Source organism: Balaenoptera ricei, chromosome 19, assembly GCF_028023285.1.
Source record: "Balaenoptera ricei isolate mBalRic1 chromosome 19, mBalRic1.hap2, whole genome shotgun sequence".
Taxonomy (NCBI): Eukaryota; Metazoa; Chordata; class Mammalia; order Artiodactyla; family Balaenopteridae; genus Balaenoptera; species Balaenoptera ricei.
In genome coordinates this window covers 63,035,997-63,096,637 of record NC_082657.1, presented here as the reverse complement: position 1 = coordinate 63,096,637, position 60,641 = coordinate 63,035,997, and the positions used below count along the sequence as shown (strand labels likewise).

At 54.0% G+C, this 60,641-nt stretch overlaps 1 protein-coding gene across 4 annotated transcripts; it reads right to left on the bottom strand.

Annotated features, from left to right (window-relative positions):
• Window positions 1–2,336: 2,336 nt before the first annotated feature.
• Window positions 2,337–53,388, bottom strand: ZC3H18 (zinc finger CCCH-type containing 18). 4 transcript variants are annotated; one of them, XM_059905614.1, is made up of 19 exons: window positions 53,209–53,388; window positions 46,377–46,966; window positions 37,881–37,965; window positions 28,634–28,782; window positions 28,244–28,336; window positions 27,287–27,444; window positions 24,738–24,855; window positions 23,128–23,390; window positions 11,496–11,687; window positions 10,644–10,769; window positions 8,797–8,898; window positions 7,484–7,627; window positions 7,077–7,136; window positions 6,091–6,251; window positions 5,755–5,954; window positions 5,261–5,357; window positions 4,077–4,173; window positions 2,998–3,260; window positions 2,337–2,416 (listed from the first exon to the last, which is right to left on the bottom strand). In XM_059905614.1, exons 2-18 carry the CDS (start codon window positions 46,950–46,952, stop codon window positions 3,047–3,049), a joined length of 2,835 nt encoding a protein of 944 aa, XP_059761597.1. In that variant the 5' UTR covers window positions 46,953–46,966; window positions 53,209–53,388; the 3' UTR covers window positions 2,337–2,416; window positions 2,998–3,046. The 4 variants fall into 4 exon arrangements, with proteins under 4 accessions (XP_059761597.1, XP_059761600.1, XP_059761599.1 ...); XM_059905617.1 differs by lacking the exon at window positions 2,337–2,416 and adding an exon at window positions 37,117–37,188 and having other exon boundaries at window positions 2,418–3,260; XM_059905616.1 differs by lacking the exon at window positions 2,337–2,416 and adding an exon at window positions 2,418–2,910.
• Window positions 53,389–60,641: the final 7,253 nt, after the last annotated feature.

The window sequence follows — 60,641 nt, the reverse complement described above, 5'->3', positions numbered from 1 at the left end:
TCAACCTAGGACACAGCCCAGTTTTCTCGTGCTCCCAAAACTTGGCACCGTCAGGAACGACCTCTTTGCCTCATGCTCGTCCACGGCCCCTCAAGGGCTGGCTGCCCAGGGCAGGGGTCCCTGCCCACTCACCCAGGGCCTGGGCCTCCTCCCGCCGACGGAGGCTGACTGCTGTCCTCAGGGGCTGACAGACCCGCAGGGGCTGAGGCGCTGCTGAACCGTCACGGGGGGAGCTGGACGGTTGGCAGACAGCAAGAGGAGGGTGGAGGCCCAGGCCTTGAGGGAACGGGGGGCACAGGGCTGGCGCTGCGGGGAGGAACTGGCACCGGCTGTGCATCACCAGCAGGCGTAAGAAACCCACAGGGACTTATCCGCACTGAACTGAGCTGCCCCGCTAGCTCCATGTATTCACTCATGACGTTGGAGGTGACACTTCACACTTGAGTTCGGAAAGTTATACACTGAAAAAATGAAATCTTTTTTTTTTTAACCCGTTCAAGAGCGAGAGGAGGAGAGACGGGCACGCTCGAAGCTGGCGAGTGCCTTGGCCTGGGGAGGGCGGCCCGAGGGGTGCGGCTCCCCTTCGGTGGAGCTAAGCCCCGGCCCCTTCCCTCAAGACGAGGAGGGTTAGTATGAGAAAACTCAGAAGGGCCGAAGCTGGGCTTTCTGCCTCTGCTTTACACTCGGGGAAAGCACACCAAAGTTCACCCCTGAGGAGGCCAGCTCCAGGACAGCACTGGCGCAGCAGACAGGGGAAGGCCTGAGGGGACGGGGCAGGCCTGGCCTGAGCTGGGAGAGGAAGGGTGAGGCGCAGCTGGGTCACAGTTCCAGGAACAGGAAGCAGTGCGTGCAAAGGCCCGGGCTGGGAAGGAGGAATGCACACAGGCAGGGGAGGGGATCGGTCGGGGTCTGCAGCTGCGGAGGAGGAGGGCTGGAGGGAGGGGCAGGGGTCAGTAGGCAGAAAAGAAACTTGAGGAACTGGGAATCACTCCCAGTGATTTTGCATGTTAACCGCCTGGCAGGGCCTCAGCCCTCACGTCCCCTGCGGGGCAAAGACGCTGAGAACCCATTATACCACAGAGCCTCCCTTTTCCCACATGCCTGGCCTGGAATGTTCTTTCCACTAGACCTGGGGGAGAGTTGGCTCAGGGTGTGACTCTCACCCCTCCCAGGACACATCCCTGCCCCCAGATAGCAAATGGCAAGCTGCTAGTTTAAACCCAGCTCCGGTCCAGGGGTCCCAGGGCCATAGGTCCAACCCAGGCGCTGGAAGCCAGGTCAGCCCAGCTCTTTGGCACAGGAGCTGGCTGGTCAGCAGGGCCAGGGGGGGCGGCGTGCAGACACCTGCGTAGGGGACTCGCTCACCTGCGGGCTCCTGGCTTCAGAGGCCATCACTGCTCGGCTGGCTCCTGGGGCCCAGCGGCTGGGGTGCAGAACGCAGGGACAGGCTGTCACCCAAGGTGTCCTGGATTCTGGCTCTGTGTCCTTGAAGGCCGCCCTTCGGAGAATGGGAGTTCCCTCTGAACCTGGCTTTGACCCGAGGGCAAATCAGATAAGTCTTGAGAAATTGCCCAGACACACTATTGAGGCCGGTGACGCAAGAAGCATTGCGTGTGCTGTGCTGTGGGGCAGGCGTGGACTGCACTGCAAACAGTCCACGCAGGAGGCCCCACGGCGTGGCACTGGCTCCCGGCCGGCTCTCCTGTCCCACATGTCAGTGGCTACGCAGCCTTGGGACAGAGCACCCGGTAACTGAGGTAACTGAACGTAGCCTCAGGGTCACAACCCCAGACCAGAGCCCCAGGCCGTGGCCTCCTGACGGCCCAGAGCAGGGCTCTGGGAGGCATGTCTGCAAGGACTCACGGAATTTGGTTTAAAGTCATCCAAGAGCAGAGGTGCCGATTGGGGACCGGGCGGGGGCACTCCCAGGCCCCGGCACCACTCTGCAAGTTCAACCCACAAGGAAGGGTCTCCCCCTCCAGTGGTCTTGGTCCCGCTGGGAGGAGAGCAGGGGCTGAGGAGGGCACTGCGGGCAGCGGCTCTCAGACTCGACGACAGCCTTTCCCAGCCTGCAGTGAGTGAGACAGCACCGTGGTCCTGGCCGGGGCGTCTCACACTCAGACACCCGCATGTCCGAGTGGGGTCCAACTGTGCGTTGAGGCACTGAGCGGAGAACTGGCTTTCGGGCTGGGGTCACCTCTCTGGCTCAGGGCCCGCTGCTGGGGAAGGTGGGCTCTCGCTCAGGCGGAGATCTTGGTGTTCAGGAAGCCCTGCCAGGCCAGCTCCCGCGAGGAAACCAAGGTGAGCGCTCCACAGGGTCCGGCCTCCTTCAGTCAGCAGCCCAGCAGGCATTGCCAAGCGGAGCGCCGAGGCGGGGGCCCAGGCACAGGCAAACATCACCACCAGGGCAAGACAGCTGTTTATCAAAATATTTTATTTTAGGAGACCCCTCAAAAAAAGACCCTCCACATCTGACAGATGCCCAACAATACCCTCGGCCTTTTTTTTTTTTTGGTCTTTTCTGTATTTTTTTTTTCCTTTTTAAATCAACTAAAACAATTTGATGCTTAAAATAAAAGACAGGAGTATTTCCCAATCAGACTTTAGTCAAGAATATATATACTTTTTGATCCTGGGGGCGGCAGGGGCGGGGAGGACGCTCGGCAGCCTTGGTGTTCCTGGCGACGACGGGAGGAGGGCGGGTGCCGAGGGCGCGGCCGACCGGGTGGTGAGGACGCCTGACTGGCGAGCAGAGGGAGGACTCCTCGTTTACATAAAATCGAGCCGGTCCTCACCGCGCGGCCGCCCGCCCAGCCGGCTCGCCGCACTTCTGCTCTGCGAAGGGGCTGCTTCAGTCTGGGATTCAGCGTCATCTTCATTACGTGTGTGGCTTCTTTTCCAGCTGAGAAACTTTTTTTTTTTTTTTTTTTTAGTTTTTAAAAAGAATCACAGCCAAAATAAGACATTAACTGCAAAATCCAAAATGGCTGCGCTTACCCTATTTATAAAAACAAGTGAGTCCCTGCCTCGGGGCACAGAGGCCGGGCTACACCTTCCCGGGGATCTTGGCCCGCTTGCGGGCAATGGCGTCCTCCACGGCCTTCAGCTGCTTCAGCAGCTCCTCCCGCCGGGACAGCGTGCTGGCCTTCCCTGACTTGGTGCCTGTGGACGCGCCGGCGGCAGCACTGCTGTCCGAGGCCTTGCCGGGCACACTGGTCACCTTGCTGGAGCTCTTGGACTGGGGGGACAACGGGCGCTTCCTGTGGGGGTGGGGAGGCAGTCAGAGGGGCGGAGGGCCTCTCTCTGCGAGCCTCCTGCCGGGGGCCTGGACCCCAGGAGCGGCACCTGCCAGGTGGAAGGCGCCCCTCCCCAATGGGCGAGGCCCCCCACGATGGCTAAGCGTGCGGGGCCCGGCCCGGCCTCCTGCCTGCAGCCCGGGTTCTGGCCACAGTCGAGGTGGCCTCCCCACGCCGCTCCCACGCCCCCGACCGCGGAGCAGAGACTGCGCGGCTGAAGGGGCACAGCGTCGGGGCTTGCCGGGAGCCACGCTATCCCGCCCTCCTACTCTGGTCCTCGTACGCGCCCCGCTCTGTGCTGACGTGAAACCCCACGCTGCTGGACCCCGGCTTCAAGCAGTGCTGTGGGCCGAGGGCTGGGGGCTGTGCCCACCCTCCCCGCGGCCCCTCCCACCTGGCCCTTGACCCAAAGCCAGGGGTGCAGGTGTGCAGAGACTCAGCCCGCTTCCTGGGAAAGGGGGATCCATGCCCCTACTTCCTGTGCCTGACGTGGGAGGGAGGGGAAGGGGTGCCACCATCTGGTCCTGGTCCCCTGGCCGGGAGCTGCGCGCTCTGGGCCGTTCCTCATTCTAGGACCCACTGGGGCAGAGTTAAGACACGGGCCGGACGGCCCTCTTGCCTCTGGATCTGAGCCAAGTGCCACACCCCTGCTGCCTCTGAGCCTGCCCTTGGCTAGTCCTGCTGGCCTCCACCTGGGGAGGGAAGCTGCGCCAGCCCTCTCTGTGGCAAAGGAGCCAGCGTGCTGTGCCCAGGGCATGGGGGCGGGGGGGAGACACTCACCTGTCTGTTGGGGCCGCGGGTGCCTTGGAATTCTGGCCCCTCTGCCGCTCTGGCTTCGGGGAGCTGAGTCTCCCACCTGACTTTCGGTCCCGAGAACCTGGGCGACAGAGGACAAGGTAAGACAAGGGTCCCAGTTCCAAACGGGGCCAGCTGCGCAGGGGCTGGTGTGCTCAGACAGGGATGGGGTGGCCCCTCTGGCCACTGGTGACCCCATGCCACAGAGAGGTGGCAGCTCAGTTCGGCTTCCTCATTTTCACAGAAAGACGTAAGGAGCAGAGCCAGTGAGAAAAAGGAAAAGGGGAGGATTGATTACACTGGAAAATGAAGCCCCAGAAAAACACGGAAGCCGAGGTCTAATTTCGGTTCTGGTTTCTTGAGCCAGCATCAAAACAGGCCACCGAGCTCTGAGCGTCCAACGCCAAGCAGACAAAACCCTCCTTCCGTGCCTTGCAGAAACTCACGGTGAGGGTCTTCAAATGGGGAACAAAAAGGCACGGCGGCTTAAAAACTAGAAGCAAAACCAAGAACGGCAAGGAGTGCTTGCTGTCGTGCAAGCGCGGGGGGCCCTGAGCGAGGGCAGATGGAGGGGGTCCCGCCCCGCAGAGGCATGCAGGCGGCCCCGGGGGCGGGGGGGGGGTGCTTCGGGGCGGGCGGTGTCCACCTCCTGCTCCTGGTGGGGTTCGCGGGACCTCTCCATTTTAAGGGGGAAAGACAGCTTGGAAACACTCAGGCTTTTGCTTTACTAGTTAGAGCCAGTCAGGAAGGGGCCCTGCCTGGGCCAGTGGTTCTCTAGGTGCGGCCGAGCACCGCCGGGGCAGCAGTCAGGTGCGTCCCGCGACACCGAGATGCTGCGCGCCCTCTGCACCCTCACGGCCTCACAAGCCCGGGTGGGGTTTTCCAGAGGCCGAGTGATTCGTGTGACCAGAAGAGATGGGATCCCAGCCGTAAGAGGGTTGTTAAAAAACAAAAGACCAATGCCATTCCTACTAACGTCTGTTTTGGAAGATACAGTTATTTTCTATAAAAATCTTACCTGTGTTATTTAAAAGTAAGTATTATATATAGTTATAACTTCTAAAATCGTAAACGTGGATAGACACGACCCACCCAATCAGAAGTCCCTTAAGGCCCTCAAGACTTTTTAAGGGTGAACAGGGCGCCGGCTCCAGACGCGGGTGGCTCACCTCGGTCCGGGGAGAGGTTGGCCCGCTTGGCTGGAGGTGGGCTCTGCCTGTCCTTGTCCGAGGGCTCGTAGCGCTTCCTGCTCCCTTTATCAGCAGCCTGGAACGACGCGGTGTGTGTGAGGAGGACCAGGCCCTGGGGCAGGCGGCCACCTGCTCTCCGCCGCTGCAGGCACTCCTCTGGGGCTCCTGTGCCACGTGGCCCCGAGGGGGGCAGGGCTCACGGTCTCGAGGCCTCCACGCCAGGGGTGGGACTCCGGCCTTCCAGTCTCTCAGGGCATCGTGGATGTCAACTCAGAGGCCAGATCGGCTTTGCTCCCTGCCCCAGGTCCCAGGGCTGCCGTGTGGGAACCGGCCCATCTCCCATCTACCCTGTGCGCACGTGGCACTGCCCACGGGGCTGGCCACGAGGGCAGGACGAGCCGGGTGACGTGGAGAGCCGCCTGCCGGCCCAGCCCTGGGCCCCGGAGCCCCAGCAGCACCGCCCACGGCCTCACCTTGTTCAGCAGAGTCAACTTGATCTCCTTGTGGGCGATGAACGCGGCCGGTGGGGGCTGGCCGGGCGGCACCTGCTGGGGGGTCGTGGGCTGCTGGGAGGACCTGCCGCCCGCGGGGGTTCTCGAGGGTTTGGGCGGCTGCGTGGACGGATCCCGCTTCCGCTTATCTGCTTTCACACCGTCTTCCTTCTTAGACTTTCCTGCCCGTGAGAAACGCCCATCAGAGCCTCCGTTGCGGTGAGGCGGCCGCCCGCGGGCCGGCGGGGGGAGGCGTGCCTCACTGGCACTAACACACCCTCACTGGCACAGTGCCGCTCCCCTGCACACAGGCTCTACCTTTCTCCTTCTTGGCCTGGGCTGGGGTGGGGGAGCGCGAGCTAGCCGAGGACACGGGGCTCGCCAGGTCTGCATACATGTCGTCCGAGTCCACGCTGTGCGCTGAGCTGCTGCTCGATGTGGCGCTGGACACGGAGGAGACGCTGCTCACGCTCAGGGACCTGCACGCACAAGCACGTCTGCACCGCGGCCCCAGCCTGAGACCCGATTCCTGTTCCCAGGGAAGGGGAACCCACCCAGCCCGAGATTGTGGGGGCTCTGGGCACTCTATAGGTGCCGCCCACGTGGCTGTGGCCAGGCCCTCGTGCTCACAGGTTACCGTGCTGTTAGCTGGACAGGGACACACGGCTGAGCGTGACCAAGAGCGGGACACCCACCCTGGCGACGGTGCATAACAGAGGGCAGACATGGGCCGCAGCGCGAGCAGACGCTGTGCCAGACACCCCAGCGGGCCCACTCGGGAGGCTCTGCACATGGCCGATCTCCTAGGCTCTGGTCCCCTCACAGCCCAGGCTCCACAGGGACTCCCGCCCTCTGAGAAAACCGGCAGCACGGCGTCCTAAGGTGTGTGGATGCTGCAACTGGGAAGGGAAGAGCCCAGCCTTTTTGAAAGGTTAGGTCTTTAACACACCCCAGACCTACTCAGACAGCTTTGGGCAAATGCATACACCACCTGCTGCCTCCAAATGAAAGAGAAAACCGGAATCAAGGAATCTAAGGACTGATCCGATCCTGTCTGCTTTCTCAACAACTGAACAGCAGGACTCTCTCCTGCTTATTCCTTCCTCAGATCTTTTCCATCGGCCGTCCCCCAGCTGCCTCAGCCCGTGCCCGCTCCTCGCCGGAGCGGCTCAGGAACAGCCCCTCGGACCCGAGGGAGGGGGATGCTCACACCTGAGGCAGCCTCTCCCGGGGCGCCCTGGACCCTGCCTGGGGGACAGAGGCAGATGCTGATGGGACTGGGGCCAGGGAGACGTGATAATGACCTGGATCTGGAACTAGAGCCGCTGTAGCTGCTGCCGCTGCCGCTGCCGCTGACGGTCCGCCTGCAACGCAACCAACAGTCCGGCTGCTCACGTGTCTGTGGCCTTGACACGCGGGTGCTCCTCCAAGCCAGGGCTCGCTGGCCGGAGACCAACGTGCCCCCAATGACCCGCCACCGACCGGGCAGCAGGCGGGGCTCTGATGCCCTCAAAGTGAACCAACCACAACCCTGGCCAGCTCCCCCTACACTGTGCCTCCAGCAGGGGGGAACTTGGCATCGAGAGAGCAGCCGGGCCCCTCGCAGCCATCGAGGTCCTGGGGACACCGAGGCTTGGTGACGTGCCGCGGCCCCTGGCCTCCGCTGCCTGGGCGCACCCCTCCGCCAGCCCTGGAAGGCCGGTGCACTCACCTCCTGGGCGGGCTCCTGGCCTGCCGCTCCCTCCTCCTGGCTTCCCGAAGGTCTCCGGGCTTGGTGGGCTCGGGGGCAGGAGCGGTGGTTTTGGGGGCCTGCGGTGGGGCTGGAGGTGGGGCTGGCTTCTTCAGCAGCTTCTCTCTGTGACGTGGGACAGAGGGAGGGTCAGGCCTGGCTGGGCAGGCGGAGGCGGCCCTGCCGGCCGACCTCGGGGCGCGTGCAATGCACGCACACACCACCCCCCCCCCCCCCGTGAGGGGCTGTTTCCTGCGGACCCCACCCCACACTGAGCATCCTGCGGCCTCCCCCTCCAAGAAAGGAGCGGGAGGAAGACGGGGCCGTCTGAAGAGCCCCGGAACAGTGCCGAGAGCTGGGCTGTGCTCCCTCAGTGATTGGGGACCCCACCGCAGTCGGGAAAACGGCCCCCAAGCTGTTCTCCACTGTTGTGTGGGGAAGGTACCCTGCCTGTTTGTTAATAAGCACCCTGAACACGCACGGCGCAGATGGACCACAGAGCAGACGCTGCCAGCCACGCCGACGCCAGCAGGAAGCAGAGTCTGGGTAAAGGAAGCTGCTCAGCACGGCAGCAGGGCCGAGCCCAGGCCCGTGCCGACCAGGAGGCCGACCTGCGCTCACCCCTGCGCGGCGCTGTCTGCGTGAAGCCTGGCGGCCCAGAGCGCCTGCACTGTGGTCGGGGTCCCCACCCAACAGTACAGTGCAGGTGGACGCGGTGCCTGGGGCCTAAGTCATATGCCAACACCGTTCCCTTTCTAACAGTGAGCCGCCCAGGACTCCCTAAGCCTGAGGCCCGGGAGCCGACCCCGTTCAGGAGGAAAACCTGCCACGGGGGCTGGGCCAGGCGCACGTGGGGACGGCCAGCGTCAGGACGGGCCTCGCGCTTGGCAGAGCTGCAGGAGCGGAGCCCACTCTCACCCGGCGGACCGTGCACCCCAACCCTGCACGCCAGGTATTGTGAGGTTTGTGTGCTACGTTCTAGATGCTTCTAACCCCTCCCGTCGTCACATCTGTTGAGAAGGATCGATGTGACCAGCTCCAGGAGCAGCAGAGAAGGTGAAGGACGGCAGGGCTGAGGCTGCCACGGACAGAGCCAGGGCGGAGCACGGCAGGTCCCCAGGGCAAGGGGCCCTCACGTGCCGCGTTGGCTCCTGACAGGTGAGGCTCCAGCCCCAGAGTGAGCACGCTGGAGCACGGACGTGGCCCGTGGCCCCGAGGCCCACCCCCGGGAAGCGCAAGGCCAGGTCTGCGCCCCGCGCCCCTGCCCACTTCCCGGGGCCCGTCGCAGCACTCACCCTGCTTTTGCAGGAGGCGGAGCCGGCTCCCCCTTGGTTCTGACAGGTCTGTGCGGCGAAGGCGTCGGGGATGGGGACGGGGACGAGGAGAAGGACCGGGACCTAGGGAGTGAACCAAGGTGAGAGGAGGCGCTCCACCCAGCCCGCACCCCCGGAGGGGCTACCGATCGGCCTCGGACGGGTCTCGGTCATCTCCTGAAATGCACGTCAGAGGGGAAAAGAGGTGCCAAGGGGCAGGCAGCACCCCATGAGCCGTCACCCGGGAGCCGGCAGGAGGCCCTGGAACAGTCAGTGGGGCTCGCAAACACAACCCGAGGGGAAGGTTAAGTAGCGAAGAAAGCATCCCCGACTTTGTGAGAAGAGCTCAGCCGTATACAGACCACACACAGGGCCTTCTTCCGTCTGTCCCCGTGTCACCCAGTGCTCACAGAGGGGAGACTGCAGGTAAGCCCCCCACACCCTGGGGTTTCCAGAACCCCCAAGTTTATCAGCTTGGTTCCAGGCTTCTTCCCCACAGCTCACCAGCCTTATTTCCCACGTGGAACCACAGAAGGCGTCTCCTGCCACTGATGATCGATACCTTTGCTGTCTCCCTCCCAGCCTCCTACAAGCAGCCTTCCCCTGGACACCCAGGCACTGCTTACACTTCTGGCAGGGAGGCCGTGAGGCCCCAGTGCCCACAGCTGGCCCTCTGGATACCCTTAGCCAAAGGCTGGCTTTCCTTTCTCACAGCTGTCACTCAGCACAAGATGACACTCAGGAGAAGCAGGCCCAGCGGTCATCTAACCCCACAAACCCAGGAACGCGGCCTTCAGACGCAACAGCTTCAACGACCTCCTCGTGCTGCTCCCACCCGCCCTACACTGTCCTAGGGTGAGACAGCCTGCCAGGAAGGGGCGCCACTGGGGGCCACAGACCCCGCAGGAGGACCCATCGGTTTACCCCAAGAACACTTTGTGACGTGCTCCCCAGGGAAGCGGTGGGCACGTGTGTCTGTGTGGGTCTGTGTGTGGTGTGCGTGTGAGCGCGGAGGGGTGGGTCCATGCCCCGCTGCGGCCCTCTGGGAGAGCTGCGCCTGTCTGCGACTGCGGGGACAGAACCACACAGGCGGCCCCCGCCACTCGCAGCCTCCCTCTGGTCCCAGACCTGTCCTGGGTGGGGCCCCACCTGCGCGTCTCAGGCTGGCAGGAGGCAGAGAGGGCGGGGGAGTGACTCTGGGTCCGTGTGCAGGTGGCACCGGGGGTGGAGGCGCACGCAGCAGCCTGCCCTGGTTGAAAAGGCTGAAGAGGCAAAAACGGTGTCAGCCGTTTCCTATTCCTCATGCGAACCAGTGACTCCTCCCACCCAGACGATGACCAGAAATTCTCTAACATCCCAAGCAGTCTGCCTATTTTCAGTGGGGAAATACTCCCCATCTTTCTGGAACAGGGCAGTAGCACCTTCTGCGAAGATGGAAACAGTCTGTATCTGAGCTCCCAAACAGGGGTTGCGCACACTCCAAAATTCCAGTGTGCTGGAATGTGACCCACCACGTGTGGTCAGTGCAGGTCCACAGGAGGTCACCCGAGCTGGCGCTGACCCTGTGGCCGCCTTGTTCATGATATGAGCACAGCCCCCAATCAGGCCAACAGCGGTGTGGCTTGCGAGCCCCGATGTGCACCGTGCACTGTGTCGGTTCCTCAGCCCCTCGCTGTGTATTCTTCAGAATTCACCAGACACCTAACCTAGTGAGACTATTCCTCAACAAATGAGGAGCTGGAAGGCCCCCGTCAAAACAGAAAGCTGCCGTCACGCAGGAACCTGGACGAGCCGGCGCTCTCCACACCTGCTGGGCCTCAGGGACGCACCTGGACCGGCTGCCTGAGAACGAGCTGCGTCTGGAAGACCGGCTGGAGTAGGAGCTGTAGGAAGAGGACCGGGACCGGGACCGGGAGGAGCCAGAGCCGGAGTAGGAGGACGACCGCGACGAGGACCTGGAGCGCCGGGAGAGAAGAGAAAGGCTGCGTCCCCTCCGCCCGCCCCCGCTCACACAGACACGCCGCCCTCCGGGTGCCTCGTGGACGGGCTGCATTCCAGCCCCCTTCTCGTGGCAATGGTGCTTAGAAACCAAGACCTGCGTGCCGGGCGCGCTCGCTGTTGCTGGTGACCCAGCTCCCAGGCCCTCGGGGGACAGAGCCAGGATACGTGTGCCCGTGTGTGTAGGTGAGCGTGTCTGACGCGGGCAGACACACGCGTGGGCATCTATGTGTCCACCAGTGCGGGCAGTGGAAACCCTGAGTCCACAGACACGTCCAGCCCCCGTCCACCTCCGCAGGCCCCTCCGGGCCCTCTTCAGGGAGAGGCCCCGCTCTCTCCGTCTACAGCAGCCTCACTGGTCTGTGCAGACCTAGCGCACACACAGACTGCACAGCTGCTGACCCAAACTCGCAGGTGACGGGGACCGACTGGGCACGGGGGCCAGGCCGCTCTTCTGGTCTTCCGCCACGCGGTGTCTCTCCCCACACTGACCCCTGCCCAGGGCTGTGCTCCACTCTGGGTGGCCTGCACCCCGGCTGACCTTGTTCTGGGGGGTATGTGAAGCCTCACCAAGGTGTGAAGTGTCAGTCCTGTTAGCCAGCGATGCTCTAGAACCCAGCTACGCCACACCCCCGCTGAGCAGACAGACGCTGCTCAGTCCGCTGACCTCCCTGCCTCCTTACCTGGAGGAATTAGAGGCAGAGGCCGACGAGGCTGATGTTTTCCGACGCCGTCGTGCCCGGCTAGGGGAGACCGATATCCCAAGTTTCTTCTTGGGAGACTTGGACCGGCGCCAGGGGTCCTTCCACTCGTCGGCTCTCTTCACCTGGGGCCCGGCAGAGGCCGTCTCCTTCTTTGGTGGCTCAGCTTGACGGCTGAAATCACAGAGGGGTTAGCAGGTCTAGGGCCACCTCCCAGCAGACAGCAATGCCGTTTGGTGAAAGAAACTGAGTCAGAGGAGAGACCGCGACCTAACGGCTCGCTCCAGGAACGCCGGACACACAGGGCAGCAGGTGCTCTGTCTACGGGAGACCTCACCTGGAACCAGACACGCGGGGCTCTCTCCACGAGCGGTGCCTTCCAGGGCAGCAGGGTAGCTGGCCATCTGGCGCCATCCTCCCCCAGAACCCCTGCCTTCCCCGCTGCGTGGGCTCCGGGAGCACAGGGAGGAAGGGGCATGTTCTCTCTAGAGCTGGCGCACAGTGGCCACACACCGGCACTTAGGAAGCTCAAGGGATCGAGGAACCCCTTGTCTGCAAATGAGTTAAACCCAAGCCTTACACATGTCCTTTGTTCTCTTAGGTTTAATTCACTGAAAGAACTTCATCTCCCAGCGAGAGGGACGACAGCAGGACAAGTCAATGCTGTGACGAAGAGCATCAAACCCGAGGGCCAGCGGGTTAGTGAGAGCAGCCCGCCGCCACAGCAGGCTACCCATGTGGTCACCACCAACTGGGAACGCAACAAGGCCGAACCACGCAGGGGAGTGGGAGCAACGGGGTCCTGAGGGTGTGAGCAGGGGGCCGGGGGCCGGCAGCAGCTCAGCAGCGCCGCACAGGGGACAAGGCTCAGCTCCAAGCCAGGGTGCCCCACACCCCACACCAAAGCACCCCTGCTTTACAGTGAGCCAGAGCACAGGGTCCCAGAACAACTGGCAGCAGTTCAATATGAAGGTATCTGCTGTCCTTGTGATACTTATTAATTAAAAAATCACACAGAAAGTAAAAACAGAGAAATAAAAACCCCAGTATCCCGCTCTCTGGGGTCAGCCACCGCTTAGCGTCTCTGAATCTCCTCTCTGCCTTTACTTCACACTCCCCACGATGAACCCTGGAAGCACAGCTGAGCCCGCCTGGGGGCTGCTCCGCCTGGAGCTGGCCTCCCTGAAGGTGCAGCAGTTCACTGTCAGGTGTTGCGTAATTTAGACATTTCTCTACGGTGAGCTGTTTCGGTGTTTAAAAAACACAAAGAACAGTAAAATCACCCTTTATGTAAGTCTTATGGGCATCATGTTTTTCCAAGGGCAAATTCCTAAGATGGGGAATCAGTGGGCCAAAGGAGGTGAGCGTGTAACAGGTTCTTGGTAAACAGTCACACGTTCCCTGCAAGTTGAGCAGCTTGCACTCAGGACAGCGGGGGCGCCTGTCTTCCCTCCCTCTCATCAACTCTGGGCTCCTGTGTAACCGGTGGGGGGCGCCACGGCGCAGCCCACGCAGAAGTAAACCTGAGCCCTGGCAGCTCCGCGCACAGAAATGGGCTCCCACCTGTGCAGCGGCACCTGGCGGCAGGGAGGCCACCTGAGCTCTGGTGGTGCCTTGTTCTTGGCCAGTTTTCTGGGAACGCTTCTGCGTCCTGTATTTCTCCCAGGCCACTGGCTTTCACTTGCGCTGGCGGTGCTAACGCTTGTTACAAGTGTAACAGCTTCTTCCCGGCTCACAGAGCCTCCTCCGTTCTAAGCCACACTCGCTTCTAGCTGCTCTAGACCTGCTGTCTTTCTATTTTAACCCCCTCCCCCTCTCTGGTGCACGTTCCTGCCCACTATCCCGCAGGCCAGTGGACCCGCTTCCATTCCAGAATGGCTTGTGGGCGATGCCGTCTCTGGGGCATATAAATTCTTACTCCGAGGGGCTGTGCTCTCCCATTAATCTGACTTCTCCTATTCTAGAATCTTATCTGCACACAGGACCACAGTGTTGTCACAATTCCGGATACTCTCAATTTTCAGAGGGTTCTGGGCGTGTCCTGTCCGTTGACCTAGAGAACAATGGTAGCGGTGCCGTCAGCCCTGCCCCCAACCTGCTGGGCTTTGGGTTAGAGCGCTGTCAGACTTAGGAACTGTGTCTTGCCTTTGATTCCCACCTTCTATGGGTGTCAGCAAAACATCACAGTTTTATTCAAAAATGGTCCTGCCTTTTGGGACTAGAATTTTAGAATTACATAAGTTTTCTATCACCAGCATCTACTTACATTACATCATAACATACAACAACCAACACCTGATGATATTTTCAGAACTTTTCAATCAATCCACCAACGAGCAAGTTCCATGCCTACTATTTGCTAAGAGTCCCACACCAGGAACAACACCCAATGTTAAAATCGTCCCAAGAACACACTAAACTGAGGCATAAAATCCCTGTAATCTCAGCCGCAAATGCTGAGAGCCACTGCCCCATCAGCTCCTCAGCGTGTCCTCCTGGAAGTGTCCAGGAAGGGAGCGAAACCCGCCTGATGACTCTGCCCTGGCCCGGGCCATCCCAAGCTGCTTTCACCTTCACACTTCGTGTGTCGTTCTCTCTAAAAATGCAACAGGAAACGGAGCACCTTGGTCACTAGGTTTTTCATAAGTCATCACAATGGCCCAGCTCTGTCAACCTGTGGCTCTTCTAACACAGGGAGGAACAGACGGAAACCAAGGGCGTGATTCACGATGCAGCCATGTCAGTGTGGAGTGTCAACAGCGTTCATTAACAGTCCTCCTTTGGGAAACTGTTCCTATGCTACTGGGGAAGGGCGGGGAAGAGGCAAAGCAGGTCTGCTCCCAACTGAGGCACGGGGGAGCCGCGACAGAGGATGGGGCCTAGGTCGGTACCCCTGACACGCAGCCTGTCCCTCTGCTTTCTGACACCAGAGGAGAGCCTAAAGAGACCTGGAAAGCCTGGCAGCCAGACCAGCAACTGCCCTGGACCGCAGTAAACAGCAGGCGCACCAGGCTCTGCCCACGGGCCACCACCGAAGGCTGGCGCACGGGCCGCTCCGCGACGGGAAGCTGGGGATACGCGGGAGGAAACCCGAGGGAGTGGGGACGGCTGGGAGGAGGACGACTGCCAGCCATGCTGGCATCGAAAGCTGACAGAACAGATCTGGAATTTGCATAAACCCTTCTGAACAGAGAGGGGGGAACACCCTCTAGTGATCTCCGAGCAGCCCACCCCAGCACGGCCACAAAACAATCTTATCTTCCAGGCACCTGATCCTTTGTTCAAGGCCACAAGAGAGGGACTCTGAGGAGCAAAGGGCACGAGAAAGGGCCCCCGAGTCCCCTTGCGATGCCAGGGCGGAGGTGAGAGGCACGGCAGGCCACAGCAAGGGCGTCTGCAAACTCCAGCCTGAGTAGCAAGCCCAGTTTTGGGCCAAAGATAAGAAAAGATAAAAAGGAGGAAGGTTCTCTTCGAAGATGGAAGGGTTAAAGAGAGGGAGAGACACAGGGAGAGGGAACGGGCAGCACCCGGGTGGCTTTTTCCCAACTGGAATCGCTCACGCCTCCCGAGGGCCTTCTCTCAGCCCTTCCCCTCGAAGCTGCTGGCCTCGGTCATCCCGGGGCCTGGTGGATGTGGAGGCGGCTCCCAGGGCCCCGGCCAGGACGGCCATCAGCCTGCATGACCTGCCCGGCTGGGAGCAGCCCTCCTCCAGCCTCCGCCAGGCTGGCGGCACCCAGGGTCCCACACTCAGATGAGCAGGGGATGGAACAGGCCCCGTTACTCACGCCCCCGCCCCCTCACTCCTACTCACTTTCCCCAGGGGGCCTGGGAAGGTGAGGGCAGTCCCCAGGGAGTGGCACCTGGGATCACAGACCTGTTGCTTTAATCCTCAGATTTTGAAAACATATTTCAACTTCAATGCGAGGTTGGACTTCAATTTCTGGGCGGGGTCGTGAAAACTTTGTTTCCAAGGCGAGGCTCTGTCATTCCCAAGCCCGCTCCCAAGCTTCCTTCGGTTCTGTGTAGACCCCAGGCCCCACGCCGTTCCCACTGTGAAGCGCAGCCATGGCCTGACTGCTTTCATATTCACCTGCATTTACCCAGTTCCCAGCAACCCGCACGTCTGCAGTTAGGTCAGAACATGTGAGACACCACGAGTCTCTCCACCTTCTCAGTCGGGCAGCCTCTGTAGTTCAGTGCATTAGGCAAGAAGTTAAAACACAGGTACACCTTTCCTCGAAAACACCCCGGGCACGGTGACTTTCTCAGAGCAGGTCAGCAGGTAAGCCGTGACCAGGATAGATTGGAATGAGATGAGGAAAACAAAGAAAGGTTTCCTGAGCTCTCAGGGAGCGTCTTTCTTGCTAACAGAAAGGTCAGTGCTGGGGATCTAACTCCTTAAGCGTGAGGACCGAGACAGAGTGGAGTGGGAGGTGCCCGTGGCCCGGGGACAGCGCGGCAGGTGTCCAGTGCGAGCGTCTGACACCCTCGAGGTTAGCAAAGGCAGGCGACACCACCATGGGGGCCTACACAGATCACAACTCGTGGTGTTCAAATTCATGAAACCCATGAGTTCCACATAGAAGACGGACGGCACTGAAGGCGGAGCCGCCGCGGCAGGAGCTGAGGCCGGAGGAGGGGCAGCAGCACGCAAGCAAACAGGGAGGAAAAAGCACCAGAAGCAGAGGGAAACCTAACATGCACTTCTTTGCAGACAGCAGAGTCCCACGGACCAGTCAAAGCAGACCTCGGCGACCATAACCCTTGTCTCCAGGGCAGCAGCAGGCCGGGCAGCCTCGGCCCACGGGCCGGCGTGAGCCGAACGGAGACGCACGGGCAGGGATCCAGCCGCCGCTCGGCCAACCGCACAGCAACTTCCCGCCCCCAGGGCCTTCGAGAAGAGTGGCTCCTCGCCTGCCCCCAGACCCCCCGGTGGGCACGCTTGAGCAGGGCACCCCCCTGCTTTTGAAGCGACAGCCTGCCGGTCTCCAGAGAGTGTGAGGAAGCGGGGACAGCGCTCCCTCACGGGGACCACCCGTCTCCTAGGGAATGAGAAGCGGGCCATTGCAACCAAGAGGCACCGAACCTCACACTACACCCAAATGTTCAGTCAACAGCTTTAAAGCTAGCAGGCAGTCTGGGCAGGAAGGTCCTGGTTACTGCTTCTGTCTGGAATGGAACCCCTCTGCCTGGGCCGAGGACACCCTAATTACGGCCGGCGCCCCCCACCCCCAGCAGAGCGCACCCCCCAGCCGGGCTGTGAAGAGCAGAGGCCGCTGCACAGAAGGGACTCCCCATCACAGAGATGCGCCCCGCAGAGCGGGCTGACAGGCTCTGCTCTAGTCTAGAAACAGCCCAGCTACAGCAGTGGGCAAAACGTCTCCAAAGGCCTAATTACAAAGGCAAACCTGGATGAAAGGAGTGGCGCCATCTCCAAACACAGCCACACTGCGGCGTCCGGCCCGGGGGTCTGGAGAAGAGCCAAAACGAAGTAGGCAGCTCACCAACCACCTGTCTCAGGGCAACAGCTCGGGCAGGTGAGGGGCAGGGGTCGGAGGTGGTGTAAGAAGGGAGCCCCGGGTCCTGCCGGCGCCGGGCAGAGGCAGTGCCCACACCGCTGTGCGCCCGCCTCCCTCCCCCTCCCGGCTGCAAGGTGGGTTTCGGGAGCTCGTGCTGTTGCAGATGAAACAAAGACCCATCACCAAGCTTACTCTGTCACCTCTCCCCACGTACATCCGCAGGACCCACAAGTGAGATCCCGGCACAGACTCTGCCCCACTGTCCAGAGCCCCTCACACACAGGTTGGAGACAAGAGCTTCCCAAGTGGTCTTTCTGGATGAAGCTTTGTCAGTCTCTTGTCTCAGGTGAGAAAAGTTCTTTCTATTCAGCTGTTGATGAAAAATTCCCGGGGCTTCCCTGGTGGCGCAGTGGTTGAGAATCCACCTGCCAGTGCAGGGGACACGGGTTCAATCCCTGGTCCGGGAAGATCCCACATGCCGCGGAGCAACTAAGCCCATGTGCTACAACTACTGAGCCTGTGCTCTAGAGCCTGCGAGCCACAACTACCGAAGTCCACGCGCCTAGAGCCCATGCTCCACAACGAGAGAAGCCACTGCAATGAGAAGCCCGTGCACCGCAACGAAGAGTAGCCCCTGTTCGCCGCAACTAGAGGAAGCCCGTGCGCAGCAACAAAGACCCAACACAGCCAAAAATAAATAAATAAAATAAATAAATCTATTAAAAAAAAGAAAAATTCCCAACCTGTCAAAGGCTAAATAAACAAGCTCTTCTATAAAAGGGAGGTCATATAAAGGAATCACGGCAGGGAATTTGGCCACCTCCTAAAGAAGTGGTCACTCCAGCTCTGGCTGATCAAGGGAAAGGAAACAGGCGGCCACGCTGGAAATTCTGCTCTGGTGAAACCCCACCCTCCACACTGGTCGCAGGGCTGGCGGGGCCCCAGCCAGGGTGATCAAAGATGGAATTCAAGACACCAGAGACCAGTGAGCCAGCCTAACCCGAGTGATGGAGCGCCCCCCGCAACCGCCCTGAGGGTAGTAGGTGCTGGGGGTGGAGACCCATGGGAGCAGAACTGAGCCCAACAGAAGGAAGCAAACCAGGTCAGAGGCCGGCAGCAGAGCAGATCAGCCCATGAGAAAAGCTGCATCTGATTTTAGGAAGAATTCAAGAAGTTTCCTGAACCCTGACCCGATAGTTCAGCCACTTTCTCACTGAGCCCTTCCTCATGGGAGACCCTGTGGTTGTGTAAACGTCAGATCTGGAGGCTGTTCTCACCGTGTTCTGCTGCTTGGGGGCCAGGCCAAGACATGCTACTGCCTTTAAAAAAACCCTCCTTTTGGATCTGCTTATACTTCCCTGTGGAGAGGCCAGGCAGCCCTGGAATGTGAACACAGGCGTCTGCCCCATGAGCTACAGATGGTCCCTGACTTACGATGGCTTGACTACAATTTTTTGACTTTCAATGGTGCGAAAGTGTCATGCCTTCAGTAGGAGCTGTTCTTTGAATTTTGCATTTGGATCTCTTCCAGGGCAACAAGCCACAGCGTCTCCATCAGCCACGTGACCACAAGGGCAGACAACCACTACACCAAACAACCCTTCTGGACCTAGACAGCCATTCTGCTTTCACCTTCAGTATGGTGTTCAATAAATTACATGAGCTTTTCCACACTTTACAACATCTGGCAGGTTAGATGCATTTTCAATGTACAACGGGTCCATCGAGACGTGACCCCTTGTAAGTTGGGTGGATCTGTGGTCACACGCAGACACAGCTGGCCTGCCCTTCCCTAGGGTCCCTAAAGCCACACTCGTGTAGAGACGCCCCTGAGCTGGAAATATAGACATCTACCTGGGAAGAGTCAGCTGGCTCCTTGGAAACAAGCAGAACATCCTAATAGGGCTTGGGAAGGCGGCCTATAGCCGGAGGAAGTATGCTCAGAAACCGTGAAACCACAAGAGTGGACTTGCTAATGTGATTCAGGAATCCACAGAGTTACACGTAGTGACACCCGAGCTATCACCTGCCCTTCTTCCTTGGGTCCCTGCTTCCAAGACCAGGCATCTGGATATGCATGAAAACAAAGCCATCTTTTGAACCTGGAAAGCAGAACGCTCTCGTGTGTCACATTAACCCAAAACTCACGACGGCATCTGTCAGGTGCTCATGAGCGCTCCCTCTGTGCCGGGCCCTGAGACTGCAGTGCCCTCTGGGGGTTCCATTCTACGAGGGCCACAGATGACAACAGATAAATAAGTGAGTAATGTGAGGTCAGGGGGTGACAAGAGCTGTGAGAACAGTGAAGCAGGGTGAGAAGACAGGAGTGAGTGGGGTGACCCCCTGAGCAGTGGGTAAAGCCCTGGAGTCAGGGGCAATGGCAGAGCAAAGATTGGGGCGGAACGCTCGCGGTGAACGGTGCAGAGGTGGAACAGCTGCCGGGTATGAGCAGAAGGGCAAAGGGCTTCTACCAAAAAGGGGCGTCAAAGGGACCAACAAGAGAAAGATCAAAATAAAGCTCTTCAAACACTCTAATGGATATATAAATTTCAGATAACTTAAAGAGCGATTACTGTAACGTAAAAAGATTCATCAAAGTAGCCTTTTAAAAAAAGAACTCTCTCTGGGTTTCCCTGGTGGCGCAGTGGTTAAGAATCCGCCTGCCAATGCAGGGGACACGGGTTCGAGCCCTGGTCTGGGAAGATCCCACAGGCCGCGGAGCAACTAAGCCCGTGCACCACAACTACTGAAGCCCGTGCGCCTAGATTCCGTGCTCTGCAACAAGAGAAGGCACCGCAATGAGAAGCCCACGCACGGCAACAAAGAGTAGCTCCCGCTCACCGCAACTAGAGAAAGCCCGCGTGCAGCAACGAAGACCCAACGCAGCCAAAAATAAATTAATTAAAAGAAAGAAAAAACTCTCTCAATGCGTCTAAAATATGATTCACTCTGAGTGTTCTGTAAAACCTCACTTTGCCCAATGTTAGGAAAAAATACAGTAAATTCAAGGAGGTCAGCTCATTGTAATCTAGAGGATGAAAACAGTCAGATCTGGCACTGACCACAAACTAAAATGAAAGATTACAGTCCTGACATTTACTTTCAGAAACAGAACTGCACACAGGACGGAAGTTTGTCCAAACGAAAGGACAAGAATTAGGGATGAGAGCCTTGTTTCATCCACCAAAAAACTGTTAGAACTAATAAACGTATTCAGTACAATTGCAGGATACAAAATCAACATACAAAAATCAGTTGTGTTTTTATACACTAAACAACAAACTATCTGAAACTATCTGAAAGAGAAATAATCCTATTGATAATCGAAAATAATAAAATACCTAGGAATAAATCTAATGAATGTGGTGAAAGATCTGTACACTGAAAATTATAACACTGATGAAAGAAACCAAAGAAGACACAAAATACTGAAAGATGTTCCACGCTCATGGACTGGAAGAATTAATATTGTTAAAATGTTTGTAACACCCAAACCAATCTACAGATTCAATGCAAACCTTACCAAAATTCCAATGGCATTTTTCATAGAAATAGAAAAAACAACCCTAAAATTTAGGACTTAGTTATTCTAGTTATTACTTTAAAATGTATATCTCAGAAATAACTAAATTTCCTTGTCAACTGCATTATTATGAACTTTCATCAAATCTTTAACCGTGGTCATTTTTAAGTCTTTTGTCATTTACAGACAGTTCTGGGTGTACTCTGATGCTTTTGCAAATATGTTCCTATAAAAGGGTTTCATCTTCAAGGAATTCATGGAAAAGACTCTGACAAGTACAGGTTTCTGGTAACTGACTATACTGCTGAACTGAATGAATAAGCATTTTCAGAACTCTAATGGAAAACTGATGCGAACTCGTAAAAGTGCTAACAAAAGATCAAGATGAAAAAAAAAATTAATTACATGGGACTGAGTGAACTGATGAGGATGATTATAATTTTTGTGACTTTCTGTTTGAATAAAAAAAAAAATCCCACAAGGACTCAGAGGCAAAAAATATACAAATCAATTTTCACTGCAAAGTAAAGGAGCTGTTACAGTGGAGGATTACTGGACTGAACGTCAATATTATGACATAGTATGAGTGTGTTTTGTGTTGGGTAATTGCAATCATTGTTGCTTTTGTTGTGGTGATCCATTTACAATGCTTGGTGTCAGTCTATCAAAAAAAAAAAAAGGGCTTCCCTGGTGGCGCAGTGGTTGAGAGTCTGCCTGCCAGTGCAGGGGACACGGGTTCGAGCCCTGGTCTGGGAAGATCCCACATGCCGCGGAGCAACTGGGCCCGTGAGCCACAATTACTGAGCCTGCGCATCTGGAGCCTGTGCTCCGCAACAAGAGAGGCCGCGATAGTGAGAGGCCCGCGCATCGCGATGAAGAGTGGCCCCCGCTTGCCACAACTAGAGAAAGCCCTCTCACAGAGACGAAGACCCAACACAGCCAATAAATAAATTAAAAAAAAAAAAAAAAAAAATTTGTATGGAACCACAAAAGACCCCAAATAGCCAAAGCAATCCTGAGAAAGAAGAACAAAGCTGGAAGCATTGCACTTCCTGATTTTAAGCTGTACTATAAAGCCGTAGTAATCAAAGCAGTATGGTATCGGCATAAAAACAGATACAGAGACCAATGAGCGGAATACAGAGCCCAGAAACAAAGCCCTGCATATCCGGTCAATTAATATGTGACAAAGAAAAGGCAATTATGTGAGGCTGGTGATAACAAGCCATATTGTGGGAATTGTCCTGCAATGTGTAAGTGTATCAAATCACCACATCACACACCTGTAACTCACACAATGTTATCTGTCAGCTGTATCTCAATAAAGCTGGAAAAAATAAGAGGCCTTCCTTTAAAAAAAAAAAAGAAGAAGAAGAAGAAGAAAAGGGACATCATCAAGAAAGTGAAATGACAACCTACAGAATGGGAGAATGTAGCTGTAAAGTAGACATCTGATAAAGAAATTGTCCCTAGAAAATATAAAGAACTCTTACAACTCAAATTAAAAACCAAGCAAAGTATCTAAATAGACATTTCTCCAAAGAAGATATACAAACAGGCAACAAGCACATGAAAAGATGCTCCACGTTGTTAGTCATCAGGGAAATGAAAATCAAACCACAATGAGATACCGTTCCACAACCTCTAGGATGGCTAGGACCTAAAAAATGGGTAATAGTAAGTGTTGACAAGGATGAGGAAGAAATCCAAACCCCTCACATATATCTGGTGGGAATGTGAAATAGTGCAGCTGCTGTGGAAGTTTAGCAGCTCCTCAAAAGGTTAAGCATATTTAGCACGTGACCCAGGAATTCTACTCCTAGATATACAGATACCTAAGAGAAATGAAAACTATGTCCACACAAAGACCTGTACATAAATGTCCACATTCCCCATCACCAAAATGTCAGGACAGTCCAAGTGTCCATCAACGGACGAATGGATAGACAAAATGTGGTCCATCCACATAATGGGATAGTATTTGGCTATAATGAGGAACAAGGTGTTGATAAATGCCACAAAGTGGCGGACCCTTGGAAAACATTATGCTAAGTGAAAGGAGCCAATCACAAAAGACCACACATTATATGACCCCATTTATATGAACCAAACCCACAGAGACAGAAGTGGATGAGCGGCTGCCAGGGGCCAGAAAATGAGAATGACAGCTAATGGGTATGAGGTTTCCTTCTGGGGGACAAAAGCGTTCTAAGATTGTGGTGACGGCACCACGACTCTGTGACTATGGTAGAAACCACTGAAATTGGACACCTTCAATGGGCGCACGGCATGCTATGTGACTTACATCTCAACAAAGTTGTAAGACACACAGGACATACACACTTCAGCCCGCGCTATGATCTTCTGGAGAGGACCACGTATCCTGGGCTGGTACTCACATACGTGCTTGCGCTTCTGTTTCCAAAAGGCTGCCCGAAACCCCCAAGCCGGGCCCCCCTCCCAGGCCCTGGGCCTAGGGCCTCCTGCCGGCGCACAGCCCAGAGGCAGCAGGGAGGGCCGGCCCCCCACCCGGGCCTCCAGCTCCAGCACCCCAGCTCTGGGAGCGCCTCACCTCGGTGGCTGCGGGGAGCGGGCCTTGGGCTTCTCCTTCTCCTTGTCGCGCTCCTTGTCGCGCTCGCGGTGCTGTCTGTCCTTCTCGTCCCGCTTGGCGCGCTCGCGCTCCCACTCCTCCTTCCGCCGCTGCCGCTCCTTGTCCCGCTCGCGCTCCCGCTCCCGCTCGCGCTCCCGCTGCCGCCGCTCGCGCTCCCGGTCCCGCTCCCGTTCACGCTCCCGCTCCCGCTGTCTGTTCTCTCGCTCTCGTTCCCGCTCCCTTTCCTTCGTGGAAAAGCCAGACATACGCACATGCCACGATTAGCTACTAGGAAGGGGAGGCGCGGGGAGGACACACGAGAGCAGGAGGAGGAGACAGAACCGCCGGGGCGGGGTCTTGTTTCAGCGCTAGAAACGGACTTGAGGCCACGTGGTGGGGGGGGGGCCCTGCAGAGCCTGCCCTTCCAACATCAGCACCCAGGCCGCTGGGAGCTGGGCGGGCCTCTCTGGCCTTAGCTCTTGTCGAGGGATGGAGATGACTGCGCTCGGCACAGGCAGCCTGGCCCTGGGGCACCGGGGGACGTGGTGGCAGGGACCCCAGCAGGTCCTGCTCCCTTCGAGGCTGCCCCGGCTGTCGCGAGGCACCTGGAACCGCAGGCCGGCCCCAGCGAGGAGCCTGCTTTGCCCGCCGGGGAGAGGGCACAGCGTGGTCAACCAGGGGCCCCTTCTCACCACAAGCTCACCATCTGATGGGGTCCCGGACAGTCACTCCCTTTGCTCCAAAAAACTCACGAATACGACTTAAGTCGTGGCACAAAAACTGCTACCCTGCTTTTTTTTCTCTTTTTTTAAATAAAGTTATTTATTTTTGGCTGCACTGGGTCTTTGTTGCTGCGCGCGGGCTTTCTCTAGTTGCGGCAAGCGGGGGCTACTCTTCATTGTGGTGCATGGGCTTCTCATTGCGGTGGCTTCTCTTGTTGTGGAGCACAGGCTCTAGGCGTGTAGGCTCAGTAGTTGTGGTGCACGGGCTTAGCTGCTCCGCGGCATGTGGGATCTTCCCGGACCAGGGCTCGAACCCGTGTCCCCTGCATTGGCAGGCGGATTCTCAACCACTGTGCCACCAGGGAAGCCCTGCTAACCTGCTTTTAACAGATCTCTTCCAAGTGGCAGCTTCACACCAAAAGCATAGAGTCAGGGACTCAGAGACTGAAGTGCATGTATTCACAAATCGACTACATGTCAGAGAAGCACCAACAGCAATGGCTGTAAGTGGCCCAGGCAGCCGGCGCATGAGGCGGCACGACCCGTGAAGGGTGGTCCTAAGGAACCTGAAAGAGTGATGTGCTCAAGAGGGTGGGACACACCCCGTGCCACTGGCATCAGTCACCCAACCAGCAGCTCCGGTGAGAAACAAAGCAAGAGCACAGACCAACCCAAGGAAGGATCTGTTCAAATCACTACAAAGTTAGTCCATGGACCCGAATTAGTTCTCCACGAACAGTCAAGCGGGGCTTGAAATTAGTACACCACGCCCACACAATTAAGCTCATATAAAGTCCTATAAATAAAAAAGGGATGATTTTAATGGGTCCATCAGTGAAGTTCTGACCTACACACATAAGACCCACATACCCGGTAGTTATGGTACGGCTCCGCTTCTGTGTACTGCACCCGGAAATTCTCGTACTGCCCGCCACGCCAGAACCGCTCTATCTCATAGTCGTAATAAGGGTCTGCGTAAGGCTCAAGTCTGGAAAAAGAGCAAGTAAAAGTCAAGCTTATCGCTTAGGAATATTAATGCAAAAACATTACATAAAATATTTGCAAAGATTCAGATACCACATTAAAAAAAAATAACACACCACCATTGCAAGGCTGAGTCAATATTAGAAAATGAACATACTAAAGAAAATCACAGACCTACAGAGAAAAGTCACAGGATTACACCTACAGATGATGAAAATGTTTGTGACAAAAATCCAATACCCCTTCCTCAATGAAAATAGGAAGTGATCCTTTCTTAACGTGATAACATGTTTTTATACACTTTAGAACTAAAGCCAGCACCTAACTTATCGGGAACAGGGAGGCATTCCCGTTAAGATCCAGACGGGCTGAGGAAGCCCAGTGCCTCTCAGGCAGCCCACCCGTGTGCTGCAGGCACCGCCGTGGTCAGACTACAGGAGACCCCAGAACCACCTCAATCTGCACATTAAATGATGCTGTACACGAAAAGCCAAGACACGACGGTGAAGCCGATTCAAATGGCCAGAGGAGCCCAGTAAGGCAGATGCAGAGAACTTAATATACAGAAACCAACACCCTTATGTGCATAGATAATAACCAGTCAGGAGACAGAGGGTACAGAAAACCCCTCTTACACTAGCAAGAAAGAAGGAAACATATTTAGGAACAAAATTCATTTAATCAGAAACGTGCAGAACCTGTTTGAAGAAAACTTTAGCACTCTTGAAAGACACAAAAGCACGTGTGAATAAATGAGACCACCTCCCTTGTCTTTGGAAAGGACAACTGAACATCACCAAGAAGTCAGTTAATTTACAAAGCCCTTTGTTAATTTACAAATTTAGGGCAATCCCTGTAAAAACGTTGATGAGATTCTTTATGCAGCTAGACAACTGATCCTCAGGTTCACATGGACACCAAAACATTAAGACCAGCCAAGAAACCATGGGAAAGACAAGACACACCCTCCGAGGGACTTCCCTGGCAGAACAGTTGTTAGACGCCGCGCTTCCACTGTAGGGGGCACGGGTTCGATCCCTGGTCGGGGAACTAAGATCTTGCATGCCGCACGGCGCGGCCAAATAATAGAAAAGGAAAAAAAGAAAAAAAAGACACACCCTCCGCGACCTCACAACATCACAGAAGGCCCGGCCCGTGAAGAAACAGACCCAAAGAATAAAACAGGAGGTCCGGGAGCAGACCCCTGTGTGGGTGATAAAGGTGGGCCTTCAATCACACGGACAGGACAGCTGACTAAGCCCTGGGAAGAGGCAAGAGGCGGCCCCAGCTCCCACACACACAGACCCAGAGGACCTGCACAGGTCCCTGACTCAAACCCCGGGTGGCGTGCAGGGAAGGGAAGTGTACACCAGCAGCAGATGGCCCTGGAGGCTGTTTCAGGGACTTCTTGGCTCCAGACTGACCCTTCCCGTTGGGTAAACTGGCGGGGGAAACAGAGACGCCCAGAGGTTGCAGAGGCCGGAGGCCCCCGCCAGGCCGTGCTGCATCTGTGTGGCCTGCAGGGGCTGCTTTCTAGGAAATCTCTCCCCCAGCACTTGTGGGGTGCTGGCGGGGTGACCTGGGCTGCTCTACCAAGTGACACAGCTGTTTCTCATTCCCAACAGGCAGACGCCTTCCTAACGCTCCAACCCTCACGCCGCACAGGCAAGCACTGGTGATCTTGGAAACGCAGAGCCAACCCTACGTCCTTTTTCTCAGCCTCTGACTGTGATTTCAGGCAGAAATCAGTGGTTGTGCTTTGCAGCAGCAAACCTCCACGCACGGTGTCACTGTGAGATAAGACGATGCTGGAGCCGGCCTGCTCAGGAGAGGCCTGGCCCGCTCGGTCCTGAGAGGGGAGCGCAAGAAAGCGGCACCTGCCCCGGAGCAGGCGTGCTGCGAGCCGAGGGCTGTACTTGGGACGCTACATAGCTCCTCAAGAGCTGACAGGTGTTTCAACCCCATGTACTTCTGCAATTTGTTTTCAAAGACCCCTGATAAAATGTCTGGAAGAAACAATGAAGAAACCTGCCATACTCCCGGATTTTAGTGACAAATTTCACAGCTTTTCCTGGTCCCTGGGGAACTTGGGGAAAAGCGGGGAGGACACTCACGGGGCCCCAGGGGCTTTAGGAGCAGCTGTAAAACCTCTCCGAGCTCTCGGAGGAACCCAAACGGGCGTGAGGCGCCCTGCAGTCACAAGGCCCAGGCACGGAGCTAAAACGTGTCCTCCCCAGAAGCAAAACAACAAGGAAAGTCAGCTGCAAACTGCCTGAAACGCTCTCAGGGAGGCCATCCTGAGGCCAGCGGGTGGCCAGGCCCCCGCGCGCCCTGGGTAGCCTCGGCGCTGCTGCTCTCCAGGGTGCAAGCCCCACGCAGCTGGGGACGCTGAATCCTCTCTCAACAGGGAAGGAAGAGGCAGAGCCGTTCCTTACGCTGCGTCTCTGACATCCCTCGTGATCCGATAGTTCCAGTCTCGGAAAACTTCGTTTTCTTTGTCAAACTCCCGTTCATCTTCACCAATGGTCACCGTAAACCTTTTCTCTTCAAAGTCAGGCTCCTGTTCTTTTCGAATGGTTGCTTTTTTTAAAACCTACCATTTTAAGAAGAGAGAAGCCAACACCAGTTACTGTTAGGAAAACAGAGGGGATCCTGTCCCGACTGACCCCGGCAGCCTGGGCTGGAGTGGCAGGAGAGCACGACCGAGCACTCACTGGGGACACGCCTAAGCTCCGTGCTGGGGGTGGACACGGGACCCCACGCACCCTTCTGGGGAACGGGAGCGCCCCGTCCCTGCAGACACAGTGAACCGTGCACTCAGCACACACCCAGGTCTGGGAAGAGGGGACGGAGTGGTGACTCCCTGTTCCCAGTGCTGGCACTGAACCAGGGGGCTCCAGACGTGCCCTCAGAGGGGAGGCAGGTAGGTGTGCTCCGGGCAGGAGAGGCACCGGGAGCGGGTCAGGGCTGGGGGCGGGGAGCGTGTGCTGAGGGCAGGAACAGCTTTGCCTCAGTCTGCCATCTCCCTGAGGGGAAGGCAGGCCCAGAGCCAAGAAGGGTAAGCCCGGGCCCCTGGGCCGGGTGCGGCCTGGAGTGTTGGGGGAGAGGGGAGGCCGGCGTAGCACCGCTTCTCCAGACGCAGAGGCCGCAAGGGGCGCGGGAGCGCTAAGGCTCTGGGGAGTGCCTCCACGGGGCCGGGGGCTGCAGCCCTGGCTCAGGCACGGCCCGATGCACTGCGAGCCCCAGGAAGCCTGTGGGCCGCGTTCCTGGTGGGGCCTCCCTGGCCGCCTGGGCTCTGTCACGCCCCAGCAGGCCTCGGAGAGACAGAAAGGCTAGTTGTGCGCGAGGACCGCCACTAGTTTTCTTCTCGGGTTTTCTGCTGATTCCGTTACCTCCTTTGCATGCCGGAGTCCTCGCTCCCAAGCACTCTCTGTAGGGGGCTCTGGAGGGGGTGGAGGCAAAATTTCATCAACTACTGGCCCACCCTATTAAAAAACAAGAAGGGAAAAGTTAAGAGAGCAAGCAAACTTTAAAATCTACACAGAAACAGGGGAGCCAGAACACCAAGGAGAACACCAGCCGGCTACCACCTGCTCTCTCCTCCAAGCCTGCCTCCGCCCCACCCAGCTGCCCTGAGCCTGGGGGGCCTCTACCTGGAGACACCAGAGTAGCTAGAAGGCGGAAACGCCTGCCACACAAGGCGTATTAGCGTGCTTTGAGTCGGAAAGTCACAAACAGAGCTTAGGTGTGATTTGCTAGCAATGAAAGAGGTGTTCACGCACCCACGGGTTGGCAGGCATCAGAGGGTGAGGTCCGAGAGGCGGGGCACCGTTGGGCGGGAAAGGTTCGGCTTTGGTGATGAGGGAGTAGTTGCCCTTGTCGTTGACTCCAGGGTGTATAAACCTGCAGTTCATGCCCCAGGTACAGTTCCCTACGGAAATAAAAGCCCGGTCAGAAGGGGCGCCGGGCCCAAGCGCACAGGTCAGCGTCCCCCTGCCCCCGCGGCGCCGGGCCAGGCGGCCAGGCAGCGGGCCGAGCGCGGTCCCGGCCGCCCCACGAGGCCACAGCAGGCAGGCCTGGAAGGTCTGGGACCGTCCTGCGAGCGGCACCTCCTAAAGGGCTCCCGCAGGGCCCCTGTCCCACGGTCACCGTAGGAACACTTCATTTCCCCTGAAACAGAGAAGCCCGAGAGCGCCCCGATGATCGGGACGGCCCTGCCTTGGGGTTTGCTGCTCAGGACACACGTGCCCTGGGGAGCGTGCAGGTGCACGGACAGGGTTGTTATTCTGACTCAAAAGACTGCCCGTACTGAAACAGAAAGCAACCAGAAGCACAAAAATGATCAGAATTCTGCACGTTTATGCCAGGGTGATCTTTACCAGCTCTGTACATTTGCATTTCTCCTACCAAACCACTTCAGGCTATTTCTGGTACTTAAAAAAATGCGTTAGAGAGAAAACACATAGACAGATTGGGTGTTTATACTTTACAACAAAGAATTAAGAAGGTCAACTTTTAGCATTATTCAGCAACAGAAACCAAGATTATTCAAGAAAACCACTTGACTTTTCAGCACAGGAGGCAGGAAGTCTACATTTTAAAATTAATTACTGAGTGAATTACTTTTTTTTTTTTTAATTAATTTATTTATTTATGGCTGTGTTGGGTCTTCGTTTCTGTGCGAGGGCTTTCTCTAGTTGCGGCAAGTGGGGGCCACTCTTCATTGCGGTGCGCGGGCCTCTCACTGTTGCGGCCTCTCTTATTGGGGAGCACAGGCTCCAGACGCGCAGGCTCAGTAGTTGTGGCTCACGGGCCTAGTTGCTCCGCGGCATGTGGGATCTTCCCAGACCAGGGCTCGAACCCGTGTCCCCTGCAATGGCAGGCGGATTCTCAACCACTGCGCCACCAGGGAAGCCCTGAGTGAATTACTTTTTTAAAATTTAATTTTTTGAATAGGTAATATGTACATAGGCTTAAAAAATAAATATGGCATACAATATCTAAGTGGTTTTAAAAAACATTTTCAATTGGTTAGCATGTAGTTAAATTGTAAGCCATCTTTTAATGTATATTCACTTCTAAACATGATATTCCATTTGAATGTTTCTGTCAACAAAATACGCTTTTTCTTGTATCATGTAAATTGTAGAGAAATAATCATTTGGTATTTAAAGAAACACTAAATTTTACCTTTTAAACATTATGAATATTTAAACTTGTATTTAAAACCAACTTAATAATGCTCCAAATTAAATATGAAATAAAGTATGCTTAAAAAAACTGCTTCTCTGAGAATGCAAAAATAACCAATTAACTTTTTAATTTCCAGAAGTGTCTGAGAGATCACATATAAGTCAGAGGCTGGGACATATACACTACAGGGGCTTCAAAATCCCAGAGACTCAGAGAGTTTCAAAGAAACCAGACTCTGCGGTCATATCTCTAAATAAAGCAGTCCAGAACATCACACGCTTCTCCAGTGCGTGACTCCTATAAACTCGCGTCAGAGTCCACACTGCTTATGGGGTTAAAAAGTCACAAAAGCTCACTGTAGAAAACTGCAAGCACAGAATAGTATTAACAATATAAACCACAGCATTTCTATTTTTTAAAATCTAAAATAAATGTGGGTAGCAGATAAATGAGTATTTGTGATTCTCTGTTCTTTTTGTATTTAACAAATTTTCAAAACAAAACAAAACAAGAACGTCACCCCTGAGCGCACTGACAAAAAAGCTCTTTCGTCCCTCATGTTGGCAGGGGAGGGCGGAGGAGCAGGCGGTGAGCAGAGCTGAGAGGAGGGTGAGAGGCACGGGCGGGGGCATCGCCCCCGAGCCGCCCTCCCCGGGCCCCCACTCCCAGAGGGCTAAGGTCCACACTGCATGTGTCTGGCCTCCAAAGAGAAGGAGGGGACTACTCCAGGAGGAAGTATGGGCAGTCTACACACGGGCAAGGACAGATGTCCCACACCTGCAGGCAGGAAGAGCAGCAAGAATAGTGTAATCCCACCAGCCTTTTGGAAAGTGAATGTTTAATTGTGTAGAAAAAAGTCTGGAAGGATACACCCCAAACTGTTATTGTTTTGACTCTGTCAGCACATATTACTTTCATAATTTAAAAAAGCAATTTGTTCGGAAAAAAAATTCTCCAGGAAATGGAAGCAAAAATAGATCTACTGGTTTAAAAATTGTATAGTCTTCTGCTTCTAAATGAAACTTCACGAACACAAAATTTATGTGGACTGCGACTGTGCCTGGATGACTAACAGGCTTACTACTGTGTAAGGACGCTGCGTGCACAGGGATATGAGCCCAAAGGGAACGAGGGAAAGGATCTGGGAGTCCCCTGGCGGTCCAGTGGTTAAGGACGCGGCGCTCTCACTGCCGGGGCTCGGGTTCAATCCCTGGTCCGGGAACTAAGATCCTGCAAGCCTCGTGGCACGGCTGAAAAACCAAAAACCAAACAACAAAAAAAGGATGCAGCGTGGCAGTGTGGTGCGGGGCGTGGTGAGGCACGGGAATGCAGGTCAACAAAGGCATCCCAATACTCAGAAAGGTACTCAGTGCTGTTTCCCCATCTCCAGGGCCCTGCACCAAAGGCAGTGACCCATTTGTGGGGGATCGATCGATCAGTCAATCAGTATATCCATCCCCATTTTTTTCCTGGTTGTATGATACACTCTGTGTTGAGCCCTGCTTTTCTTCACTATACAATAAATATACCTACAAAAAAGGAACCTGCAAGCTCAAAAGTAACAAACCCAAACTCTACCAGTGAAACAGACACATACACAGAGAAAGCCTACCTGAGCCTCAGCAGAAACCAAGGACCTGAACACAGAGACAACAGGAAACGAAAACACACCACACACAGCAGCCCAAGGAGCCCATCTCGCTCATGGTGTGAGGGGAGCTGAAAGTGCCCGTTTCTGCGGGCACAGGTGTGAGTGTGGCTGCCGGTGGGTCCAGAAACACTACAGACCTTAAAATTCTGACTGCTGGTCTGACTGGCGTCAGCGTGGTGCCTCCAGATGGCATTTATAAGCCGCGTGTCACCGCATTTGCAATGCGTCCCACTGCAACAGTGGAGATAATTTTACAATCTCTCTCTAGTTTCCATACAAAGTGCTTGTTTCACACTAGAATTTTAAACAAAGACTTTCTTATTTCTAAATAAGACATAGTGGTCTTACTTAAATATTCCTTGGTCCCATTTCCTGTTAGTCTAAACAACTCAGAATAAGTAACAAATATAGGGATTGTCAAAGTAAAATAAAGAAGTTTAAAGTGCTTCATGGTTTTTAAAAATTACTTCCTAAAAGGAAGGCAGAATATATAAAAATCTAATAATTAAATATTAAAGACCAACCCAAGATCTACAAACGCTTATTCTAACACACATAAAATCCCATGAACTGTCGCATACAAACTTTTAATGAAAGAACACAAAAAACTCAAGTACTTTCCTATTTCACAGAGAACTGTGACAGACAACTATGGTCATATTGAGCAGTATTCTGAGCTATTTTAACTTCTTAAGGAATACAGTCATTATGGTAGCTGAAAGAATTAAAATAATTTCTGCGCTGCTTCTCTGTGAACAACATAGGCCAGTGGTTCCTGTAACTTTTTGGTCTCAGGACCCCCAAAGAGCCTTTGTGATGATTATATTTATTGATATTTAATAATTGATTATATTAATTGATATATTTATATTGGAAATTAAAACAGAAAATTTAAAGACATAAAATATAACGTATGTAATTTTATGTTAGCAATAGTTGTTAACATAAAAGTTTTCTGAAAACGTTTTAAGAATACTTGGCGATAGGAGTAGCATTATTTTCCTTTTTGCAAATCTCTTTAATTTGACATTAGAATGAAGACAGCTGGGTTCTCACAGACAACTGTGCCCTGCATCCCATCTGCTGTGCTGGGTGGCTTCAGAGAAGGAGGTGCGGCCGGCCTGGGGACACCCATGACAGCCTCTCCAGACACTGCGCGTCCTCTGAGGCTCCGATACAGCGAGCTGCAGTCCTGTCACTGAACCTCCCCGACTCCTGGGCGGAGGTCCACCAGTCCACCTTGCACTGTGAATGGCTTTCTACCCAGGTATGCTTCTGTGACACCACATGACAGTCATCTGGAAAAGTCATCAAACCCTGCGAAGTTGGCAAGTTCTCCAAAATTCTGATTTTCACTTGAGAGCCTGAACCTTATCATTAGCACAGTCACTGTCTTGGTCTCCTGGGTGTCCTGGAGGAGACGTGGCCGTCTGGGCTCACAGCCACACCTGGCACGCCCTCCCTGGAGGCGCCCCTCATGCCTCAGTGTCAGCAGACGAGCTCCGTGAGCACTTGTAGTTTCGTCAGATGGAAGAGCGAAAAGACACACTGAGGGGCTGTGGTGGGGTGATGGAAATATTCTACATCTGGACTGTGGTGCTGGGTGCACAACTTGGTAAACTAATAAAAATCATTGGACATTTAAAACAGGCGAATTTTATGCCATTTAAATTATACTTCGACAAAGTTATTAAAAAAAAAAAAAAGACCTAGACCCAAAAATAAAGTTTAACTATGCATCTTCCTGCTCTATCCCGGATGTCATTTCTCGGTGCACATACAGTGGGCGACACCTGCCGACTGGCGCAGTGTTACTGTCATTAGAGCACTGACCTCAGGGCGCCCCTGGGTCTCAAGAACACACCTTGAGACCTGCTGCTTTAAACACAAGAGGATGCAGGGATTAAAAAATGGGCAGTAGGAACTTCCCTGGTGCTGCAGTGGTTAAGAATCCACCTGCCAATGCAGGGGACATGGGTTCGAGCCCTGGTCTGGGAGGATCCCACATCCCGTGGGGTAACTAAGCCCGTGCGCCACAACTACTGAGTCTGCGCTGTGGAGCCCGCGAGTCACAACTACTGAGCCCGCGTGCCACAACTACTGAAGCCCGCGCGCCTAGAGCCCATGCCCCGCAACAAGAGAAGCCACCGCGGTGAGAAGGCTGTGCACCGCAACGAAGAGTAGCCCCCGCTCGCCGCAACTAGAGAAAGCCCGCGCCCAGCAACGAAGACCCAACACAGCCAAAACTAAATTAACAACAACAAAATAAGGGCAGTAAACATTTCTCAAAAGAAGATACACAAATGACCAAAAAGCACATGAAAAGATGCTCCACATCACTAATCATGGTGAAACGTAAACCAGAACCCTACCTCACACCCACGATGATGCTATCACAAACTCGGAAAACAAGCGTTGGCGAGAAGAACCTGAACACTGCGCTCAGTGGTGGGGTGCAAAGCGATGCAGCCACTGTGGGCAACAGCAGGGTGGTTCTTCAAAATGTTAAAAACACAACCACCACCTGACCCAGCCATCCCACTTCCGAGTGTATACTCAAAAGATTTGAAAGCAGGGTGTCAGAGAGATGTTTGCACACCCATGTTCACAGCAGCATTATTCATAATAGCTAAAAAATGGAAGTAACCCAAATGTCCACTGATGGATGATGGGTAAGCAAAATGTGGTTCATCCACACAGTGGAATATTATTCAATCTTGAAAAGGAAGTAAATCCTGACACCTGCTACAGCCTGGATTAACCTTGAGGACACCGTGCTGAGTGAAACAAGCCAGTCACAAATGGACAAATCCTGTAAGACTGTACTTCTATTAGGCACATGGCGTAGTCAAATTCATAGAGACAGAAAGGAGAAGGGCAGATGCCAAGGGCTGGGGAGCTAGTGTTTAATGGAGACAGTTTCAGTTTTACATGATGAAAGGAGTTCTGAAGATGGATGGTGGTGATGGCCACAATGTGAATGTACTGAATGCCAATGAAACGTACACTTAAAAAGGGCTAAGATGGTAAATTTTATATTGTGTATTTCACCACAATTTAAAAAAGGGAAAGCAAGAGGGAGGGAGAGAAAAAGAGAGCAGGAAGGAGAGGACACAGGAGGCCTGGCCCACAGAACGGGCTGGGTGCTACTGACAGCTAGGTAATCAGAGACCCAAAGCAGAACACAGTTTAAAGAAAATGCTATTTATGCCTTTGTGGATAGAACTTCATGTCTTGATGACTCAACCTAAATATAAGACAGGTAAAAATACACCATAAACAAAGTACTGGTGTTTTAAAATGTTTCAATTTGTATTCCTAAGTACATTTTGTTGTCAATGGTCACAAATATCAATGTGTCCATTTGGGCAATTTAACAATAAACCTGCAGATCACAATAACAACAGAAATATAGCTAACAAACATTTTTTTTTTTTTACATTTTTTAAAAAGCATTTTCAAAGATATAATTTACATACCATAAAATACCCCCATTTAAAGTGCACAATTCAGTGGGTTTTAGTACATTCACAAAGTTGTGCAACCACTGCCACTACCTAATTCTAGAACATTCCATCCCCCTAAAGGAAACCCTGCACTCAATGACTACCCATCCCTCTCTGGCCTAGACAATGACTAACCTACTTTCAGTCTCTATGGATCTGCCCACTCTGGACAGTTCCTGTAAGTGGAACTGTACAATATGGGGCCTTGCGTGACTGGTTTCTTTTACTTGGCAGTGTCCTCAAGGTTCAACTGCGTTGTAGTATCAGGATGGACCACGTTTTGTTTATCCGTTCATGAGCTGATGGGCACTGGGGTTGTTTCCACACAGTCACGCAGCTGTTGTGTCTATGCTGCTAGCACGAGTCTCGGCGTGGCTCACGCCTTCATTTCTCTTGGACAGACACCCAGGAGGGGTGTGGCCGGCTCAGAGAGCAGCTCCGTTCGCCACACTCAGCAGGCCGCGCCCAGGGCAGCCACACCGGCTCACGTTCCCACCGGCTGGGTATGAGGTTCCACTTCCCCACATCCTCCCCAAACACGAAAAACTTCATTGTATTTTTAAAGTGACTCTCCTGCTACCGGAGAGAACTGAAACGCATTCATCTCAATTCAACACCAATCTTACAAACCGCAGGTAAGCAAAAACATTTACATCCAAAACCTTTCTCATAACTAAGAATAAGCAGGATATGTTCCAGAACACCCATCTCCCTTCTGTACTCTGTACTCGCATTATTCTGTAGAATAAACAAACAGTATGGGGGAAAGGTGACTAAATATTTAAAAAATACATTCCTGAAACAAGTTACTGAACAGGCCCAACTAAACTGCAAAAAAGGCCACTTACCACTAGCTTCAGATTTTTCCACTGCGAAATGCCTGACCCACTGGTCTCACTCCCCGAAACCCCAACTGGGCGCTCAGTGTGACCTGGAGGCACCTCCCCTCCTCCTGTGATGTGACCCCCATACGTCCCTGGAGAGGGCACCCTGTCCTCGTCTGGCCAGGCGCCTCCCGATGATGCCGACCCGCAGTGCCGCCACCAACTCCGCTTCACGGTGTGTGTGCTCCTGGGGCTAAATGCTGGAAAGTGCTTCCGCCGTGGGGCCCCAAGCACCTGGACCAGAGCCTCCGTGGCCTCCACAGTGGATGCCGCTGCCTCCTGCCCTCGCTGCCACGGGGGCCTCCGGCTGCTCCTGGCCGATGGCCAGGTTTCTGAAGCACACGGTGTGTGGCCAGCGCTAACTGGAGATGACTGCAGTACATGTACGTGTATGCATGCGTGTTTGTCTCCATCATTTGACTCCAGAAATTCCAGAGATGGGCTGACGTCATTATGAAAAAGAAGTCTTCGGCTTAAGTTTAAATTTTCTGAAATAATGACACTTGAAATACCAAAGCCGTTGAAGACCTGTAACAATTTACTTTCTACAAGGTACTGCACACGTATCTGCATCCCGAGGGCGGCTACGCTCCCGTCCCACAGGCACAGCGCACACGGCCACACACGGAGCCATCGCGCGGCCGTCTAACTCAGACGAGCCGGACTCCCCCACTCGGCAGCAACCAGCAGCACAGAATCAGCACGGCCGAGAGGACACGCCCCCGGCACGCGCTGACCGGGGTCCCGAGCGTTCCTGTGCACCCTCATCCCTGGGTCACCTCGGGACAAGGGACGGGCTTGTTCGAGGCCACTCGTAGGACGGGGCTCCACCGCCCCCATGCCCCCCGTGCCCCCGCCCCCGTGCAGGCAGCACGCAGCTCCCGTGAGCCTTGTCATGGCCGCTCTCTGCCCTCAGGGCCTCCCCTTCCCCTGGCGTCACAGCAGCATTCTGGATCCAGGAGAAAGGAGTCTGGCCTCCGGAGCAGGGGGACTGTGAGGTACTGAAGAGATGAATATCGTATATTTTGTACCTTTAACCTGGCCTCTGAATGGTATGGAATTTGGTATTGGTGAAGGAGGAGTGGACAGTGGTGTCACAACATCTGGAAAAGAAGTACAGGAAGCTCTTGTGAACGTTAGGCCGCATGGGTGGGCTGGGTCACTGTGCGAGGCATCTAGGGTCAGAGCAGGGCAGGAGAAGAACACCTTCCTGCCGTGCAAGGGAAACATTCAATCACAGACGCACACCAGACGGTGCCGTGACACGTCTCCCCGGGCTTGAGTGCCCACTGCTCACCAGCCTTGTCACACTGCCACTGTCACAGCTACTTGACTCACTCTGTCCACTTTTCAGGAGGGAGGGGCCTTGCCGCCTTCAGAGGCCGACCCTCTCCATTTAGAAGTCCATTCCAAACGAAAGATATGCCTCTGAGACATCTTGCAGAAAGCGGCAACTCCCCTTACAGAGGTGGGAAAATGTCACAATTGGTGGCCGGGGCATTCGGCCTTGTAAGAAGGACCGCTTAGAAAAAGAGTTAGCATCGTCTACAGTGAAGATACAGGTCTGTGCTAGGCGGGTGGTCCTGGCACCCCAGGGTGAAACGAGCAGGCCGGCTCCCCTCCGAGAGAGGCATCAGAGCGACCACGGCAGGCCCACAGCTGACATCGACGCACCGCCGCTGCCGGCCCTGAGAACTGCCCTGCACAGGCCCAGGGCTGAACCACCACCGCAGTCCCAGGAAAAGCCGAGGCCACACAAACGGGCCGCGCAAAGGCCCCTCACTCAGACAATTACCTTTCATGAAGAATCGGCAGGTGGGACGAGGCCTCACCTTCCTGTCACTGGGGTCCTTCACTTCACCCTCCTCCAGGTCATCATCCTGAAACAGAGGACAACGTGACTTGAAGAGAGACTTGTCTTCATGAGGGCTGAAGAGGCCGGAGGGGCATCTACCACCATGCACGGCCTTCACTAAACCAGAAAGGGTATTGTCACAACACTCAGGTCTTGGCCACTCATGTGGCCAAGTTCACGTACATTTTCCAAACCTTAGACTCCTCATCCACACGATGGGGATCTCTCAAAGCTTACCCACAAAAGTGCAGCATCACACAAGACCAACAACGTTCTGTGAAGTACGTGATGCATGATAAAAAGCAGGGTGTCATCACGTTTCTCTTAATTAGCAATTCTGGGCAGGAAATGGCTACACTTCAGGTGTTTAACATTTTTTACATTTAAACAAAATTCACAGGACAAAATATTTTATGTCCTTTAAATTAGACACTTTCTCTAATTGAAAAGTCTGGGGGCAAGGAGGAGGGAATTTAGGCGACTCAGGCCAGCGAGCGTATCCACCTTTCGCTTAGACCTGGGCCCTTCTCTTCTGGTTCATGGTGCAGAGGTCCTAACCTTGGCTTTAGAATAACGCAGGAGGGTTTAAAGACCACAGCCCGGGGAGGGGTGGGGGGGTCTCTCCCCCAGGGACTCCAAAGAGCAGCCTTGACTTGGACCACTGCTCTGCACCCTCCTCAGTCCCCGCCTGTGCCCCTGAGACCCCGCTCCGGGACCGCCCCCAGCTTGGGCAGGTATCCAGCGCCCTGCTAGCATAGCTAAGTAGGTAAGTCCAAGATGGAGCTCCTCACGGCCCCCCACCCCATCCCCCCGGTTCCCAGCCCATTCCAGAGCGCGCTCATGTGGTCCAAGCAAGGGATCACAAGCAGGGCAGCGGTGTGGGAGTCACCTGGACCTTTGTCTCCCCGTCTCCCGCAGCACCACCCTCGTCCAAACTACTGCCCAGTCCCACCTGGCCAGGGGACTGCGTCCTGAAGGGCGTCCGCACTCCTGAACCCTTCCACGTGCTCCCCGCTGTGCCGTGACCTTTGCAGGTCTGGCCTGACCACACTCTCGCCTCTCTTCCCCGGCGTGGAACTCATCTCATGTCCAGACCGCAGCTCGAGTCCCCTTCCTCAGGGCCCCCCATCTCCCTTCACAGCCGGTCCCACAGCCCCCTGCCCCTGGAGCACGGGTCCCAGCCGTCGTGGCTGCCCAGCCGGCCCCCGCCTTCTGCACACCACGGGTCACCGCTCCAAGCACAGCGTCAGGCTCAGAGTAAACAGCAAGTACTGCTAGTTACCGAATGAAGAAACACTGACGGCAAACCCTAGATTTATGATGACTTCTTTTAAAGCTTAAATATTTGTATAATTTTTACCTTAAAAATACCAAGTTATTAAAAGGCATTTTATAACAGAAAACAACAGATGCCTCAGAGTTATATCCCTTAAAAGAGAGAGTCGGCAGAATTTCTTTGAGAGAGAAAGATTAAATAAGTTATTCAAGGTTTTTTTTTAAAGGTCCCGAGAATTTATTCATCTTATAACTGAAAATTTGTACCCTGTGAACAACATCTCCCCATTTTCCCGACGCCCCACATGATTTCAGTTTGAGGAAAATGTGCTGATTTTATGCTATATGACAGAAGACCCCGCCCTTCTGGTCTCCCAGCTGTGTTTTCCTTTCACTACTTCCCTCCCGGCATAACCTCAATGTGCTATTATCTATTACACAGGAGCTCACGTCTAAGTTGAGAGCAGATTCTGTTTGTTCTCATTAGAAAAACAAAACTCTTTTGAGAGGTCAGAACTCATTCAAATCCTCTGCTTCGTTTGGAAGTCAATGCACAGGAGTTGAAATGATGAGTACAGAGTGACTGCTTCTCAGAAATCAAGATTCAGTCAGTGCACGAGATGGGGTTAAAGAGGTGTTCCTGCAAAGATGTGACTCTCAATAGTCACAAGAGCAGCGAGGAGCCAGCTCCCTAGCTCAGGCGGGGAGCAGCCACCTGAGCCACGAGCCACCAGGGGGCGCTCTGCGGCTTCTCAGACGCCAGGCAGACGAAAACATCCACAAATCACTCAGCAGTCGAATACCCTCAAATGTCAACTAACCGTTCATTTAGTACAATGGCCTTTCAAGTGCTGGACAAACCAAAGGAGTTCTTAAATCTTATAAAGAGTTTCACGCAAATACGACTCAAGAAGGAGGTCTCTGAAGCCAGACTCCCAGCGCTCAGCTGCTGGACAGCCGTCCTGTCAGGTCAGGGCTGGAACTGTCAGGTGGGAATTCTGACGGGCAGCCCCTGATCCCGGAGCCAGCAGAGAGCAGAGGTCCAGCAAGAAGCAAACTGGTGGGTCTATAAACAGCTAAAACGGCACCAACAACTAACTCAGGGGGTGAGTGCCAGGCCCTCCACAGTTTACAAATCTAGGAGAACCACGGCAGCGTGTCCTTGGGGTGAGTGTGCACAGGGCATGGGGCACAGGGCAGCCTGGATCACACCTGCCACCATGACCGTGGACACGGCCCTCCGCCCCAGCTGTGCTCTCCCCGCCCGACCTTCTGAGCACCCAGAGCTCCCACCCGGGGCGCGAGTATCATCGTGATAGAAAAACCCCCTCAGAGGCAGCACGTCAAAGCGTGAGTGAGGGCTTCCCTGATGGCACAGTGGTTAAGAATCCGCCTGCCAATGCAGGAGACACGGGTTCGAGCCCTGGTCCGGGAAGATCCCACATGCCGCGGAGCAACTAAGCCCGTGTGCCGCAACTACTGAGCCTGCACTCTAGAGCCCACGAGCCACAACTACTGAGTCCACACGCCACAACTACTGAAGCCTGTGCACCTAGAGCGCGTGCTCCGCAACAAAAGAAGCCACCGCAATGAGAAGCCTGTGCACCACAACGAAGAGTAGCCCCCGCTCACCACAACTAGAGAAAGCCCGTGCGCAGCAAGGAAGACCCGACGCAGCCAATACATACATACATATATACATAAATAAATAAAATTTATAAAAAAAAAAAAAAAAGTGAGTGAGCGGAGCATGGGTGACTTCCACTTTCTCCTTTGTGCAGGTTTTTATTTTACTTAAAACGAAAACAAGGGCTTCCCTGGTGGCACAGTGGTTGAGAGTCTGCCTGCCAATGCAGGGGACACGGGTTCGAGCCCTGGTCTGGGAAGATGCCACATGCCGCAGAGCAACTAGGCCCGTGAGCCACAACTACTGAGCCTGTGCGTCTGGAGCCTGTGCTCCGCAACAAGAGAGGCCGCAATAGTGAGAGGCCCGCGCACCGCAATGAAGAGTGGCCCCCGCTCGCCGCAACTAGAGGAAGCCCTCGCACAGAAACGAAGACCCAACACAGCCAAAAATAAATAAATAAATAAATAAATAAATAAAATAAATAAACCCAAAGTTTTTTAAAAAAAAAAAAAACCGAAAACAAAACCACAAAGCCTGTATGTGTCCTCAAATAACAAAAAGAACTCTCATTTCCCAGCCATCAGCTCCGCAGTCTCGGCAGATAAGGAAGCAAGACGCGGCACGTGCCCTGGAGCAGAGGCCCAGGCACCCACCGGGCCAACCAGGGGCTCCCTGAACCCTCGATTCTGCACCTGTGAAGTGGGGTAGCAATTCGGGTCTATAATCCCGCATTCACACCCTTTGGGGCCAGAGGTGATGTTCTGGCCTCAGAAAGGTGATCGGGTGGGTGGAGCGGTGCCCGGGACGGACAGTCATCCTCCTGTGAGGGGACCCGGGACCAGCCCACAGGGGGTAAACACAAAACCACAAACGGCCTCCACGGGCTCTGGCCAGGTCAGCCACTGGCAGAAGGAGAGCTTTCCCACCCCAGAACTCTGGGCTGCTCAGCTGAGCAGGGACAGTGGCCCGGGCCCCCCAACCGCCCCAAGGGGGGCGGCAGGCCTTACTTAGTCCCTCGTGGCCAGGCCACCACGGTTGCTTCCCCGGCTCCCACCAGGGGACAGCGCTGTGGATGTCCCCAGATCCCTAAGCCCGAGGCCTCACCTGCCTGGAAGCCCTTTGGCAGAAGATACTGTGTGTCCAGATGCGAAAGGAGGAGGTAGATGTGAACAGGAGAAAAGACAAAAGACCGCCTGCAAAGAAAACGCCTCCAAGTGTATCTGTCTGTGGCTGGGCCCAGAGCTACCACTTCTGCCCAAGGAGTCATGTGGCCCATCCACTCGGGGCGCGCCCCCCCCGCCCTGTCTCTGAGCGCGCACCCTATCAGTGTGACAGTCACTGACGAAAGGAGGAAGGGAACAAACTACGCCACGCTTTCCCAAGGGGATGGCACACTCCAGGTGGCTGAAGTTCTGTTAACCAGATGACAAGCGAGATATAAAAAGAGAACCAAGTCCATAAGCGGAGGAGACAGAGGATGGACCAAAGATGGAAGGCCTCGAGTCTGTTAAGGTGAATCACAGAGCCACGAAGGAAGGGGGTCTTTGTGCGGAACTCAGCAGGGGTGCGAGAGTGAGCCAGGCAGGCCTCACACGGCCGCTTGCTCCGTCTGCCTGTCCTAAGTGTGGCTTCGTGCACAGGTGAGACCGCTGACGAAGTCGAACTCACCCGCGCTTCAGCTGTCGGTTGTCGGGGACCCTCGGCCCCCGTCCACAAATAAGCCGGGTGCTATAAATAGTTGGTCCACAATCCTGTTTGCAAAATCCCATCCCCACCGCAGCAGGGAGTGGCACTTCCAGAAAGGCATTTGTATCTGAAGGTAGCACACCAAAACAGATAAAAGTAATTCAAGGCCTGAGTTATAAACTATGTGGTTCAGACAAAAGAATGTCAAAGGTTTATTGTACAAATTGATGCCACTATCAAGGAAACCACTAAGAGAGCAGAAAAGCTGCGGAGGGTGGGGGTGACTCCCCCCCAAATCAATTCACCTGTCCCAGTGACCCAAAATCTACAAGGGAAAAAAGAGGGACAGTGTACCCCGACAGGAGAGAAAAGTGCTTCTCAGTGAACAGGAGGATAAACCACAGGGCCTTTTAGACGCTTCCACTCAGCTGGCCGTTCCCAGCAATTCCAGGCCTGGATGCTGAGGGGAGACGAGCAGCGAAGTGCAGGAGGGGCCCTGGGAACGGTGAGCCTCTTTGAAGAGTCAGCGGGGCTGCAAGACCCCTGCCAGACGTGGACAAGCTCAGGGGCCTCAGTGAACGCACACTTGCGAGGTGTGAGCCAAACGGCCCTTTTCTTCTGCATAAAACATCCAGGTAGTCCACTTCTGATACCAAAAAACGTGCTTGAAAGCAATGGGGAAAAGGCCCCCTGGGACGGATGCTTTCCACTTGGACCAGAGGCTACTTGGCAGGGATTTAAACTAAAGGGGACCAGGCCAAAGGCCTGTCAGAAGCAGGCTGCTCATGGCCCCAAGTGCACACCTCTGGCTCCCTTTCCATCTTGGGAGAGAAAGATACAGGAGTGTGTGCTTGCGGGACCGTGGGGCAAACTCTCTAGCTGAGATTCTGACAAGGACGGATGGACGGGAACTGGGATGGAGAGAGCAGGAGAAGCGAACCAGCAGTAGTTTTTCAATACGAGCTAATGTGTATCTACACTGGGTTCTTCCAACAGCGGCTAGTGCTGGTGCTGGTCACCCACACGCAGTGCTTGAACTGCCTCTTTATGCGAATGGCTCTCCAGTGTAGACCTTCCACCCACTACCACCCCCATCTCAACGGCACTCAACTTCAACACGCCCCAAAGCAGCTGGAGTTCGCCCATCTGCTTAGAGGGCAGTTACCGGCTGCCTCCAAAGTGCCAGGTCCTGGGAATAGAGGGGGAAAGCCATGCAGGTCCCAGACTTAGGGAACCTGTGTTCTTGGAGGTGTGGGCACGGAAGAGCAACAGAAACAAACACACTAATGACCCAATCAATTCAGACTGTGGAAGCCCAGCAAAGGCACTGAGCCAGAGGTAACAGAGTCAGGGGCAGGAGGCAGAGCCTGCAGAAAGGAGGTGACATGGAAGCCAATGGTTAAAGGATGGGGAGAAGCCTGGAACGCAGGCGGGCACAGGCAAGGGCAAATGAACCAAGGGGCTCCTGGAAGGCAGGTGTGCTCCCATGAGGGCCCAAGTCTCCATTCATAGCGCCCACTCCCGTTTAGGCCTGCCTATCCCTGAGGGGTGATGGGCTCTGCCCTTCCCAGTTACACCCCCAGCGTGTTACAATGAGCCTGACACACTGCAGGGTCCATGGGGCTGTGTGTGGGAAGGGCAGTGCCGCCCCGTGGCTGAACGAAGCTGTGCTCTGGTCCCAGCAGCCTGCGGGTCCAGTAGGGCTGTGAGGCCCTTGCAAGAGGTGCCAGGCAGGCACAAGCCAAACCAAACAACCATCTAGGATCAAGTGGGCAAGAAAGTCAAACTGGATTTCTATTTCACCTGCTGTTTCTGGGGGAAACCAGCAAACCTCCAGATGACGGGTGCTTTCCCGAGCCAGCTCAGTTCAACCCATGTCCCACGCCACCACATCTAAGTGTGGCAGGAAAGCCCGGGAGTGCGATGACGGCAAGGCCCCCCGGGACCTGCAGGGAGACACCTGTCCACATATGATCATGGAAAGGCAGGAAAGTAGATGAATTTTCCCGTACAGCTTATTCAACAGTTGAAGCAAGAAGAGCTTGCAACCGGTCCTTTCTTAGTGGGAAACAGACTGCCCAGAACCGCCGGCCACAGCACCCCAGTCATCAGGAGCCCCTCAATCCTTGGGGGCAGGATGCAGACGTGGCTTTTCTCTTTGTAAACTGAAAAACCAAACTCAAGGCAACCTCAACCAATGATTTCATCTTCTGCCCAAAATGTCGTCCAAACTGATTAACTGGAGTCTCATGGCATCTCCTTTTCCTCTGGTAACCCTGTGGTCAAGGTGAACTTTCCAGATGGGAAGGGAAGCATAGCTGGCGAAACCTAAGAGTGTTCATAGATAATGTCCCGACAATACCCTTTTAAATGAGTACAGTATTAATAAGTAACGGCTGTTAATTTAGGAGATCATCTCCTACACTTAGTTGTGAGAAGATAAAAGATCTAAAATTCTAAGCTTGTAACTACATACGCAATCTTGTAACGCCCCACAAAGTTCTGCTCTCGTGAACCAAAGCTTGAGAAGCACGGTCTTTGAAAACCAGGCCACAGCCACGGCCACCGCGACGCAGCGTCCGCACCAGCTGCCGCAGGAGCCTGGCACTTCCGGCGAGCCGGGGTTACGTACTTAACCAGCCCCTCCTCTCTCGGCAACCCAGAGCGCTTCTGAGGTGCTCCTCACACCTCTCCCCACGGGGACTCTCCGGGGAGCAGAATCTCCTTGCTGGGATATTAAAGGCCCCAGATCTTGTCAATCTGCTCCGTCCCTCTCTCAACCCCTTTTAGTAAAAGCATTTCTCAGCAGGACTTCAGGCTCTTCTCCCCCAAGACTCAACTTCTTAAAAGATCGTGACGGAAATTCTTTCAACAGAATCATCTGTCATAAAAACCCAACCTGCGCACAACTAAGATGATTATTACTGGGTACCTTCTCCTTAATCTGAAGGCCAGATTAATTTAAATAAGTTATAAGAATGTGATGCCTTGGTCAGAAGCCAAAGCGTTCTGACACACAACCCCATTTTATCCAGTCCTGAGGGTCTTTTTAGGGACACTCCCAAAGAAGCGTGGCCTAGCTGTGACCCTCAGCAGCGAAGAAGGGCAAAGATAAAAATGACTAAAATAATAGAGAAAGCTGGAAGGAAGTTTTTTCAGTCTCAAGAACCTAACAGGGGACCTCCCTGGTGGCGCAGTGGTTAAGAATCCACCTGCCAATGCAGGGGACACAGGTTTGATCCCTGGTCCGGGAAGATCCCACATGTCGCAGAGCAACTAAGCCCGTGCACCACAACTACCGAGCCTGTGCTCTAGAGCCCGCGAGCCACAACTACTGAGCCCGCACACGCAGAGCCCGTGCTCCGCAACAAGAGAAGCCAGGGCAATGAGAAGCCCACGCACCGCAACAAGAGTAGCCCCTGCTTGCCGCAACTAGAGAAAGCCCACGCGCAGCAACGAAGACCCAGTGCAGCCAAAATAAATAAATAAGTAAATTTATATTTAAAAAAAAAAAAAAAAGAACCTAACAGGAACTGAAATCCACAATGGTTCTAGTTGAATACTAACTCAAATATTACTTAAAGACAGCAAAGAAAAAGGCAGAAAATTACTGCTTGTTAAAAAAAAAAAAAAAATCTAGAATTTTACCGCAATCCAACCAACAGCACCAGATGAGTGAGGGTCCACGGGACTTCTGCCAGCTACCGACTGGCAGACAGTCTTCTGACTCTAGCCCACGTCCCCTGATTTCAGCGCTCCCTCGTCACCACGGCCACGGCTCCCAGCACACGCCTCGTGTCCCCCTCCTCCGGGGGCGCTGCCGGCTCGGCTCCGCTGGGCATACTCACGTCGATCTCTCCGTCGTCGATCTCTCCATCGTCGTCCTCTTTCCTCTTCTCCTTGGCAGCCTCCACGGGCTCCCTGTCCTCCACGCCGCGGACGCCTGCCTTCCCGTCCTCCCCGGGAGCCCCTTCTCCCCTCTCCTCGTCCTCCTCGGGCCCGGCCTTCTCGGTGTCGTCCTCCTGCGCGGCGGGGGCCGGCTCCTCGGGGACCTCCTCGTCGTAGTCTAACTCGTGCTCGTCCAGGTCCCTGGTGACCGACGAGGCCTCGTCCCTCAGGTCGTTGGTGCGGTCCTCCTCCCCCCGGCCCCCCTCGGCCCGCGGGGGGCTGGCCGGGCCCCCGCTCAGCTCCTGAGCCTCGGAGTCCCGGTCCTCCTCGTCGGAGCGACTCTCCTCTTCCTCCTGGCTCAGTCCCGGGGCGGCGCTCTCCTCAGCCTCCAAGTCAGAAGCCCTCCCCCCCGCTCCATCCAGGTCCTGCTCAGACCCACTTTCCCTCAGGATGTCATCGTCCGAGAGCCCCTGCTGCTCCTCTTCCTCATCCTCCGGAGAGCGAGGGTCCCGGTCAGGGCTCTCGGCCACATCCATCGGTACCCACGGTTCTGCAAAACAAAGAGAACACACACTCACAGCATCCAGCAAAAGGGCCAGTCAATCTCGCGCTGGTTTGCTGGGCCCCGTGCTTGCCTCTGACCTGCAGGAGGGCTCGCCCCGCCTGGCTCCTCCACACCCCAGACCCCAGTCCGCAGACCACCGGCACTGCAACCCCAGGCCTCCGCGGGGCCGGGCCGAGCGCGTGGAGCTGTGCGCCAGGAGCCTCACATCTGGAGCCACCGGGCAGCGAGAGACCCGGCGTGCCCACCTCCACACAGGGCACCCCGACTGGTTATCAGACAGTGGGCAAGAAGACGGGCATTGCAAGCGATAGCTTTTTGGGTTTGTAAAGTAATTACTTGTGAAATTCAGGAAAACGCGCATTCGGAAGGAGGTGGCAACACTGAAGGCAGCGCCTGGCCTCTTCCGGAGTCACCCCGCAGGGTCTGGAACAGAAAGCCGGCCTGCCTTTGAGAGCCCCCAGGACATGGGCCATCTCCCGTTCCTGCACATGTCTCCCCAGGTCCGGTCGTGATGGCCGCATCAGACCCTACTGGAGCAGCCAAGGGACGCCCGGAAGGCCTTCGTGCGCTGTGATTCTCGAGAACCACTGTTCCAGGACAGGCAGGTCATGGGAAAGAACTCTGGCAGAAAATCTTACATATTTAAGTAGTTTCTTATATAAAAAGACCAACAGTGTCATTTTAGAAGATTTCATTTCTATTTTTACTCACTAGATTTAATTATAAAGTGACTATTTTCTGGTTTTCCCACCCCAATGTGCAAAGATAGGACATTGTTCCATTGGTTCTAAACGCAGGTTGCAGAAGGTGGGCTGAGACGGTGTGTGCATGAAATCAACACCAAACAGCCTACAAGCAAACATTTACCATCCATCATGCAATGGGTAGCGAGTAACCACTAAGCTGGTGTGAAATAGCAGGAACAGTGAAGGGTTTAACGTTCACTTGATTCTTCAAAATTTTTTATTTAAAATAATGTATGCCCCAGTCATGCTACTTGGTACCTCAGTGAGATCTGGAAACGCACAAGTATATTTATATACTCTATATAAAATTACTTTATGCATTTACATAACTAAAAATTTAAAGTGTATCTTTTAACTTTATACCTTCAAAAGGAGAACCTATGTTTAAAGATGCACATACCAAGAGTTGGTATATGAACCCACAGTTAAAAACAGTTTTGTTTTGTTTTGTTTTTGCTGTTAATGGAAATTATTAAAATTCAGCAAACATGAGGACAAGTCACTTAAAATTCATCACTTTATAAATAAACTAAATGGTTAGCAGTAAAAGAAATTTACAAACCAACCAATCCATTCAAAGTCACTTAAAAGTAGACAGCTTTGAAAATGATTCACTTTTCAGTCTTCTAACTACACTATCCAGAGGTAGGACTACTGGAAAGAATTATTAAAAAGTTAGCCCTAAAATGGAGTATTTTGCTGCCCCGTGGCTTCCTGGCTTCCCTGTGCAGGGCACAGCCTGTCACCACACACATCACCCCTGCAGCCCAGGGCAACGAGCAAGGCAAGAAGCCTACCGCGGACAGGGCCCGGCACCCGCACCTCTTCCAGACAGCGTGGGGGCGTTAGGGCAGCCAGTCAGGGGCCAGTGGCAAACCGGCAGCCTCCCTCCTTAGCTAATGACATCAGTAAAACATAGGAGATTTTCCTTTGTGTATGATGTCCTCTGCCTACCCTTGTACAGTTTTTATTACATTGTATATAACAAAACCTCTCCACAGAAGGGCAGGGACTTTCATTCCCCAGCTGCTTAGGCTGGCACCTGGGACCCTGTAGGCAGGCAGCCACGCGCAGCTGGTCACTGAGCCTCAGACATATCCCTACTGGAAACCTGACAAATTCTGATTCTCACATCATAAGTCTAATGGCAACCTTGGGAACCAAGTCACCTCTGAAATCAATCAACTGGTAATCAAAATTAAGTGTCCCCTTAAACTAGTTTAAAATCCACAAAACTGATACTCTAGCTTTGCAACATATTATTATCCTGTTCATGGCACAGAGGCTCCCTCACTAGTAACTTGATAGCAGCCCCTTCTTGGGGCCCAGGTGCCAAAAGGTTTCATTGTCATGATTAGGTCCAACCAAATTGTTCTTTATATTCTGGCAAACTTCGATTTAAATCCTAGGGTAAGAAATGGGAGAAAGAACGTCTAACTTCAACTATATGAACTCAAGCAAGTGGGCCATGTCTTTCTGGGACACATGGAACAGGGCACACAGTGTGGGCTTCTGAGTCAGAACCTGAATCCCAGCGCTGCTGCTGCTTCCCAGCTTCAGGGTCTTGGGCAAATTACGTAAACTTGCCAGACCCCAGTTTGTTCATCTGAAATACGGGGAAACAGCATCCGCTGCAGAAGTCGTTGCGACACCTAAATGAGATCAGCCTGATGGCTTCCAACACCCACACCCCTCTCCCCACCAGACTGCGGTCAGTCTCCTGGGTGCTCAGGAGACAGCCATCCAACACACGCTGGATAATCAACTCTGCACGACCACGTGTGCAATAAAATCAAGTCCCCCCACCTGCTGAGAGACTACCACTCTGCCAGGCACTCGACCCAGTTCCTCGCATCAACCTTCCAAACAAACGCTGCTCCCCTCACAGAGAAGGAAACCAAGGCCACGTGGCCACTGAGCGCAATCCGGGCTTGCATCTCCGAGCCGCTGCCGGAGCAGGTGCCCAGTGCTGGCGCCGGCCTGATGCATGACGCGAGCTCCTGCTACCTGCCCAGGGACTAATCCCCACTTACCGCCACTGTTTCGACAGGAAAATGGGACCTGAGCTCTAACTGACTTCACACGTGCTTGTTTGGAACAGAGCCGTCACATAAATCGGGGACTTGGACTGAACCAGGAGATTTTGCCTGTTGCTCTTTTCTCCCTTCTAAAGTTTTGTGCTGATCCAGCTAGGTTGCTATCTTAGCCCTTCTAGAACCAAAAAGACACATTTTCACAGAGACGGAAAAGCTACTATATGATGCACACGGACTATTAAAGAACAGTGATGACCATATGGGAATCAAACTTGTGACACCAGTCACTTATTTTTTTATTTTAAATGTGTCTAAAGTTTGAACCTTAGGCACTTACACTAAAGGTGAATCTCGTAAAAGAAGCCCTCACAAAGGTGCACACTTCTACACCGACACCACAGGAAACGCTGCCTCAAATTAAAATCCTGAGGCTGCTGTACTGTGTGTAAAAAAGAAGAACTTGCAGAGCCTACATGCCCCACGAAGTGTGTATTATGGAACTCACTTCAGCCGTCCAAGCACAAAGCTAACTTCCCTCCTCTCACGGGCAGTTTTCAGTGCTGACCAGAAGGTGGTAGAGTGCAAGGCCCTGTGTGCACCTGCTCCTATCGGGGAGGACTACCGCTGGCAGCCTTCTGGGCAGCACGGATTGCTCCGAGAATCCGAGGAAGGGGATGGCTCCTCTCCCTAGAAAAACCTGGACATACACAATTTATCCCCCACTTTCGGAGTTCAAAACCTCCTGAGGTCCACCCACTGAGAACTCCTGCCCTAAGTATGCTGTACATTATTCTACTACATGCCCAAACTCGCCACACCGTGTACCGCAACTATCTGTTTGCAAAGTCTGTTGGGAGGTCCCCCGCCCCCGGCCCCATGAAGGGCCTGAGTGGAAGGGCTCAGAATCACCTGGGTTCTCCAAGCTCAGCAAACGGCTGGCACTTGGTAGCAGAGCTACCATATAACTTATTGTCTGAACTTGGGGGCGTGTTTGAGACTGAAAGGGGGCACTGTTAACCATTACAGCAGGCATGAGCCTGGCTGTCCTAGGCACACTGGGACACACAGTCACCCCTAGGAGGCCCTGACAATCTCCTGAGCAAAGGGGTCCCATCTCTTCTTTCCCTGTGGAACCTCCTGGGATTTTCCAATCTGAGGCTACACACAGGTGAACAGCTTGCAGAGGAAAACATGCCAAAGAATCTTCCTGCTTATCAGAAGCAACCTGAGGCACACCTTGCTGCACAGAAGGGGTGTGTCGCTGGGGGTCAGAAGACGGTGTGTGTTCCAGGCCCCACTCTGGGCGAGTGAACTGGCTCTCTGGGCATCAGTGTCCTGTTTTGAGATTAGTTCAATTCGGCAAATATCTGAGTACGTGCTCTGTGTCAGGAGCCAAGAAAACCATGTGGTCTATTAAATGCACACAATGAAGTGGAGGGTCCTCTGGTCACGTCTTCACAACCCCCAGGCTCACTATTCTTACTCAGTCTGTTCTTCTCACACCATCACCCTGTCATCGAGCGTTCTTGGCAAAGTTTAGAACTCTTTAGTCCTTTGACCCACAAGACAGTGAACGTGCCTGGAGAACAGAATAGCAGTGTCCATCACTGTGTCTCCACAGCATACTACGCTGGCAGACGGGGACGGAGAGACGCTCGCTGAATAAATCACAAGGTCTCATTACTTGATGAACTACCTGTTGCACACCAGAAAGAAACTTGAAGTAAGTGCCTACTTTTTAGAAGACTATTCTAGAACTGAGAGACAGAGTGGGTGCTGCCTCGCTTCCCAGCGGTCATTCTGGAAGGCTGCACCCTGACTGCAAGGACACTGCTACAGTATACAACATGTGGGAACTTTTCTTTCCCAGCAACCTTTGGAACCTGCAGGACACTCCCCTGGCACTCTCAGTGGCAGCAAATCTTCCCTCTCTCACGGTGGGTCACTTTGACAAACCGCAGGAAGCTGTTCAGGGCCTGGTCTGGTAAGTGAGGTGAGTTCCCAAGCCAGGTAAGATGGTTTTTGGTCAAACGTGGGGTGTGACTATTGAATGAGACTGATTTTCCTCCTATGGTTTGTATATTTACTATGGCTTGTATATTTACTACCAAAACAGGAGTTCCAAAGAGGTTTTGGCAAAGGAGCACCAAAGAAATACAAGCCTAACCTTCCAGGTTAATAATTTTTAACAGAGCACTCCCTATCTGAATGCCCAAGTTCTGCTACATCTGGTTAAAATTCAGACTCATAACTTCATGGATTTACAACATCCAAAGGAAGGATGTCAAGGTTGGTGATAGACACCATCCCCAAACTGACTAAACTTGACATCAAACGACTCCTCAGGGAGGAAGCACTCACCTTGAGATGATCTGTGAAAAAGGAAAAAACCTCTTCAGTGTTTGATCGTTTCCCACCCAGAACCGGAGACAAGTTCCAGCCTCTGGGACACACGTGATTGGTTTCCAGAGCTGGCTGGGCTCCACACATGTGCTCAGATTGTAAAATCATCAGGCAAAGACTCCCCTGCCTGGGAAGCGGGAATCAGCCTGGGTCCAGGCTCACCCTGAGAATCCCAACCTCTGCTCTGGGACAGGACCACTCCACAGGCAACACGAAGGAGATGAGAATCAAAGGAGAAAAGATGACAGCACTGCTATGCCTCTAAATGCCCTCTTCGTCCATTCTCCCCAAATTGATCTGAAGAACTGACCTGCTCTCACAGATACAGAACTGAACAGCTCATTTAAGACGATCAACCACTCTAGCCGGCAAACTCAGCTGTCATGAAGTAGTCAGTAAAACTGAAGTTTTAGCAAGAGTAAGGCTGAAAGTCTTTAAGTCTTAGGTTCTCCCAGCAATGAGCCGGCATCCTTTGGGCTCTTAACCAAAGGGGCACAAGGAATTTTATTCCAAAGAGTGGCGCGCGTCTTGGGACACAGCCAACAGGTCCTACCTGTGCCTCCGGGAAGCCGAGGGAGCAAGTTCCAGGAGGCTCCGGGGAGCTCAAAGCTCCCGAAGAGCCTATCCCCAATCCGGAGGGCGAACCTGTGTGCCTCCTTCCGCCCCCCACCCCATCTTTGTGGGCGGAAAGCAGTGCCACGCGAATATCCCGGAAGAGAAATGACAGCTTCGGGAGATCAACCCCACTGCAGGGAGCGGAAGCAGCTGTCGGGCGCTCGAGCTGAGGGAATCCAGGACCCCCAGGCCGGCTCGCCCGAACCGAACGTGGGATCGTGCCTAGCTCAGCTTCCCCTTCCCGGGGCCCGAAAGCCACGTTTCGGCGGGGGGCAGCCTGGAGCGCTCCCCGGAGGCGGAGGCGGAGGCGGAGGCGGAGGCGGCGGGGCTCCCGGGCCTCGGCTCCGCGCAGCCGCCACGCTCCCCGCCCGGCCGCCTCGGCCTCCTCCTCCCGCCGGCCCGGCCTGCCGCCGTCGCCACCACTTACCTCAGCGCAAGGGCAGAGAGGGGGCCACGGCTTCGCAGGAGTCGGGGCGGCGCGGGGAAGACGTCCCTCAGCCCTTCCGCTCCTCACAGGCTCCGGCTTGAGGCGCGACGCGGGCGGAACAAACGGGCTCCACTACCCGCGGGGGCCGGCCATTGTGCGACGTCATCAGGCCGCGACGGTTGTCTGCGGGCCGGCGGGCTTCCCTCGCTCGCCACGCCCTCCGTCCGCTTCCTTCCGGCCTCCGCGCGGCCGCCACCGTGCGGCCCCGCCCCCTCGGCGCGCGCCCGCCCGAGCCAGCACGGCGCAGGCGCGGCCGGGGCACCGCCCCTGGGGCGGGTCTCCGAGCCGCCGCACCGCCCGCCTAGCCGCAGGGTGGGCTTCCCGCGCCGCGCGGTCTCGTGACCCGCGAGCGCCGGTTCGCGCCTGGCAGTGCTCTCAGCGGGCGGTACCGGACCCGCGGAGGTGGGTTCTGCGACGTCGGGGCTCGGAACTTACGTGCTGCCATGCGGCTGGAGAGGTCCCAGCCAAAGTTAATCCTTTGCGGGAAATGAGTTTAAATAGCAAATCTTAAACATTTTAAACTTCTTCCCGGGGACTAAATAGCTCCCTCTCTGTTAAATATAATCAGTGCAACGCAAAATTAATCATTTTCGAGAAACTGAGTTTAAATGTCAAAGACTAAACATTTTTTTTACAAAGAAAATATTTTTATTTGTATAACAAATATTCTAAGAAATGATGACATAATAAAATTAACAGAGTTGATGTGATGTCGAGACACAAATAAGTATGTAGTGCTATTGATGATTAATCATTTTGTTTCATCCAACCTCCCATCGATTATTTTAGAGAGCATCTCTGGTGTATTTCTGACTGAATCTTAAGCATGATGTATCCAGGTGATTCAATTAGGAAATCTTTGAAAGAATGAAGCCTAAACATTTTTAAAGACTATTTCTGTGCGACTAAATAGCTCCTGCTTTATCAAGTATAATGAGTCCAACACAAAATTTAATCATTTTTTTGAGATACTGAGCTTAAATGTCAAAGCTTAAACATTTAATTATTATTATTATTATTATTATTATTTTTTTTGTAAGCAATCCAGTGTTGAAAAGTTTGCTTCATCATTTTGTGGTGTTATCTTTGGGTTAAGAAACAGGATCAACTAAAAAGAAAATTTCATAGAGTCCTGGTGGATTTTGCCACACTGTGGCTTGTAACCTATTTGCTGGAAGCACCATAAAGTTCTCAGTAGTAAAAAATCAACCTTAATTAGCTTTTAAATTGAAAAGCAAATTTTTTGTGTGTGCTGTCTTAGAATGAGAGGTCCAGGGTGGGATTTTCCCCATAGGAAATAAATAAAAATAGGAGTCCCGGCTGGCAAAAGGACATAGACCACTGAAAGCTTAAACATTTAAAACTGTTGCCAATGTTGTTAAAAAGTAGCAACAGGTCCAAAATGGAGTCACTTATGCTAAGCCTATCAAGACTTAATACCTAATTTAATTGAAGTTTTAGCCTCTCCCTAGAGTGGAAATTTAAACCCATCAGTCAGCACTAAGGAGGTGATCTGCCTAAGACCCCTGCATCCCCTAAGGGAAGGTGCCCTTGCTGGAAGTAACCCACCCTTTTAACTTCCTTGTCTCACCCTCCTGTACCTGTAACAACCTCCATTTTGTACAGCTTTTAGAAGCCTTTCTGCTTGCTACATGGGATGCAGCCTGATTCATAAATTGTTGAATAAAGCTAATTAGATCTTCAAGATTAGTCAGTTGAATTTTTAACACTGATTTCTTTAAAATAATCAGCTCAAAAAAACAGAAACAAAAACCAAATAATAATCAGCTCAACACAAAAGTTAATCGTTTTTTAAAGATACTGCGTTTAAATATCAGAGCTTAAAATTTTACACTCTTTCCATGTGGATAAACAGCTGTGTATCTTACTAAATGCAGTCAGCTTAATGTCCTTGATCAGAAGGACATCATGTGGCATTGGGAGTATTTTTACAGCTTACCAACTGCCTTCACAGCCCTCAGGGTGGAGCCACACAGAGCCTCCTGCAGAACATCAAACTGTCCATGTTACAATAGGAACCTGCACTTAGAGGGACCCTAGGCTTGGTCGAATGCTCTGCTGTCCTCGCCTTAAGATTCTTAATCATTTTTAAACAAGGGGCCCACGTTTTCACTTTGCAGTGGACCCTGTGTGAATGAATGAGCAAGAGAAGAAATTGAGGGCATTGACATGGACTACCATTTGACCCGGCGATGTCACTCCCAGAGAAATGAAACGTGCGCACAAAAACCTGTACACGAATGTTCCAGCAGTGTTATTCACAACAGCCCCAGAGTGGAAACAACCTAGGTGTCCATCAACTGATGATGGCTCAGTAAAATGTGGTCCAGGGAATTCCCTGGGGGTCCGGTGGTTAGGACTTGGCCCTTTCACTGACAAAGACCCAGGTTCGATCCCTGGTCCAGAAACTAAGATCCTACAAGCCGTGTGGCACGGCCAAAAAAAAAATGTGGCCCATCCATACGGTAGAGTACTACTCAGCCATATAGAAGATTGAACTCTGTCTAAGAAGAGATGCCGTGGTCCAACCGTAAGAGGACACAAGAAGGTGGAAGGGGGCTTTCGCCAGAGCCCGGATCCTGGACTTCCAGGTTCAAGAACTCTGAGAAATAAATGTCTGTAGTTGAAGCCCCCCAATCTGCGGTATCTGTTATGGTCATCTGAGCTGACAAATACATTCTATTTACATGAGATATCCAGAAGAGGCAAATCCACAGAGTCAGAAAGTAGGTGAGAGGTTACCAGGGGCTGGGGGAGGTGGGATGGGGAATGACCACTTAATGGGGACAAAAGTTCTTTTAGGGGTGATGAAAATGTTCCAGAGTCAGGCAGTTGTGATGGTTGTACAACTTTGTGAATATACTAAAAACCACTGAACTGTGCACTTTAAAAGGGTAGATTTTTGGGGGTGGGAGGAATTGGGAGATTAGGTTTGACACATACACACTATTGACAGTAGGTATAAAATAGACAACTATCGAGAACATACTGTATAGCACAGGGAACTCTACTTAATGCACTGTGGTGACCTAAATGGGAAGGAAATCCAAAAACGAGGGGATATTTGTATATGTATAGCTGATTCATTTTGCTGTACAGTAGAAACTAACAATATTGTAAAGCAACTATACTCCAATAAAAATTAATTTTAAAAAAGGGTAGACTTTATGGCATATGAATTATACTTCAATAAAGCTATTCTTTTTTAAAAAAATGAAAAGAGCAACTAAGCTTGTGCACCACAACTACTGAGCTTGCACTCTAGAGCCCGCGAGCCACAACTACCGAGCCCGCGTACTACAACTACTGAAGCCTGCCCTACTAGAGCCTGTGCTCTGCAACAAGAGAAGCCACAGCAATGAGAAGCCCACGCACCGCAACGAAGAGGAGCCCCCGCTCGCCGCAACTAGAGAAAGCCTGTGCGCAGCAACAAAGACCCAGCGCAGCCAAAAATCAATCAATAAATAAATGAAAATTAAAAAATAAAAGGAAAGAAATGAAGGGAGATGGTAGAGGAGAGGAGGAGGGTGGGAGCTGAGAGGCGGTGGGAGAGGCTTGGGGGAGGGGACTCCTCATAGGTGAATCTCTGAGTGTCCTCCTGTTTCTCCCTCCCCTTGCCTCTGGATCCAGCCACATCACCACCTGCCAGGATTAAGGCCAGAGCTCCAGCCACTCCCCCCGTTTCCCGCTCCATCACTGCCCCGAGCCCTACCCTCTCCGGGCACTCAGAGCCATGTGTCTAAATCTCGGATTGGTTCCAATCTCATCACTCCGGCCTGAGACCCCTCCAGCAGCTCCCTCTGCCCCCAGATAAGACCCACCCCTGAGCACGCTGTCCCCCACTCTGTACCCCCGGGCCGCCGCTGGCCCCTCCGCCCCTCCCGCCCGGCGTTACTAATCACAGTGTTTTCAACATCCGGAGTGTGTGTGTGTGTGTGTGTGTGTGTGTGTGTGTGTGTATGGGGGGGGGCGGGGAGGTGCATTTAGAAAGACAGAAAATGGCCAAGGTGGGATTAGAACCCAGGTCTCTCTGAATCTAAATCCTCGACCTTGAGCCACTGAGTCCCCAGGTGTAAGGATGCAAGCAGTGTTCTCTAGGCCTCAGTGTTCCGGCTCTGCGAAGTGGGGCTATTCACCCCTGCTGCCTCCCTCTCAGGAGGGAAGGAAGAGACAGGAGGTGATAGGCACAAACATCTGTCCTTATATGGACTCCCAGCAGGCCTGGTGCCCAGCGACCTTGTGGAATCCTGGGAGGCAGCCCCACCATTCTCTCCGTTTTATAGTCAGGGAAATAGAAACTGTAACATCTAAGAGCTGGGATTCCACCCCAGGCAGTTGGACCACAAAACCCAAGTGGTTGGGCTTCCCTGGTGGAGCAGTGGTTGAGAATCTGTCTGCTAATGCAGGGGACACGGGTTCGAGCCCTGGTCTGGGAAGATCCCACATGCCGCGGAGCAACTAGGCCCGTGAGCCACAACTCCTGAGCCTGCGCGTCTGGAGCCTGTGCTCCGCAACAAGAGAGGCCGCGATAGTGAGAGGCCCACGCACTGCGATGAAGAGTGGCCCCCACTTGCCACAACTAGAGAAAGCCCTCGCACAGAAACGAAGACCCAACACAGCCAAAAATAAATAAATAAAAAAGAACCACTATGTCCATCCAAATAAATAAATAAATAAATAAAAATATAAAATACTCTAAAATCAAAATTAAAAAAAACAAAAAACAAAAAACCCAAGTGGCCTAGCGAATGAGGCTGTCTCCAGATTAAGGTACTCTGGCTGTGGCTGTTACGTAAGAGAAACGTAAACACCTGTTTCATCCAGCCCTGGTCATTTGGGGTCACTGTCACCGGCAGCCACTGTGACATTAACTGGCACATCCCCCCACGTTCTGTGGGACAATAGGTGTGGTTCCATCAGGCAAGGGCCTTTGGGTCAGTCGAGGGCCTGCATTAACATTACTTATCGTATAAAATAGCTGTGGCCATGGGCTGTGACAGACCTCTGCACGGCCGTAATCGTGGAACGCTGGATGGGAACTTAACGTTGTGGTAATCTGCATTGGGCCACGACCACCTTGGGAAACAGCGTGGCGTTAGTGAGAGCAGTGCCTGGGATCAGCAGCTCCACCCTAGACGGCGGGGTCCCTGGATTACCAACAGCAGCAGCACCTGGGGATTTGTTAGGAATGCACATTCTCAGGCCCCGCCCCATTCCTGCTGCTTGAGGACCGCTGGCTGTGGGCCAGCGGGCTGCAGGTTAACAGGCCCCGGGGAAGAGTAAGAACCACTGGCCTGGGACTCTCTTGCCCATCCCAGCAAGGATGTTCATGGGTCCCTTCGTAATAACCGAAAGAACAAAGGCAAAAACGAGAAATGGCCCAAATGTTTACAGGTGATTGTAATATCGCACAATACTTACAAGATTGTAATTGTTTAGCATTGTAACATATGGATCCCAAGCTTCTGTGTACGAATCTATACATAAATCTATACAGGGGTGAAGCGAAGCTGCTTCCAAGGTGGGAGGGGGCGCTGGGTGCCCTGCTGAGGAGCCATGGGGCCATGGGAGGGTCCTGAGCAGGGCAGTGACAAGAAGGGCGCGGCAGGTGATTATTTTAAAACCCCCGTCTGACAGCTCTTGCGTCTGGATCACCTGGGGGTCTGCCGCGTTTCCTCTGGTTTTCAGCCATCTGGCCCTTTTTCATCGCACAACTTGTATTTTCAATTTGCTGTGGGACATTGTGGATGAATTATCTACTCCCAAAGAAGGCGAGGCTTTATTCTTCCCTGCAGGTGGTTTTAGCAGATCACTGGGCCCTGTTAAGATTTGCTTCTAGGCGTCACCAGGGCCGGTCTGTGCTCCCGGGGAGGGGGCCTTCTACGCCCACCTCCCCCGTCCGCAGGCTGCATCTGCAACCTTTCTCTCCCAGTGCCACACATTACTGGCTCCGTGCCGCGGACCTCCCCTCCCAGGTGCTTTCCGCTGGTTCCTGAAGTTTTCCCCAAGGCTCACTTTGCCCTCTGCCTTCGCTCAGGGCTCATCCCCTCGACCCCGCCCCAAATGCCTCAACGTATGCGTGTGTGTCTTTATGAGTTTGTCCAGGGGCGAGGGTGAGCCCCGCACAAGGGCTTCTGTCTGAAAGCCACATTTGCGAAAATGAATCTGCTGGACGGATCCACCGGGAGGAGGGAACCAGGAGTTCTCGCCTCTCCAAGCGACCGGATGCCAGCCAGCCTCCGCGCTGCCTCGGACTGTCACCAGAGGGCGCGCCAGTCCGGGCATTTGGGGTCCCATGCTGGGAGGGCCTCAGGCTCCTGGACGTTCAAATGCTGTCCGTCCCCTGCACTAGCTCACGGTCACGTGGTGAGGGGCCCAGGTGGGCGCAGGCTCACGTGCGGGCCCTGACACGCACACACGTGCACACTCCCCCATCTTCATCCAGACCCCACTCACATTGCAGCCCCTATGCAGACGCAGTGAGAGGGCTCCACTCAGGAAAGGATGGGCTCCACCGTCAGGGGTGCTGACCCCTGTGGGGCCCCTGGTCCCTCCAGGCTCCATCCTGGCCTCATGGGGTTCCCGGCACTGACCCCACCTGGCCTCCTTCCCTCCCTGGAGACTTCCAGGGGCGACCCTGAAACCCAGCCAACAGGTGGCTGCCTGCCCCTGTCTCATGAGGTTCACAGGCCCCGGGGAGGTTGGGGGAAAGGGCTCCTGGGACCTCCTCGCCTGAAGCTGTGTTGTTTATGTGGCCCCAGGGCCCCTCGCACGGCAGGGCCTGGGCAGGCTGGTTCTGGTGAATGAATGATTTTTTTTTTTTGGCCTCGCCGCATGGCTTGTGGGATCTTAGTTCCCCCACCAGGGGTCGAACTGACGCTCTCAGCAGTGAAAGCGCAGCGTCTTAACCGCTGGGCCGCCAGGGAGGTCCTGATGAGCGAATACTGAGCTAAGGGATGAAGGTCAGCTCAGTTCCCACCTCGCGGCCTTTATCGAGGACGCTGGGTTCCCTCCCATGGTGGACAACCCGGGGGCGGCAGTTTCACACCCCAACGCCCTCCTCCACTCTGGCCACCAACAGAGCCCACGTGAACCCGCAGGCCGTGCTGTGGTCCAGCCGGCAGCCTCCTATGCTGAAGACAAGTAGACGGTGGTGGCCGGGCTCCAGGACGGCCCCAAGGGGTCCTGCCTGCCTGCCTGCCTGCGGGGACGGACCTCTCCAGCAGCCGCTCAATCTGGCTGGGCCTTGGCGACGCAGGGGACAGCGTGCTGAGCTGCCGTGTAGGGAGCCCGGTTCTCTGCTGGTCTGGCCGCACGGAGAGGCAGACGCCCCGTCCAGCCGGCCCATCCTC

What these genes read in the sequence shown, in the direction of transcription:
- ZC3H18 (XM_059905617.1), bottom strand. Translation starts at nt 46,952, where the DNA reads ATGGATGTGGCCGAGAGCCCTGACCGGGACCCTCGCTCTCCGGAGGAT. An exon ending in CAACCTCTCCCCGGACCGAG is followed by an intron (nt 4,174 to 5,260) that starts GTGAGCCACCCG and finishes TCTGTCGCCCAG; the next exon opens with GTTCTCGGGACCGAAAGTCA. An exon ending in CCCGCGGCCCCAACAGACAG is followed by an intron (nt 3,261 to 4,076) that starts GTGAGTGTCTCC and finishes CCACCCCCACAG; the next exon opens with GAAGCGCCCGTTGTCCCCCC.